The sequence below is a fragment of the Cricetulus griseus genome, chromosome 4 (assembly GCF_003668045.3).
Source record: "Cricetulus griseus strain 17A/GY chromosome 4, alternate assembly CriGri-PICRH-1.0, whole genome shotgun sequence".
Lineage (NCBI taxonomy): Eukaryota > Metazoa > Chordata > Mammalia > Rodentia > Cricetidae > Cricetulus > Cricetulus griseus.
Genome location: NC_048597.1, coordinates 198226671 through 198287618, shown reverse-complemented (window position 1 = coordinate 198287618; position 60948 = coordinate 198226671). Strand labels below are relative to the sequence as shown.

General features: G+C 44.3%; 1 protein-coding gene across 2 annotated transcripts; it reads right to left on the bottom strand.

The window, feature by feature from the left end:
• Nucleotides 1-258: 258 nt before the first annotated feature.
• Nucleotides 259-48515, bottom strand: Nt5e (5'-nucleotidase ecto). Of its 2 annotated transcripts, XM_027410991.2 has the most exons (9): nt 48171-48515; nt 22857-23079; nt 19696-19884; nt 7756-7953; nt 6506-6660; nt 4599-4704; nt 3678-3827; nt 1355-1555; nt 259-454 (listed from the first exon to the last, which is right to left on the bottom strand). In XM_027410991.2, the coding sequence occupies exons 1-9, from the start codon at nt 48513-48515 to the stop codon at nt 291-293; spliced, it is 1731 nt and encodes a 576-aa protein (XP_027266792.1). In that variant the 3' UTR covers nt 259-290. The 2 variants fall into 2 exon arrangements, with proteins under 2 accessions (XP_027266792.1, XP_035299756.1); XM_035443865.1 differs by lacking the exon at nt 3678-3827.
• Nucleotides 48516-60948: the final 12433 nt, after the last annotated feature.

The following is a 60948-nucleotide window of genomic DNA, read 5'->3' as shown; positions in this document are numbered from 1 at the left end:
TATTTTTGTGGTTCAAAGATAACAAAATGTGTTATGTGGCTATGTAAATTACATCTAGTTGTTTTCTTCCCCGAACTCCTGAAAAGGACCCTGTTGGTTCACTTTCTGTCTGCTCTCTGAATTGCTGGCCCTGACAAATGATGTTATAGTCTCTTCCTGGTGAAGGGCTCTGAGCATCAGGCCAGCAGCCTTGAGGACGGTAAGCAGCATTACAAAGCCAGGTCTCCAGAGGCAGATTAGAATATCACTGGAAGAAAAATGTAGTTTGACATCAAGGACAAGGCTTCTTATTATTGGTACAAAACAAGGATCGCTGCACAAAATGAAAGAATTACTAAAGGAAGGGTTCCCTGGTGGTGACTTCCTGCAGAGAACTTGATCCGCCCTTCAACTGCTGGATAAACTACTTTCATCTTTGAGATGTATTCAGAAACCACACTGATATCTTGGTCACCTGGAAAAAAAACACATACATTATTTTAACTCCTAAAAAAAATGATATATTAGCAGTAAGATGGGAAATAAAGTCTCAGAAGACACCTTTTCATTCCAGGATAAAGCACCTCAGAAGACTTTTTGTCCTCTGGTAATTTTAAGTGCAAAGAATCTGACTGCTCTTTCATGTTCCAGATGTGAACTTGAACACTGGGTGACTGGGAGGAGTGCCGTTGTCTCAGCTCTAAGGTTTCTAAGAGGTTGTTGGCAACACAGCTGTAATCTATCTACTCCAGAGCCAAAGGCAAGGGGGACTTGGACCAAGAGTTAAATGAAAAATAAAAGTGACTTTCTCATGCTGTCTGCTCAACGTTATCATCACATACTTGATGATGGGACTCTGGAGGTTTCATTCCCAGAAGTGGATAAAGAAATAAGACTTGCTTAGACAAACCCATGACAACCCTCCAAAATCTTACTGTTATTTAAATTACTCCATGTAGATATGTTCATTGAAGCTATTTAATGCCTGACATTGTTAACACACAGTAGTTTAACTGTAAAGAAAAAAGTTCTGGACCACTGTGATGGCACAAGCCTTTAATCTCATCCCTTGGACAGTAGGATCTCTATGAGTTCCAAGCCAGTCTGGTCTACATAGCAAGCTCCAGGCCAGCCATGACTACATAGAAAGATCCTGTCTCTAACAAAGTGTGCCTTTCCTGGGGACGGATAGATGTGAACATGTGTGCTGGGGAAGGGAGAGTAGAACAGTCCTTGGTGTTGTACTGTTGTTAGCAACCTCCAAAGCAAGAGGGAGCCAGCAACAAAGGCATAGGGTCCCTTTTCTGGCTTGCCCCCTCTGCCTGGTTCTCTTGTGCTGAACACCTTTGGGAACAGGAGAGGAAGAGACACTTACCAGAGTCATGTTTTAATAATTCATCTTTTATCATCCGGAATCCATCCCCACCATTGGCCAGGTAGCTGGGGAGGATCACTTTATACACTTTATCCATTTCCAGAGGCTCATAAGTAGGCACTCGACACTTGGTGCAAAGAACATCTAATTGAACCACTCTGTTCCAGGGTTTTCTGGTAAGATCATACACCACATGGATTCCTAGAAGAGAAACAAGTCCATGTTTTTGATGAATCCAAAGGGACTTTTGCCTATGAAAGGGATTTTGGCCAAGATCTAGGATTGGGATACTAGGCCTGTGCTATTTTAGTTCCGTGTGAGTGAAATTTAATAAGGGGAATGTTGGCAATGGTGTAGCTACCCTTAAGTTATCTTGAGGCCTCCAGTAGATGGGAGAACCACTGGAAGAAGAATTGACCCTCAGGAGGGTAAGGGTGATTTTTCTGGGAGAAACTCCAGTATTTTTCCTCTTTGTAATCCTGACTTCATTGGTCCAGTGATGACTCACTGGGTTTGGAAAATGTGCATTATTGGGAAATGCAATGGAGCATTTGCAACAGCACTGAAGACTGTAATAATTCTGATTTGAAGATTTTCGAAAATACTCTTACTCAGTACTTTGCTAGAGCATCAGAACAGCACAGATGCTTGTCTCTGCCTTGGGAAAGTGCTCTATGTCAGGGTTGCCCCACAAACAGCAGGCTAGGGTCTCCTGTCAGGCAGCAACACCCATCAAGCAATTTCGTGAACTAAAATGAAAATGAAGCTGAAGCTGGGTGTGGAGGTACATTCTTGAAACTCATCCTCTGGAGGGGCTGATGCAGGAGGATCACCACACATCTGAAGTCAGGCTGAGCTACATAGTTTGAGTTTGATAAGAGTACATATTCAAACTGTCAAAAAAAAAAAAAAGAAAAAGAAAAAAAAGAAAAGAAAAGCAAGCAACATGAAGCCAGGCACAGTAGGACATTACTGTAATCCCAGCATTTGGGAGAGGATGGAGGCAGGAGGATCAGGAGTTAAAGGCCAACTTTGTCTACATAGTGAGTTTGAGGTCATTCTGGGCTACATAAGTTCCTGTCTCAAAAAGAACAAAGCAAGATTAATAAAAAGTGAGAAAATGAGGCCAGAATCATTTTGGAATAAAATAAGATTACGACTCTAAGAATTAACTGGATTGTGGGACTGATTGCTAAGAAAAGCATTTTAGAATCCTTAGAATCCTTTAGGAGGTGGGACATAGCAGTGCCAAAAACCATTTCCCCAGCATGCATGAGGCCCCAGGTTCAATTCCCATCAGCACAAAATAATTAAACTAGAAAATGTCTGCCCTGCATGTGTTTAATCTCTAACACTCTCTATACCCATCCTCAACGAAGAAGCCTTTAGCAATGCGAGGAACATTCATTTCCTTTCTTTACTGCAATCAAAGAGAAAGCAGGTCTGGGGTTGGTGACATGCCTTCCCCTGAGTAGGATTAGAGTATACTGTGTGCTTCTACCTTTGTTCCTTTGAACCCTAATATGGTCCCAGGCATAACAATAATGGAGAGACCTTTTGCTTGTGTTTAAGACTGTTCCTGTACCCACTATGGTGATATATTATTTATGATTTATTAAAGCTTAGCCGAAGATCAGAAAAGCAAAGCAGCTGGCCACTGGCTCTTACCTCTGTCTCAGGCTGAAAGGGCTAATACATAAGCTCTTCGCCAAGCCTCAGACTGGTGCCTCTGCTCAGTGTGGCTAATGAGTCCCGAGACAGCCTACTGAAGACCCTCCTACTTTTTATATCCCTCTAGTTCTGGGATTAACGTTTGTGATACCAAGTGCTGAAATCATCTTTGTGTGAGCTATTTCTCTTAGTACTGGATCAATTTCGTGTAGTCAGTGTGGACTTGAACTAACAGAGATCCGTCTACCTCTTAATTCTGAGTCCTGGGATTAAAGTTATGTGCCTGGCTTCTATGACTTTGCTTTCTGAATCCGCAGGCAAGCTTGAATAATTTATAAATAATGTATCACCACAACCCACAAGTAAGATTCCAACAGAAAGACCTCACGCCAGCCGATCTGACTAGTGTTCAGGAATTCAGCTCCCATGGATGCCCTTCCAATGTCCAAACCATGCTTGGCAAATACTACTCATTGCCAAGGACTTAGACCTTTGATCTTAACCTAGCCTCAATGACTCCAGGAGTCCATAGTCACTGAATGGTGGGGTTGGCTGTGAGAAAACCCAAACAAGCCCAGCTACAGAGGTAAGGAACTGAGCCAAACAGGAGAGCCTATATCACTGGACAGCATGCCCTGCAGGAACCACTTACCACCCACTTGCAGGAACTCCCCAGTGGACTGGCCATAACGATGCACACTGTGCTCAAAAGCCTTCTTCAGGGTGGAACCTTTTATTTGCACCAGGTCAAATGTCCCTCCAAAGGGCAGCACAGCAGCCAGGTTCTCCCAGGTGATTGTACCTTGGGTAGTTAAAAATGCATCAAGAAAGAAAAAAAAGCTTAAGAAAATGCTTACCTAGAGACCAGCTCCCCTGGGTTGAAGGAATAAAGGGGAAGGCAGGGGGAGGGTGTGTGTGTCTCACAACAGTTGCATTTAACTTTGGGAGGGAGTGTACTGAAGATTCTGCCCTGCTGTCCACCATTAGGTGAGGGGGTTGAGTTTGCAAAGGACCAAGTCTACACCAAGCCTTGGGTCTCCTCGGGTTTGGGCTGGGTCTTCAGTAGTTAAACATTGCTCAGTTCTACACAGGCAGTGTGTTCTAGCCACCTGCCCTATTGTCTAAAATGAGTTTGGGGCCTTATACTGGTGGGGTTTGACAGTATGTCATCAAGGACTGCAAAAGAGCCTTTAAGTAGCTATCTAGTGGATTTGTTTTAACGTATGATAGGACCTTGGGTATCTGTAAATATATAGTGTGTCTTTGAGTCATCCTTTGCAGCATAGAATGTTAATGAGTTGGTCTTTCTCTTTCCATATGTGAATATGTTCAATACTTTTTATAAAACAGCAACAATTAATTGCTTTGCAAGTCAACAATTTAGATCAAGCTTAGATTTAGCATTTGTGAATACATATAAGAAGACATGTATGTCCTTTTGTCAAAGCTCTGGACTTCAGTCACAGCTAACACAAACTTAAAGGACAAGCGTTTTGGTTTGTGGCTGGCAGCAGAGGGTGCTGTGGGCACTGTCAGGGAAGAGACAATAAGGAAGCTGGGCCTAGGCACATACCATTGTTCTTCTCATCAATAGGGGACCGGATGCCACCTCCATTTAAAATGCACATGGACACATGGTTCCAGAACATTTCATCTGGGTGTCTGAGGTTGTTGTTAATCTACAATAGTATCAGAAATTTAGTTACTTTGGGTCTTCTTTCTTGGTATCAGTTCCAGGAATCTGGTTATCTCTACTGAGAAAACAAAATATTCATCCACTGCTCCCATGTCCCCAGAAGTTTCCCAACTGTAACTGAAACTCACTGCATACATTATTAGTCATAAAACAATTATTAGCCTATCTTCTATTAGCCTTCATTCAGCCAGAAGCAAAAGTATATTGTGACCAGTCAAGTCCCTTGTCACACTCTTAGGACAGTGGGTTCTTTACCCATTCCTCAAACTTATCCCCCAGGCTGGGGGATATAGCAGAATACTCTCTCCAGCCGGTGTCAAGATTGCTCCAGGGTGGACCGGTCTGTGGAGCTGCTCCTCCAGGGCAGCAGGACCCTCGAGCCTGCCTATCACTTACCTTATGCCAGGCAGTTCCCCAGTATTGGTGGTCTTGGAGGCACAGAGATGGCCTCCTGAAGCTAAGGAGAATCAGGTTCATTCTTACTTTTCTTGTACAAAATACGCATTCAGTTACAGCAGATAAAAATGCATGCTTTTGTTTATTTGTTTTGAGGCAGGGTCTTTCTGTGTAGCTCTTGCTATTTATTCTATGACTTGCTATATAAACCAGGCTGGTCTCAAACTTGGAGAAATCCACCTGCTTCTGCCTCCTGAATGTTGGGATTAAAGGCATGCACCACCAAACATGGCCTCAAACCTTTGATTTTTTTTTATATTTGCTTATTTTATATTTTAAGAGTATGAGTGTTTTGTCTGAATGTATGTATATGTTCCACATGTGTGCCTGTGGAGGTCAGAAGATGGCATCAGATCCCCTGGGATTGGTGTTACAGATGGTTGTGAGCAACTGTGTGGGTGCTGGGAATTGAACCCAGGTCCAAGTCCTCTGACACCAGCTCTCCTGCCTCAAAATGCATGCTTTCTAATTTTCAAACAAGCACAAAAGTAAAAATTATATTTTTCCCAGCCTCTTTGACAGAAAGGTTAAGTGCTGGCAGCACCCTGGGGTGTTTCTTTCTAGATTTTTCTCTAGATGTTTCCATCTGGTTGTTTCTCATACTGATCTCATGGTGCTCAGTAGCCAGCCTCGACCTCATTTTGGAGGACGTTCATGCTGTCACTCACTTAGCCAGAGTTTGTGGAGCGTGGTTGTATCACAGAAACTGACACTAGCAGGATACTCACACTGACAGGCTCTCCATGGGTGAGCCCATGGGAACAGTAGTCCAGCCTAGAGACCTTTGCTCAGCACAGCCCCATGAAGACACATTGGCCAACTGGCCCCAGAAAAATGCTCTTCATGAATCTTGCCAAGGGCTTTACCATAACTATATATTGTCATTCTGTGCTTGGGAAAGAAGTGCAAGTTACCCGAGACCCATGTTCTTTAGAGCCAAGAGGACAAATCAGGGAAAAACTGCCCTGGCAAGCAGATGTGCTTGATTTACTGTGTCAGCATCTGTCAGCGTCAGGGAGATGGGGTGGGTTCCTGTTTTCAGATCATCTTACAGAAAGAAACACCCCAAACTCAGACATCTGGGAAAGACATATTTTAAAAGGCTTTAGTCCTTGTAAAGCAATAATGAGATGGTCTCCTAATCATTTCGAGCCTCCTCGCCAAGGTATTCAGTGTGAAACCAGTCATGCTTCAAGCTTCTGTCTGGGCACTAAATGTATCAAAATCCCCATTTCTGCTGCCATCACCTTGTTCCTTGTTGCCTGTACGCTCCATCTTCCTTTCTTCCCTCCCTAGATGCAGGTGCTCTGCGCCTGCAGACAACTCACCATAGCATCACAGATCAGGTTGCCCATGTTACATTCTCTGAAGCGGCATGTCTGAGTGGTACCATCTAGGTAGACGATTGTTCTCCCCAGTTCCTGGGTAGAATAATTATCTAATTTTATCCTCCACTGGTTAATGTCTGCTTTGATGGTTGGATCTAGAAGGACAGAAAGGAAGGCCATCAGAAAGGTGCAAGCAAAAGGAAAGGCCTGTCATTAAAGCAAATCTCCTGGCGTGTAAATTCTAGAGAAATCAAGCATCGTCTCCCTGCTGGGAGTATGCACTAGTACATTTGTGCATTTTGGTTTTGGCTATGACACTCCCTAGGAATATCTATTTCATTTTCTGACATTAATACCTGGATGTTTCTTACCTCAAGGGTGCTTTTGTGCATCTCAGCATCAATTCAGTATCCCGATGAGCACTTGTCAGCCCACCTAGGATGACATCATAGGGATGTCAAGGGTTTTGAAAGGCTGGGCAAATACAGAGGATCCGCTGAGAGTATGGTTCCCAGCTGGCATCCTCTCTAGCTGCTGAAAAGCCTATGTTGTGACTGGCCGCAGACGCTCCTGGGTACGGTGGCCATCCTTCTGAACTGATGGTAATGAACGGAAAAGGGCTGGTAGAACCATAGCAGCAGGCTCACAAATACCATGTGAAAATGGATGGCACAATGATACTTTTATTCCGAGTCTCAAAAAAAGAGGTTCTTTTCAGATATGCTAGTGTACAATATAACCACAGCCTGGGCCATGTATGGAGAAGCTCTTCTCAAAACAAAACAGCAACAACAAAAACAGGTATTTCCTTGTCTCATGAACAAAGAAGCTGAGGCCCACACCACACTGTCACTGCCTCTTGTTAGGGGGGCCAGGTTTTGAGCACCACTCTGTCCTATTTGAATTGCTTTTCTTCTGTCTCGTACTCCTCTCTAGACAGGAGCTGATGGCTGCTTTTGCCTCACCAGATGAAGCTTTAAAAGCAGAAAGAGCAGAGGTGCACTGAGCAGATTTGGAAAAGCAAATGAGGATTTGGGCATGGGGAATTTGAAATTTCCTTCTCAAAAAAAAGGAGAGAGAGAGAGAGAGAGAGAGAGAGAGAGAGAGAGAGAGAGAGAGAGTAAACACAAGGAAGAAGCTAAATTCTTCACAAGTATTATAGTCATTTCTTGAAACAAAACAAAAGGAAGAAGGAGATGGAGTATCTAGCCGCATAACTTGTCATTTGGTACACTCTCCCCAGATCTCACCTTCAGGGATGCTGCTGTTCAGAAGAATGGGATTTCCGTATGAAGTGATGACATTTCCTTTGTCATCAAACTCAACCTTCAGATAGCCTAGGTATTTGCCAAAAGCATAGGCCTGGACCACTGGAACCTTCCGGCCATCATCGGAGGTGACTATGAATGGGTACTTCCCAGCAGGCACTTCTTTGGAAGGTGGATTTCCTGAAATAAAAGAGGCAAAGTTGATCAGGTCAGCCTTTGCACATGGCAGGCCACTGGCTGGATGACATCGAGTTTTAACTTGATGACTCACCATCTACTGTTCTAGGTGGCTGGTCTATCAGAGCCCTGCGGGACGTTTGTCACTGATTCCAAATGCCCTTTTGGCATACACAAATCCTGCCATTCTCCACTCAGCGGGCATTTACTAAGCTGTTTCTAAGTCTGGGGCATTGTGCCTGGTGATCTGATGTGGGTCACACAAAAATAGAATACTGCTAAGATTATCCCTCTTCCATGCAGACTTTGTCTCTGTTCCTGCTGGCTGGATGAATTGATCAAGCCATTTGGGTGCACTTCAGTTTTTCTGCAAAACCCTCCTGCTACTGCTTCCCAAGGGCTGGGATTTACAGGTGTGCACTACAATGCCTGTCAAGAAGTATTAGAAAGAAGCCTCAAGTGGACGAATAACAATTCTCATTCTACAGGGCTGTCCGGACAATTCAGTAAGCTCCTCAGTGTGTGCCTGCCAGGCATAGTAGGCACACCATTTTAGTGTCTCTTTCTCTTAGAAGAGGAAGGCGTTCTCTAGAAACCCTGCACACACAGTCAAGAGCTTACCGTTGTTAATGGGGGCGGAGGAGAAACAACAGAGCTGTTTTGCTGCTATATTCTCAGGTATGTTTAGGAACTGCCACACTCACTCTGGGGACCAACAAGCAAACATCTCCCCAGCTAACCTCTGCAGGCCTTTAGCTCACAGGGGCCATTCATCACCCAGAGGCCTCCTTGTTTGCCTGAGGTCAGAGTGGCCACAGAAGAGACATGATGCCCAGCACCTCATCACTTGCCATATTTAATTTCTTACCAGGAACCTAATTTATTTTTAAGCTTTTATTTGTGTGTGGGGAGGTCATGTGTATGAGTCCCAGGAATCAAACTCAGGTCCCCAGGCTTGGCAGCGGGCAACCTTCACCTGCTGAGCCGTCACACTGACCTGTACGTTTAAGTTAACCCCACCCCTCCTTGATGCACACTGTGCTTCATTTACTTTGATTTGCTTTTGAGGCATCTGCTGAAAAGCAATGTGTCGTCCCAGTCTGGCTTTGACTTTATAGTCCTCCTGTTTCAGCCTCCCACATAAATGCTGGGGTTATAGGTGTGCCCCAGCATGTGACTCATGATTTATACCAAATTTCTGTGCAAGTGACATAGTTTGGGCTGCTTGGAATCAGATTATGAAATTGATACCCTTGGCCCACTGTTTTCCTGTTACCCACTCCACACATGGCCAGTCTCTCCTACTGGATGTTTGCAGTAGTACATGTACTTAGTACATGATTCATTTCACATATGAGTCAGTTCTGAGAGGCGGCTGTGACTACAATTACATTTAGTTCTCCAAGCTTCCCACGAGGAAGGTCTCATTATTAATTGTATTTACAGACAAGAAGACTGGATACCATAGCAGACACCTAAGGGCACATGCTGGAATGTGATGGGGAGTTGACTGAAAACCAAAGCTTTGAGACACGGGCCTGTCCTCTTCCACCCAGAGCAGCCTGCTGTGGGGTTTTCTCTGAGAAGCTGTAAGCCAGTTGGCACTGACCACTTACAAAATTACATACAAAGCCAGGTTTGTACCTTTGCATCCCAAGCTCTTTCAGGGTCTGTTTACCTAAGAAAAGCCAAGGTGGCATGCTATGAAGAACTTATTCCTGCCTGGTCAACTTCGAGGGCCCAAGCACTGCAAATACCAGCATTACACAAGAGGGGGGTCGCTGTCCCCAATGTTAACGTCCACTGTTCATGCAGATGATTTAAGAGCTGGCAGAGTAACAGGGAGGAGAGACACTTCTAACCTTTACTTCCTCTTCTGTGCTCCTCTGGGCAAGGATAGCTCCTGCCCTTCACTGGAGGGGACTAGGTATTTAGGGCAGCCTCCTCCTATCCTCGCCAAGGCTTCCTCTTCTGGGCAGCCTGGAAAGCTGCAATGTCCCTGAATGCCCACAGCGTGGCAGAGAATATCTCATCCAAGCAGAGAAGGGACTAACAAATTGCAGAAATCAGGCATCCCACAGTTTCTCGGAAATTAAAAAGAATGGCAAGCCAGACTTTTTGCTTTTTGTCTTACGCCCCCCCCCCCACTTCCATGGAAATAGCTTAAACAGATTGTTAAGAGCCTAACAGTCCTGTCAAATGCTTCATTAGCTTAGCAGCACGCTCCAAAACCAGCAACCATCTGATAGGGAGCACCTACTCTCTCTAGTTCCAAAAGTGTTCATGTCCCTTTTCTGAGAACAAAAGATGTGTCAAGATTATCTCACACAGACTAGTCAGGAAAGGCCAGGCGCTTCCCTTGTGGCTCAGTTACTATCAGGTCTGGTGGCTTATTCCTGCCTCCACCAAGGCTGAGCCCTCTTTACTCCTCCATGTGTTTGGCAACTTAAGAAAACCACTAGAAGGGAAAACAATCCAGGGCTTCAAATTTCCCACGCCATTGCATGCTATTCAGTCAAGGGCCTAGAAAGTTTATTACTTTTTACAGTGCTGGAGGTCAAATCCAGGGCTTGTGTGTGCTAGATAAATATTACCACTGTTCCACACCTCCAGTCCTTCAGTCAAAGGACCTAAAATATTGTCTCCACGTGAAGCCACACCTTCCTCTTTAGGTATGTAGCTTATCATCTTTGCAAGGCAGGAAGTGTCTATAGACTGTGTTCCAGTAACCAAGACCAGACTCAACCTGAGTGGCCGTGGAACAATGGATGCCCATGTGGACAGGGTAAACCCTGAGTTTCCCAGTACTTTGTAAGTGTCCAAAGAGACATCAGCAGGGTGCTGCCCTCAGTCAAGGGATATATGAATCCCAACTGGGGTCTGGACAACTATCAGATACATTTGGAGAATTTTTAAAACCAAAGATTTGAAAATAATATAGTAGTTCAAGCTTAAGATTAATGGCTAACTTTATAGAATTCAGCGAGTTCTTTTGAAGGGTTTGTTATACAAATAAAAGCAATGTTGTAGAATATTTTGAGAAAGAAGAACAAAATTGTTGACTCTCCATCTTTAAAATTCTGAAAATTTAAAGAAAATGTGTTTATGAGAAGTAGTGGGGGGAGAAATTGGAGGCAGCATACATATTGGGAAGAAACCACTTTGTTTAATAAAATTCAGTGTTCTCCAGAGAAGCAGGGTCATGTCCACATATATAAAGAGGGGAGAGGACATATTTTCAGAACATTAAACTGGGGTATTCTGTTCATATTTTACCTCAGTTAATCCCTATGACAATTTTTGGGGGAAGCTACACCCCTATCATCATTTTATTTTTGTTAGGGAAAACTTGGGCACAAAGAGATGAGGTGAATTGTCAGACAACCTTGACTGAACCAGGGAGCAAACTGAGCCTGTAAGAGTATCGAGCCCTTTCCACAATCTCAAGTCACATTTCAGTGATAGGAAAAGAAAAAAGAAATCCTGCATGCCAGCCACCAAACAGCAGAGCTAAGGAGCTTGCATCCTGTGAAGTACTCAGTTTGGGCATGTGGGCCTGGGAGTCCACAGGACTTGACCAACTTTCCTCGGATAAGAGACCTACCTGCCCGGAGATCCTGCCTGCCGTTTATTTACAGCCATTCTCTTCAGAGCTTGGATTTCAATAGACTCATCTTGGAAAGCAACCTCACGAGGAGTGAGACCACTGGCCATTGCTGTGTGCTTGCAAAATGATGTGGCTTAGCTCAAAAGGAAGCAGGTGCTGAAGCAGGGCCAGGCGGAGGCTGTCTAAATGGACAGGAATGAGGGTGATCACTGGAATGAGGAAGGTCCCTCTGCTGACCTAAGAAACACCCAGGGAGATCACTGCTGAGGTCACTGGTCAAACCGCTGCCCTTTGGTTGATTCTCCAGGGCACATAGTAAACCCTGGATGTCAGCAGTTCTTATCAAGTGCCTGGAAACAGTTCCTTGGAGACTGTTTCTCCGTCCTGTGCATGTGACAAACGTTAGGGTTGCTCTGGAAAGACAAGATTATCTAAAGCCCAGCTTTCTTTTCTTTCTTCCTTTTTTTTTTTTTTTTTTTTTTTTTGGTATGTGTGTGTGTGTGTTTCACTATGTATTCCTGGCTGGTCTGGAACTCACTTTGTAGACCAGGCTGGCTTCTAACTCACAGAGGTCCACCTGCTTCTGATTCCGGAGTGCTGGTATTAAAAGTGTGCATCACTATACTTGCTCTGTTTCTTGTTTTGTTTTCGTTTTTTGAAACATGGTCTCATGTAGCCCAGGCTGGCCCAGAACATTCTGCTCAGGGGAAGATGACCTCATACTTCTAATCTTCCTGCTTCTACCTCCCAAGTGCTTGCATTACAGGCCTGTTGCTACCACATCTGGCTTCAGACCCAGCTCCTTAAACTGTGGGCCACGAGCCCATGTGATGTGTGACTGAAGAGGGTCATGAAAAATCTGGCAACAGTAAAAGGTTTCTGAAAATACAATGACCAAAATCAATTCAAAATCAAACATAAGATGGATCCTTCTCTGGGAATGATTATTTGCCTGTGTCTTGAACTTCACTGTAGCCTTGTTTCTGAACACATCTGTGCACTTTGCCCTGTGCACATTATCACATCAGGTAGTGCCAATGAATGGTACCCGAGGCTCAGACTTGAGACTATTAGATGTTGTGAACTGCACTGTTGCTAAAGGTTTTTGCCCTTATAAAAAAACATGACTTTGTTATGGAAAACAAAGACTTGTAATATATTCCTGCCACCATTCCCCAGTACATAAGTAACAAGCTAGTCCATCTGTGGAGTTTATTGCAAAAGAAAAAATTGTATGTTTGATTACAAAAAAATTTGCTGGCTTAAATTTCATAGAAAATATGAAGCGAGTCTTAGTTAGGACAGAATGTCCAACAATTTCAGAAATGGCTCTAAACATAATTCTGCCATTCTGTATTATGTATTTATGCAAAGTGGCATTTTCAGGATTGATGATTAGAAAATCAAAATATTGATCAACTCTGAAGAAACAGTGAAGATGCTGAAGTATCAAATATTCAGCCAACATTTAAATCTCCACATTAAAATAAGCAGGTCTATCTCATTAGTATTTAAATTTGCTTTGTCTTTAATAAATGGTAAAATTATATGTATGATAAAGAATTGCTTTAAAACAACTTTCTTGCATTGGTGAGATGCTCAGTGGGTAAAAATGCTTCAGTTACAAGCCTGAGTTCTATCCCAGGAACTGGCAGTAGAAAAAGAGAACCAACTCCTCAGTTGTTCTCTGATCTTCACACATGTGCTCTGGCATATACATGATTACACTCACAAGTGTACATGTCATATACATACACACAATAATAAATTTTAAAAATAAAATCATTTTCTTTCTGATTTATCGGGAAATTTTTGAAATGTATGCCCAATTTTATATATTCATATGCCTGGGGCCACGTGAAAATACCCTGGGCAAAAAGGAATCATGAGTGGAGAAAGAAAGCCTTGCTCTGAAAGTACACAATGGCGAGATGAACAGCAGCTGCCAGGAAGGGACGAGGCACAGTTGGTACAGTGTCTACCGAACATGCCCAAAGCCCTGGGCTTGATTCCAAGCACTGGATAAAACCGGATATGGCGGCACATACCTGTAACCCCGGCATTCAGGCAGTGGGAGCATGAAGATCACAGTCCAAGGCCATCCTTGGCTACCTAGCAAGTTCTAGGCCAGGTATGGAACCCTATCTTTAAAAGAGTTGGGGAGACACACCACACTGACTGAAAGATGATCACAGTGGTCTCTATCCTTCCTTCTTATTCTTACCCTTGCCCAAGGTCAAGAACACATAGCAGTTCTAGTCCAGATACTTTATTTTGTGAACTCCATTCCTTTTAATCCTGTAGTCTTAACATAATTTCTCTTTCTTAAATATATGAAAAAGGTGAATTTCATATTCATGGAATGTGTGTCTAAGTCCAGAGTCAATCATACTGAAAATAAGTTTTTTTTCTGTTTTTGTTTTTTTTTGTTTTGTTTTGTTTTTTTTTAAAAAGCCTGAGCAATCAAATCTTTTAAAAGAGCTGTACTAACCCTGGCATGGTGGTGCATACCTTTAATGATTGCACTTGGGAGGCAGAGGTAGGTGGATCTCCATGAGTTTGAGGCCAGCCTGGTCTATGTAGTGGACGCTGTCTCAAAAACAAAACAAAACAAGGCAGCGGTGGTGGTGGCGGTGGCGGCAGCACATGGGACCTGGTGTGCGGGGCGAAGAATAATCATGGGCCAGACAGGGAAGAAACTGAGAAGGGACCGGTTTGTTGGAGGAGTAAAATCAGAGTACATGAGACTGAGACAGCTCAAGAGGTTCGGAAGAGCTGATGAAGTAAAGCCTATGTTTAGTTACAATTGTCAGAAAATCTTGGAAAGAACAGAAACCTTAAACCAAGAATGGAAGCAGCGAAGGATACGGCCTATGCACACCATGACTTCTTTGAGCTCATTGAGTGGGGACTAGGGAGAGAGCAGAAGGAATTTAATCCTCTGGAACTGGAGTTAAGGCTGGTTATAAGCTACCTTTCTGTGGGAGCTTGGATTATGGCCTTCCACAGAGTTTCTGGCATCAGCACAGATCACAAACAGGACTTAAGGTTGTAGTAGGGCCACGGACCCAGACATGGCCTTCAATGCAGTGGGATTGTGGACATCAACATGGATTCAGGCCACAGCATAGACTGTGGGCATCCGTCTGGTCTTCAGTGGCCTTCAGTTAGCAGCACAAGCCACCCACATCAGCCTGTGTGTGTCCACTCCCCACCCCATCAACACAGGCCTGGCCTCAGTAAGACCACAAACCCAGACATGGCCCACAGCAGCAGCAAGGACACACCCAGACATCACCATGGCTTTGGTGGCAGCTCAGGCTATTCTGATCATTATGCCACCCCTACCTCCCACCCTGGCAGCATGGCCCACGAACATCAACATGACTTTAGGCCTCCACTTGGCCTTTGGTGGTAACATGGGCCACAGACATCAACTCAGACTCCGGGCACAGATATGACCCTTGGTGGCAGCTCGGACATTGTCCTCAGGTATCAGTGCAGCCCACTCACATTGGTATGGTCCCTGTAGGCAGCATGGACCATGGACATCAAAATGGATTGAGGCCACAGCACAGGCTACGAACACCATCCTTTGATATCAAACCATACTCCAGTCATGTCAGGGCCACTGACCCACACATGGCCCTCAGTGGTAAAGGACACGATGGTCCTTTGAGGACCATTTCTCATCTCAGGACTTTGTCATTGCACAGGGCAAGGGTGAACCTGCAGCCAGGGATCTTGTTCAGTGCCTGAATCTGCATGTGGTTAAGCTCCCAGCTGCTGCACACAGCATGAGCCACACATCCTTCTCAGCCCTAGCACACACACTGCTCTGCTCTCCATCACGCCCATCACTTCTACTCTTTTGGGGAGGCTAAAAGAGGGCATCAGGTCCCCTGGAGCTGGAGTTAAAGGCTGAGGTCCTCTGCAAGAATCATAAAAGTTTTCAGTGGTTGAGCCATTTCTTTAATTCCTTTCCTCATTAAAAATTAAAAATATTTTTTACTTCAAGACAACGAAAAAACAAAACAAAACAAAACAAAAAATAATTCCACAACCAAAACCGAAAGAAAGAAAAGAATCCATTCAGCAATACTGGACACCTGCCTCTCACGTGTCAGTTAACCAGGCTAACAGGAGAAAAATGGGAAATCAGCCAGACTAGTCACGAGACCCGAGGCTTCTGTACCTCAGAAGGCTGGCTGAAAAAGGAACATAGATAGAGTGAAGGAGCCTGGGACACGAGGGTCCAAGAGTGGCATATTGGGGTCCAAGAGCAGAGTTCTGACGCTGTCTGCAAATGACCAAGTCTCAGCCTGTCTGAGAAGTGAAGATGTTGAATTGGACTGGAGATGACAGTCACCCAGGGGATAGGAACAAGATTCCTTGAGCTGGGGGTGTCACACAGACACTTCCTCACAGGATGAAGGCAGGGGCCCGTGTGGAGAAAGAGATAGGAAATTGGGTGCTAACCACTTGGTGATATGGGAGGGTGCTGGGAAGCCATTGTGGTACAGTGATAAGAAGGGGCAGGTTGGATGGCCCCACAGTTTACCATAGTAGCTTGCAGACATTGTAAGTTGTTCTACCAAAAGAAAAGATTTCCTAAAATCTTGAACAGTAAATAGTTAGCCTTCATGGTTGCCTTTTTAGGGACAGTATGTCAGAATGGAAACAGGTCACACGTTCCCAGTGATGAGCCCTTTGCTGAACTGCAGATAGAAACTGGTGTCTCATCTGCACTTGCGCAAGACCACACAGACTTGAAGAACCAAATGCCCAGTCCAACCATTGGGAGGCAGACAGGAAGCAGCTCATTAAGAGTCTCTTCAAGAATCATCAAGACACTGGGTGGTGGTGGTGCACACCAACACTCAGTGGCAGAGGCAGGTGGATCTGTGTGAGTTCAAGGCCAGCCTGGTCTGCAGAGCTAGTTCCAGGACAGTCAAGGCTACACAGCGGAACCCGGTCCCCCAAAACAAGTTAAAACAAAACAAAACCCATAAAGACCGGACAGTCCTCAGCATTCTCACTTTTTTTCATGGACCACTTTGTGACTCCAGCATGTAACTCATTCAGAGTCAGCATTTTCCTCTCTGCCTTATTCCTGCAGCTCTAACACTTTTGCAAGCCTGGTTGGGAAGCCCCCTCCTCTTTACTGTGACATTAGGCCATGCCAGGGTTAGTGGAAGGAAACTGGGCAGAGTTTCTCCATTGGAGGGGGTAACTTATGCGTTGTCAGTCATGCTTCATTTAGCTCGTGGGGTTTTAGAATGTGGGCTACATAGGGGGAGGTCGGAAGGGAGCTGACTTAGTGGGCAGTAACAAGCACAAAAGATTAAATAAAATAACAGAAAATGTCAGGGTGCTATTCAGGTGCCTTGAGGATGTTTTCCTTTGGGTTTTTGTGCATGTCGTATGCTGAGATGTTTCTTACACTTTAAGTTTCGAGCTGGGAATGGTGGTTTATATCTGTATTACCACCACTTGGGAGGCTAACATGGAGGAACATCCCATGAGTTTGAGTCTAGCCTGGGCTACAGCATAAGTTTCAGATCAGTCTGGGCTACCGTGAGTTCTGGTCTCAAAACAGAAAAGGATCTAAATTTTCTTTCTTTCTTTCTTTCTTTCTTTCTTTCTTTCTTTCTTTCTTTCTTTCTTTCTTTCTTTCTATATTTAATAAGTAATATTTAACAGACTATTTTTTTCATGGTGACTTCATAAAATGGTTTGGTAGGAAATCACTTAAACTTTGTGTGTGTGTGTGTGAGAGAGAGAGAGGGGAGGAGGGAGAGAGAGAGAGAGAGAGAGAGAGAGAGAGAGAGAGAGAGAGAGAGAAATACCATGGCACATATGACGTCAGAGGACGTCAGTTTCTTTCCTTCCACATTATGTGGGCTCTGGGGATCGAACTCAGGTCTCCAGGCTTTCGCAGCAAGCACCTTTATCTGCTGAGTCATCTTGTCAGCCTTGGAAATCTGCTTTTTTAAGGTTGCAAAAAATATTTGTTTACATAAGCAAGTAGGCCTCATCTCCTATTATGTCCTTTAACTGATAAGTTTAGTTCTCAAAAGACAGCCAAAATACATTTTCATGAAGACAGGTTTAATCTCGGTAATCTATTATAAAATGTGGAATAAACGACTGAAACTCAGGTCGGTGTTTAAGAGACTGGATGTTACAGATAAGCACGCTACAGCTTATCCTTAGATCTCTTATCCTATGCTTCAGGACTTCAATGACTGGGGCAGTGGTTATAGTTATAAGAACAAAAGGGTAATAGGTACTCCCCGCCCCAGCTTTTTGGGTTATCAGGATGCCCCAGTCAATAGCCACACAGATACCATAAGGTAGCATAGATCAAGACGATGTAAGGGCACATCAACGTGGCATGGGATGCCTGTAACCCCAGTGCTTGGTATCATACTATTGGAGGGGACGGGTCTTAAATTAAGGTTAGCCTAATCAACACATGTTCCATGTCAGCCAGTACTACATAGTGAGACTCATGAGTGGGACTCTCAATAAAGGCAAAACAAAACAACAAAATGGGGGGGGGAGAGGGAGATGTGGGGGAGGACAAGAAGACAAGAGCCAGGTATGGTGGGATATGCCTATATCCTATAATTTTAGTATTTGGGAACTAGAGGTGGGAGCATCAGGAGTTGGAGGTCAGCCTCAGTTACACAGTGAGTTTAAGGCCCACAACAATAAAAAGAAACAGTAGAACAACAACAAAGGCAGGATATTCTAGATGCTGGGGGACATTTCAGTTTACTTTATGCGTATCTGTATAAGAGTGCACACATATATTTGTGCACATACCAATTAGATCCCCCTGTAAAATGTCACGCTTACTATGGATCACAGCCAAACCTGTAAGAGATGAAGTGACGGGAGAGCCAACTTGCTCCTTCTGTGAGTTATAGACTTCTGATGCTGCCTTGGCGAAAAGTTACAACTACCCCCTCCACCCACCTCCACCCCCTACTTTGAATGGGTCTTATCCACAGGGCTGACATAGAATTGAAATAAGAGCAGTTAAATATGAGGACCTATTTGATTCTGTTGTGACTTGGATGTGGCTTGTCCCCTTTGAGTTCATGTGTGAGCAGCTTGGTCCTCAGCGTGGTGACATTGAGGGACAGTGGGACATTCAAGAAGTGTCTAATGTGATGTGATAAGGTCATTGGGGCCATCACCCTCAGAAGAGATTAATGTAGTTCTCTTGAGACCACAGTTAGTTCTGTGAGAGGGAGTGGTTTTAAAGAGAGGCCACCACACACAAGTGGCCCTTCTGCACATGTACATTTTCCTTCCTGATTTTCTGCCATGTGATGTAGCCAAGAGGATGTTCACCCAAGGCCAAACTAGAGAAGTCAACTGTTCTAGGATTTTAATCTCCAAAATTCTGATAGACTCCTCATTAGGAAGCCAACACATCCAGAGAGGGTTAGGTGATTTGCCTGTTCAAAGTCATTCAAGTGAGTTAGGAATGAGGACTTTCCACCCAATATCATGTTTCTTTTCTTTCTATAATTTATACTGTATCTCATTTTCTGATTCCAAATATAACACTCAGCATTTAAAAATACTAATATACTACTACTACTACTACTACTAATAATAATACACTCCAAACCAGATACAATGATGCACGCCTATAATCCTACCACTCTCCCAAGAGGCAGAGGCAGGAGAGTCATGAGATTGGAGCTAATCTGGGCTAGATATCGAGACTCTGTTTTTGAAAACCAAAGGCTGGGGATATAGATGCTTAAAATACAGAAAGCCCTTGGTTTAGGTTCAAGAATTACTGAAAACATTAAAAAATTATCTTTAAAAAAGTCTATCATAAACTGACCTTTGGCTCAAGATTGGTACTCTTTTCATTTTATTATGTGTGCTATATGTTTGTAGCATTGACTTTTAATCATGAAATGAATGAATTCTTGGAATGTCTCCCAGTAAGATTACCTGTTCTTATTCAATACAAAGTACATTTGTATGGCATAGTGCAGTTTATACAATATATATTACACTCTAAATAGTAATAGTAACAGTTACAAAGGTAAGAGACAAAATAACTGACCTGAACATCCTAGGTTATAGAATGCATTTGAAACAATTACCTGTGTAAAGAAAGGTGTTGGAGTGTCCTCCCACCACGATGTCCACACCTTTCACTTTCTGAGCAATGAGTTTATCCATTTCAAAACCAGAGTGTCCAAGTGCAATGATTTTGTTCACATTTAGAGTTTTTAGTTTATCTACTTCAGGTTGCAATGCAGTGATTTCATCTTCAAACACTAAATTTGTCCCTAAGAAGGAAAATTAATAAAATGGATATTAAAATATTTTCACTGTACTGTTTATACTCCAACACACTAAGCATATTAACTTCTTTTTTTGTTGTTTTGTTGTTTTTCAAAACCTGGTTTCTCGGTAGCTTTTAGAGGCTGTCCTGGAACTCGCTCAGTAGACCAGACTGGCTTTGAACTCACAGAGACCCACCTGCCTCTGCCTCCCAAGTGCTGGAACTAAAGGCATGCACCCACTACTGCCCAGCACATATTAATTTCTTATTAAAGCTTTCCAATTATGCCACCATTGCCTGTAAAGCTCTCCAATTATGGAGAGCAAAATGTATGAATACATCTAGTACAAAAGCCCTGGCAAGCAAAGAAAACTTAAATCAATGTCATTGGCTGTATTCACCCAATATTTTGCTGGGTTAAAGTTGTAGATGACATTTTTGTGTATATACATACATATTTATATACACACACACATTTTTGAAATTTTATTTTTGTGTGCACATATATGTCATAGTATGTGCATCGAGGTCAGAGGACAGTTTTCAAGAGTTGGTTCTCTTCACTCTTTCCATGGTTCCTAGGGATCGAACTCAGGACATCAGGCTAGGTGGGGAACACCTTTATCACTTGAACGATCTCACTGGGCCATATATGATACATTTGTATAAACTCAATTTCACACTATGAGGATACTTCAGGTATGGTTTGCTTCCATCTTTTTATATCTAAACCATCACAATAACCATGCCAAAAAAAAAAAAATGTGTGAGCACAAAAGTATGGAGCCCACAACTGCTCTTAATTCCATTGCTTTGAAAACTTGAGGGTGTTCTGTCTTGAAACCTAAAATGTCAACAAGTAGGCTTTGAACGCCAATTTCAAAAAATGGTTTTTACATTTATTTGTTTGGGCATGTATGTGCCATGGCATGCTTGTGAACACCAGTGGACAACCTGTAGAAGTCAGTTCTCTCCTTCTACTACATGGGTTCCCAGGATTGAATATTAGGTGTGGTGGTAAGTGCTCTTACCCACAGAGCCATCTTGCTGGCCCTTGAAAACTAACTTTAGCGTGGCAGATAACTGTTCACTTGTAGGCAGGGAGTAGCAGCAGCATCAGAGGAGAACAGAGTGCTGTATTACAAAGAGGCCTCATCTAAACATCGCTGGCCCTGGGAGGGAGTACATACCTCATGGAGCTCACTCTGCCCCACAGTGCTAGTAATGAGTGCCACAAGCTCTGGCTGGCACAGCCTGGGTATCCTTTGCTAAGACATGATCAGGGTCTCCCAGTCTGAAGCCAAAACTTGGCAAGTCCTTAGGTTTAATGGCTTCCGTGGTCATAAAGGGACTGCAAACATGCTGTCCTTAAGTCCCATTCAGCATCCTGCAGCAAGACAATCCTCTGGTTGATCTAGACGCCCTCATGCTAATTTCTAAGAACTAGAACTAAAACGAAGATGCCGGAATGCAAAAATCTCACAAAGAACATTCAAAATGTATATCTGCAAAGCCCAGTGTGAAAATCAAGAGCTTTCCCAAACATCAACAGACTACAAAAGATGCATCCCTTGTCCATTATGCTCAGGACCCCACTTCCCTGATGCCACATTTGAGTCCGGACTACATGCCAACTTCACATGTGTAAAATATGGAATATAAATCACAGCATGACAGCATGGCCATGGAGGTTCCACAGGACAGCTGGGAAGTTAGCAGCTCCCAGACAGACTGGCCTGGCAGGGCTGAAGTAGCTCAAGGGCAACAATGAAAACGCCAGGAGAGACAATACTTTCCCACCATTGTCTGCTGTGGAAATGTCAAGGATGATCTGATTCTTGTCCATAACCCCAAGAGGCTTGAGGCTTCCCTGGGTAGCCCTCAGCACTGAGGATCTGTCATAGCTTCTTTTCCTGGGGCTGTGATAAAATACCCTACAAGGGCTTATGTTGGCCACACTTTTAGGGCACGGGCCATCATCTTGGGGAAGTCCTGGAGGCAGGAGCTTCAGGCAGCTGGTCACATGGTATCCACAGTCAGAAAGCAGAGAGGGATGGATGCTGGTGCTCAACTAGATACCTTCTTTTCTTTTTATGGAGCCCAGGACCCAACCCTAGGGAATGGTGCCATCTTTCTTTATGGTGGATCCTCCCATCTCAATTAAGACCTCACAAGTGTGCCCAGGGACTTGTCACTCGATTGTTTCCTGGGAAGCTGACCATAAATACTGACTCTCACAGCCCCCCTTTCTGTCTGCCTTCTCTGGGCATTCTTCTGAAATAGTAAGGCGCACCGCTCCTCCTGCCATGTAGGCCCTCCCCTCGGCTTTCATTCTTCTCCATCTCGCTACTTTCTGACACATCCTTATTCATTTATTCTCTCACAGAGGGATACAGGTTTCTTGCTTGGTGTTTCTAGTGCCTAGAAGAGTGTGAGGAACACAGGTCCCCAGTGGGAGGGAACAGGGAGGAATGCTACCACCCTCTCCTTTGTTTAGTCCAACAAAATAGTTTCAAGAAATGCCTCCGCTCTGGACACTAAATACATAGAATGGGATGGGATATGTTTTAGAATGTCAGGAGAAGAATTACACACACACACACACACACACACACACACACACACACACACACACACAAATTTCATCATCTAGCTAAGTAACTGAAATGTGCTAGGAATCAATGTATGTGCTCTGGAAAAACTGTGTTTTACTTGGGGGTCAGAGGGAGCTGCTTGTTCCAAGCTTCATTTAAAATTTTGAACACATGGGATTAAGCAAAAACACTGTTGAGTCAACAAAGAAATCCACTGAGCAGAGACGGTGACACCCTACAGAGGTAACTTAGAACAACACAGAATCTGCCACCTTGGTTTGCCAGTATCAGCCTCCGTATACCACAGTCTGTGAAAACATGGCCAAGCGCTGCCTTACCACATCTATTTCCAAGTCACCAGTGCTGTGAAAGTAGAAGATACCTGGATTCGAGAGGAAGGGGGTCTCCTTTGAAGTGTATCCAACAATCCCCACAACCTCACCACCGACAGAAAGAATTTTATATGGCAAATACAGTCCGGATATCTGAGGTGCTAGTGACCCCTGTGCCTTAATGTTTGCGCTCAGAATTGGAAATTTGACCTTTCTGAGGAGGGGATCAATCAGTCCTTCCACACCGTTATCAAATTCATGGTTTCCCAGTGCCTAAGTAAAATGGAAAAGAAAAAAGGATTAAGTACCCTGAATTTTACAACGAAAGTATATTTTTAAACCTATCACATTAGCCCAGTGGCTCCAGAAATGGACTGGGCTCTGTGAGACTTGACGTTATCTCCTGGCATTCTTACCTCCAGAAACATGACTTGGGGCCCTTGGGCTAGGCCAAGGGACACTCAGATCACAGGTAGGTCCAGCATTGTTGCCCAGGCTCCCCATGTAGGGAAGCTGCTATGATTGTGTATACTTGCAGCACCTCCAGCAAACATTGAGCTGGGAACCACTGTTCCACCATCTTCCGGTCAGACAGCTTCGCAGACCACCTTTACCAAGCCCTACCCAGCTTGTTCCTGCTGTTTTCTGCAGTTAGCCCACAGGTCAGACCTAATCGTTTTAGTAGAATGCTGACACTCCCAGAATCTCTTTCCTCATTGCTTCCCTTGGGTTATTATGCAATTTTTCACAATTTCTCTTCTTAAGGACTTCTCCAATTCTTCTGGGGAAATCAGGACAGGGAGAAGTCTCTCTTACAGTGGGTGTTGACTTCCTGCTCTGGTCAACCCCAGGTCACCCTGTACTCTGAGCACGTTAGACAATGTGGAAACATTACAGGTAAGTGGAAAGACAAAGATATCCCTTACTCTGGAACCTGGGGGAACCTCCTGCCAACTGAGAACCAAGAATTCCAGCACAATTATCATTGGCCATGGAAGTAACTGACAGAGGGACAATATTCCTTTTATATAGAAAAAATACTGTTTTCAAATGTGAATGTTAAAATATCAATGAACTGTGTGTGCTTAAGGCTTGCTCTTACCCCTGGCAGTCTTTCAAATAAGACTAAAACTTTGTTTACAGCAAAAGCAGCTTAATGCTCCCTATAGCCCTTGTGACCTAGAATTTTACCTTGTCAGCTGTAATCCTGTCCAATATACACGAGAACCACCCTATGATCTCATTTACCCAAAAAGAAAAGTTTCCTTAGCTACCTCTTGAGCTGTAATTTCAGAAGCCACCAAAAACAGTGTGTGTGGCTGTTGTAATGACAAGGACGTCTCTATCATGAGCAGTCCACACCCAAGGGTGTATACCCTCCTCCTAAGCACCTCTTTCTATTAACACCCATGCTTACATTTATGTGGAACTTTCTTTCTCATACATTAATCTGCTAGAACCCCGTTTCACACTGGTTTGTCTTGAAATTCTTTTCTGTCTTTATCCGAGTAAAGCTCTCTAAAAGGAACCTCTCAGACAGCCACAAGCAACTGCCACTGACAGCCTTGTGGTAAGTACCTTGAGATGCATGAGTGGCCAGGCCCCACCCCTGAGAACCTCCAACTGTCAGGCCCTGTCCACAGAACACTCTAATGGCCATAATGGTTAGACCCAGTCCCCCCAGATGCAGGCAGTTAAGCTCTGCATTCTACGGAGCAAAAAGCCCAAGCTCAAGACTTGAAATCCCACCCATTTCCACCATGGAAATCTGTTTTGGAGTATTTGTTTAACTAGGCAAAAAGATATGTTACATTTGTTTCTGCTGCCTTTGTTAATGATGTATAAGGCCTTACATTTGTTTGTGCTGCATTTCTTTATGTGAAGATGAGTTTCATTTGTTTCACTTTGCCTGCCTAAGGCACCTGATTGGTCTAATTCAAAAGCTGAACGGCCAATAGACAGGCAAGACAGGGATAGGCAAGGCTGGCATCCAGAGAGAATAAGCAGGAGGAGAAATCTACACTTGAGAGAGAAGAGAGAAGACAACAAGGGAGAAAGAGAGGGACATGCTTGGGGTCAGAAGGCAGGCAGCTGCCAGCAAACCAGACACGAGAAGCAGGAAAGGAGGGCATACAGAAAGAAAGAAAGGTAAAAGGCCCTGAGTTAAAAGGTAGATAAAGGCAAACATTAAAGTAAGAGCTAAGCTAAGGTTGAGCATTCATAACTAATATTAAGTTTCTGTGTCATGATTTGGGGGCTGGTTGGCAGCCCCAAAGAAAGCCTGCTGCAGAAATCTCCACCCTAGAAAGCTCTACACACCTCCTCCCACCGAAACCCTATATAAACCCTGTCTTCTGCTCAGTTCTCTGTTGCTTCTCCCCTGAGCAGAGGCAGCCACCCTCTTGGGTTTTTCCCTCCCAACAAATCTCTTGCATGAGATTGTTGTGCTGTGTGACTTTGTAGTATTCCATGGCTCCCAACTGCCAGAATACCTTTCCCTTCAGAGCTGTAACACTTCCTTTGGGACAGCCTTTCCCCTCAGAGCTGTAACACTTACACTCATTCCCAGCAGTTTATGTTGAGGAAGAACCTCCTGGTGAGGTGACCATGAGACCTTCAGTAGGTTCTGGATCCACTCTGTGCACAGGGCTTCAGGTGGAGCAGGGATGGTGTCAGGCATCATTAGTCGGATATTCCCACCCTTGGAGTCACAGCAGCTTTCTGTGCCCTTTCCCTTCCTCACTTGGTCTCCTAGATAAACCCAAGTCTGGGCAGTCACACACTTGGTTTGACTGCTAAGGCCATTTTACTATCTCGTACTTTAATTTACTAAGGTTCTCAGTACCACCTCAGTCTGCTTCACTCTGTGAGTCATCTGAGAAAAGGCCTGGAAGCATTGGCTGGAGCAGTGGTTCTCAACTTTCCCAAGGCTGGGACCCTTTAATACAGTTCCTCATGTTGTGGGGACCTCCAACGACAAAATTATTTTCCTTGCTACTTCATAACTGTAATTTTGCTACTGTTATGAATTGTAATGTAAATATTTTTGGAGATGAAAGTTTGCCAAAAGGGTTGTGACCCACAGGTTGAAAAACACTGGGCTAGTGACCCTTGAAACTAAAAAGGGCCATGATACATTCTCTTTTGCCTCACTCCCTCTTCCTGAGTGAGACAGAAACATACAACAGATAGCTTAGTAAGATGAAATTCCACTTGGTTTAGCACACACCCCTCTTGTAACACTGCACTTGGCAGCCTGGTATTACACATACTATGAGCACATACCCATCCCCAAACAACACCCCTAATAACTTGTTAGTAATCTAGAACCGCACCTTCATTGAGTTGCACGTACACCTCTCCTCAGACAATGGAATTAAGCTCTGTCTCCCCTTAACAATCATCTAACACAGACAATTTATATTCAGTCATATTCCAGGTATGAGAGTATCTAGGTCTTAGGGTAGGGAAGCCATACGACCTGAGCAAGTTTGGGATGAATGCTGGATACGGCAAACTGTGTCCTGTAAGTGAACTTTTAGGGAGAATTTTGAATGACATTTCTTTGCTATTTTGCAATACATGTGTGCCTTTATTACAGTGTTTATAACAAGAGGATAAAAACCTAGAAAACCTGGTCTGGACATGACCATCAGTTATGTGACACCAGTACATTCCATGGCTATACTGTAGGATCGTTTGTCGTCTGTCTCCTGGCTAGACTGACTGCACTTAAGCTACCTTGCCCTTTTTGCCCTGCTCAGCATGGTGTTTCTTCACCTGGCACACTGTCATTTACTGGGCACCTGTCACTCAAAGGGCTGTGCAAACATCCCCAGAAGCATTAAGGTCTCCCCGGGTGTGGTAGCATTTCATCTTGCCAGTGAATTTGTGTTAGTGGCTGGGCCCCTTTGGGCGTGGTTCCAGGTGTGGACGTGACTGCTTGAAGGTAGAGGGGGACACACTCTTGCTTGGGTCACAGAGAGCATCAGAAGGGCAGAGACTGCATCTTTGGGAGCAGGAACACCATGGCAGTTCTTCACTATTATCTGTGTGAGTTGTTCCCCAATAAAACACCATTTATCATTTGTCTTGGGTCTAGTGAACTCATTATTACCCAACCTTCAATTAGCATACTACATGAGGCACAAACCCATGACCCTGGGACTAAGAGTCCCATGCGCTACCGACTGAGCTAGCCTGGGTAAGTTCATAATTTCCAAACTTGCACATCTCTCCACTTCTAATACTTTTTTACCCACTCTCCACCTCCTCTTATCGAGATAACGTCTCTAAAAGCTGAGCTAGTCCTAAAGGCTCTCTCAGTCCTGGGCAAATGCCTCATTCTTCTAGTCTTAAAACATCATTATCACGGGACGCTGGTGTCACATGCCTTTAATCCCAGCACTTGGGAGGCAGAGGCAGGCGGATCTCTGTGAGTTTGAGGCTAGCCTGGTCTACAGAACGAGTGCCAGGATAGGCTCCAAAGCTACACAGAGAAACCCTGTCTAGAAAAACAAACAAAAAACATTGTTTTCTTTCTATGATGAAATAAATATCCTTTGTTATATAATAATTTAACTGTAGAGTTTTGTTTTAATGACTGTTTCTACAGTTTAAAAACTTGGTTGTTGGGATCAATAGTTATCCCTAGTATACGAATGGACTTTGGGATCCCATTCCACATAGAGGGATACTCTCTCAGCTTAGACACACAGGGCAGGGCCTAGGCCCTGCTCCAAATGATGCGGCAGACTTTGAAGATTCCTCATGGAAGACCTCACCCTCCCTGGGGCGCTGAAAGGGGATGGGATAGGCGGTTAGTGGGGGCAGGGGAGGAGAGGAGGGAGAGGGAACTGGGATTGACATATAAAACAAGCTTGTTTCTAATTTAAATAAAAAAACATAAAAAAGAAAACATTAAAAAAAAACTTGTTTGTTGGTTGGTTGGTTTAGGGTCTTTTGAGACAGAGTCTCACTGTGTAGCTCAGGATGGCCTTCAAATTCACAGTCTTGTGTTAACTTCCAGAATGCTGGATTACGGTCATGCACAATGACAATGGTTCCATAGTTCTTTATGGAAGATTGAGCAATTCATCAGTGCTCTTCTATCCCCAGAGTGTAGCAGCAGTTCAAGTTTTCATTTGTTGCTTCTTCAATGTCTTGTTCCCTCCCACCCTGATTTGAGTATGAGCCCTCTTTTGGTCCCAGCTCTATTCATGGACATCAGCACTCTGGATAGAGGACCAAATAGTCTTTATTCACACCCACCTTCAGCTCCAAACCTAAAAGTCTCTGTTGAATTCTCTGGCTTCTAGGTCTGCATGACAACTGTCATGTGCCCATTTTAACCTTGGTGTTTCCACAGAACCCCAGGTTTTCATACTCAAAGAACCATCTCTGAGACTTGTCATGTGGGCCTGTGGCTCCCAAGTGTCAGGTCCAAAGTCTCCCTCCCCCGAAAATGGCAGTGCTGGTGACATTGTCCTACATCAAAGGACAATCCCAGTCAATCAGGCCAGAAGCACACTAGCACAGGCAAGCCCTTCTCCTATCTCCCCTAGCCTTTACCTCCCGGAACACAGTTGTCCCCATGACCTGTGTGCCTTGTAATACACTAATTTTGAGGAAGGGAAAGGATGGCAGATATCCTTCTTATAACCTGAAATACCACGTGAAAGGAAGGGGAAATTGTTACAATTGCCACATGAAAGGCAGGAAGGTAGAAATAGCTGTGCTTTGGTGAAGTTCATTCTGGGAAGCCTGTTTCCTCTTGGTAAAGTGTGGCTGTTGTCCTGGTTTACTTTTGGTTACTGTAATAAACACAGTGACCACAAACAACTGGGGTGGAAAAGGACTTAGTTCTTCATACAGCAGACAGTGCATCATTGACCAAAGTCAGGGCAGAAACTCAAGACAGAAAACTGATGCACAGGCCATGGAGGAGTGCTACTTAGTGGCTTGGTCTGCCCCCTTTCTTATACAGTCCAGGCTCACCTGCTCAGGGGTAACACTGCCCTCCCACATGACTCGTCAGTCAAGAAAACGCCCTGCATACATGCTCACAGTCCAGTATGATGGAGATAATTCTTCAATTGAGGTCCCTCCTCCCAGTGACTATAGTTTGTATCACACTGGCAAATACTAACCAGCACAGTTATCTTACTAGTTTTATTTATTTATTCATTCATTTTTGTGACAGGGGCTTTGTATGCACCTCTAGCTAACCTAGAAGTCTCTATGTGGACTAGGCTAGCCTTGAACACAGAGATCCACCTGCCTTTGCCTCCTCAATATAAGGACTAAAGCTGTGTGTCACCACACCCAGCTCCATCTCTCTCTCTCTCTCTTTCTGTCTTTTTTTATTCTTTTGAATCTATCCTATTACCTGATTTTTAGTCAAAAGAACGGCATTTGAGTTGTACCTTTATCCCTGGCTGGGAACATGAAATCTCAAACGGTTCCAAGATCATAGAGATTTTCTATTGTTCCTTCTCTTAAATCAATTAAAATGGTCCTGCTGATCACCTGGACAGAAAAATACCCCTTGAAAAGTCTAACTTTAAGAAACATGATATACCAAGAGATATGCTTTTAAAAATGAAAAGGCCAGTTACCCTTAATGAGGCATGTAATTTGACACCCCAGAAACCTCTCTCTCCATGCAATTCCTTACAGATCTTTATTGCTAAGCCTGCTGACTTTCTGACTCAGAAAGTGTAACTTTTCCCTCCTTTCCTTCCTCCCTCTTCGCCCCCCCCTATGAGGATGTGGGGGTGTGTGTGGGGGATCCTGGTGCATGCATGTGACTGTGAGGATGTGTGTCTGTGCACATGCGTGGGGAGCAGGGTGAGGTCAGATATCTTCCTCTGTGACTCTGCAGCTTACTTGCTTGAGAGACAGACTGTCACTGATCCAGGAACTGAGTGTTTTGGCTAGGCTGGTTGTCCACTGAACTCAGTATCTGCCTAGCTCTGGCTCCAGTACTGAGGAAACAGGCACATGCAACCATACCTGGCCAGTCCTCATGCTTGCCGAACAAAGATTTGTATCAGGGGTTTACCCACTTAGCTATCTTCCTAGCTCCCTCCCTTTCCCCGTCTTTGCATCCCCTTTTTTGGACATTGGTTAAAATCCTAAACCCAGTTGCCATGACGCTGGACATTCTCACTGTCTCCAAAGACAATGCCCACCCACGTGCCCCTTCACTGCTTTATGCAGCTGCCTAACAGCCTTCCACGGCTCAGCCCATCTGCTTTCTTAAAGGCATGATTCTGTTATCTTGCTCCCACCTTCCTGCAGCCATTGAGATCTTGAGCTTGCCTGTTTTTTTTTTTTTTCCCCCCTCTCAAATTCCAATAAAATTGTCCTCATGTGGGGCTGGAGAGATGGCTCAGAGGTTAAGAGCACTAGCTGCTCTTCCAGAGGTTCTGAGTTCAATTCCCAGCAACCACATGGTGGCTCACAACTATACATAATGAGATCTGGTGCCCTCTTCTGACTTGCAGGGATACATGATGGGAATGTACTGTGTCATCTTATTGATTGTTGAATAAAGTACTGTTTGGCCAATGAGGCAGCAAGTTAGGCAGGACTAGGAGTCAAGGTGGATTCTGGGAAATGTAGTAAAGAAGTGGTGATCCAGGCAGGAAATGACATAGCAGGGAGACTCATATTTAAGGAAGGACAAACAGGAAGGGGTCCTTTTTTTCTGCTCTGCTTCTCCTGCAGATTCGCAATGTGATCCACCTGCAAGGGAGGACACCAATGGAAGGCGTCCGATAAGATAAGTCTTATAAAATATATAGATTTATGATAATTAAGACTGAGCTAACAGATGAGAATCTTAGTTATTGGCCAAGCAGCATTTGTACATAATAGAAGTCTCTGTGTACTATTTGGGGCCCTAACTCGGCGGCAGAACTTGGGCAGCTAGTGGAGACCACCCACATGGCAGTAGGACTCGGGCAGCTTTTGGCGGAAAGATTTATTGTAACAGATACATGTAGACAGAACACTGTATACATAATAAATAAATGTAAAAAAAAAAACAAACCAAAACATCCTTTCACCAAGCAGTGGTGACTCATGCCTTTCATCCCAGTACTCAGGAGGCAGAGGCAGGCGGATCTTTGTGAGTTTGAGACCAGCCTGGTCTACAAGACCTAATTCCAGGACAGCCTCCAAAGCAAGGGTTTTTTGAGAAACCCTGCCTTAAAAAAACCAAAAAAAAAAAAAAACCAAAACAAACAAACAAGAAAAAAACCATTGTAGTTTGCTATGCTACTTACTATCACTATACTTATTTTACAGATGAAAATAACTGAGATGTGGCCAAGCGAAAGGACTTGGAGGTCACACCATCTGTAAGTGGCAGAGCTGGGGCTAGAGGCAAACATTCAAAAAGTGAAGGAGAAGGAGAGGGACAGGTCGTGTGGGTCATAACTGTCTGAGTGTCCCAGGCTTTCACCTGCTCTTGCTGTTTTGTGCTTGGTAACAGATGGATGAATGACAACAGGGGACACACTCAGATTCAGCAGGACCTTGCTGCTCCCTGTGGAGTATTTACTGCTTTATACACCTAAGGGTCCTCCTAGGAGCAATGCGCTGAAGATCCCTGTCTGAGGGAGATGGCCCTCTCCATGAGCCCCAGTAGCCCCTCTCCCCTTCTCTCTGGGTGGTCAGCCTCTTTGATGACAAACCCTTGAGCCATAGCAGGACAAACACTGCTGGGTGAGCAGATGAAAACAAAGAGAACCACTCACGAGTGCTGTTTCTCTTTTCTTACAGTTAACTTTTCCTACAAATGTTCATGCAGAAGATTTCATTTGTAAATATTTCACATCCCTTTTCCCCACTCGAGATTTCTCCTGCTGCCTTATTCCTCTTGCAGTTAGGAGAACTTCATAATTTATCAGCTTTTCAGGAATATCACGGTTATCGCCAAATTCCCCACACTGCTGGCTTGTAGCAGCTGGCACTACAGGAGTGAGCTAAATGGATGGATCTTATTTTACCCATCATTATCTTTTATAACAACATGAAAATGCCTCAGGGAAGAGCTGTCCAAGAGGAGAACACTGAGTTCTTGATGGAGTTCATGATGGAGTGACAGAAAAGAGGGACAGCCACCCCTCAGTGTGTGTGAGGAAATGTTTTCAGGTCCCTTGACAAACCACTCTCTTACTGGTAGAAAATGGCATGGCATTTGCCTGTGGCATATACATATGTTCCCATGAGCTTTGAATCATCCTTAGGCCTGTTTAAATTGCCTTGCACAACACAACTGCTATGTAATGTCATAGCACGCTGTGAGATCATAGTGCTTGGGAATAGCAATAAGAAGATTATTTGTGCATATTCAATGTAGACACAGTTTATTTTCTCTAGTTACCTTGGAACTGCTTTTGTTAGATTTATGAATTTGAGACTGCCCTATGATGGTTCTTTGCCTTTTTCTTTTCCTTTCTGGAAGTTCTCATGTACAAACTGAAGCTCTCTGAAGCCCCATGTATATTGAAGGGCCCCTGGACTGCTTGGCCTTGGCTGACTAGAACATTGTGATTATGGGGTGATGGAATGCTGTGGATCACGAGCCAAGGTCCTCTTGGGCTATTTTTAGTGTCTCTTAATAGCTACTGACTATCAACCTCTATGTCTGACCTCACATCCTCTTGATAAAAACTCCTGGAATTTATCATCTTGCTAAACTTGACAATGCTAATCTTAATAATGTGACTTTTCTCTTATACCACAGTTGACCTTGAAGTTGCTGTCTGATTCCCCCTGTGTCTACCTCTGAAGCACTAGAATTACCTGTCATGTCTGGTTTATGTGGTTCTGGTGAGATAACTTAGGACTTCCTTTGGTTAACTACGCTACCAACTGAGCCACATCTCCTGCTCCATTGCCATTGACTCTTTAACCATCATCTTAGTCAAGAACCTGCCATTGACTTAGAACCACATTCTCTTTTTGCTTTGTAGACAGTGAACAGACTTGTAGACAGATGAGTTCCTGGCCTTATATCTAGTAGTTAAAAGGATGTGAGGTCAAATACAGAGGTTGATAGTAAGTGGCTATTAAATGAGACTAAAGATAGCCCAAGAGGACCTTGGCTCTTCATCCACAGCATTCTATCATCCCATTGCAATGTTCCAGTCAGCCAAGGTCAAAGAGTCTGCAGGCTTCTGTACAAATTGAGTTTCATTTATTCATTCATCTTATTCATTAGCTAATCTGAGTTCATGACAACTTTATGTATTCACCAAATGCACTGTTTTTGCAACTTAAGAGAGATGATCTTAGCAAAATAACTTTCTGGATTTCTAACACTAAAGTCAATGGGTTGTGATGGGGGCTGGAGAGCTGGCTCAGAGGTTAAGAGCACTGGCTGTTCTTCCAGAGGTCCTGAGTTCAATTCCCAGCAACCACATGGTGGTTCACAACCATCCATTATAAGATTTGGTGACCTCTTCTGGTGTCAGATACACATGGAAGCAGAATGTTGTATACATAATAAATAAAATCTTTTAAAAAAAGGTGTGTGCCACCAATGCCCCCCCCCAAAAAAAATGGGTTGTGATGTCAGCAATTGGTCCAGTCCTGGGTCCTCCCTCTCCCCCAACATCTTTTGAGGAGAACACCTACAAGGAAAAGAACTGATGATCTATCAGAAAGATTTTGTACACTCTCCATCTGTCCTAGTGTGGTGATTTGAATAGGATTGACTCCCATTGGCTCACATATTTGAATAGTAATCATTAGGTAGTGACACTACATGGGAGGGATTAGGAGGTGAGGTTGAGGTTATAGTAGGTATGACCTTGTTGGAGGAAGTGTGTCACTGGTGGTGTGTGGGGAGGTGCTTGAGGTTTCAAGAGCCCAGGCCAGGCCCAGTGGCACTCTTTTCTTCCTGCTGCCTATGGATCTGAATATAGAACTGTCAGCTCCTTCTCCAGCACCATGTCTGCTTGCATGCCACCACGCTCCCTGCATGATGGTGGAGTAAACCTCTGAAACTGTAAGGTAGACCCAGTTAAATGCTTTCCTTTATAAGAGCTGCTGTGGTCATGGTGTCTCTTCACAGCAATAAAACACTGACTAAGACACCTGGAATGTTTGACATCCCAACACCTGAAAACTCTACTAGCCACTTAAAGTCACAAATAAATGACAATGTTAGGAACAGAGGTCTCAACAGAGAACTCAATTCCTTTGTGACTTAGTATTCCATGGCTGCTAAATTGACTCTGAGGAAAATGTCATGTTTCTCCTGCCTTCTGTAGGTATGAAGTATTTAGACAGGCTGTAGGTGGCTTGCAAAAGCCCTTTGGTCTTGGAGGAAGCGTCTGTTGACTGTAGGTAAGGCTTGGAGAGTCCTATGAATTAGTAACAGAAGAATGAAGTTATTTGAAAGCTTCTGATGCCAAGTTTCTGTTTTGATTATTAAAAATACTCTGTAATTAGGGGAGATGGAAAACCTGTGCCTAAAGTTTGGCTTGGAATTCTCATGCATTCTGTTATAAGCCAATGCTACTTTCCCTCTGGGGAAAAACAATGCACATATGTAGAGAAAACTATAGATAATTATCAAGTCATCACATCAGTATTCACTTATTTATTTCCAATATGCTATATGTTGAGAGAATTCCAAACAATACTTAATTATTAACTTTTGGATATTGATGAAATGGGAGGTAGCTCATACCCTCTCAAGTTGAAGTACAAACAAATACCAGAAAACATAATGTGCCCCTTCCCTTGTCTGTGGCAGATGCCCATTAATGGGTTGAGTCGATCTTTTTTAATGAATTCAGATCAAGTCTCTGACGCCCTCTTAACCCAGTTGAAGGGAACAAATGTCAACTAACCAGAGATGTCATTTTTCATTCCTTCACTAAGGCAGTAATTATAAGCATGGAATCTATTTATAAATAATAAAATGTACTTCTAGCCAGCAACAAATGCTAGAGGCATAATTTTAAGTAAGGACAGACTCTTCTGACTTTTCTCTCTGAACCACATCTGGCAGCAATGTTCAGATGCTGCCGACACTGCCCACACTGGCTCTGAGGCAATGCACCAGCGGCTATAGGAGGAGTGCCATGCATCAATTCACCCATATACAAACTGTCTAGTTGGCGCTGAATAAATGGATGAGTGCAGGAGATAGTGAGAATGTTCTTTGAGGAGCATGGCCTAAGCTTCACGCTGCTCTGCTGTTTGAAGGAGGCGACAGAGGTCAGTGGCCACCTGATGATCCACTAAAGAACTCTGGGTACTCTCCAATAGTTTAGCAAAATCTTCTATTTTCTTAATCTCTGAGTTGCAGCCGATGGTGCAACTGGTGCATGCCTTTGATCTCAGCACTTCAGAAGCAGAAGCAGGCAGATCTGTATGAGTTTGAGGCCAGCCTGGTCTACACACCAAGCTGTAGGTCAGCCAGGGGCTACATAGTAAGACCCTGTCTCAGGCAAACAAACAAACCAAAGAAACAAACTCCAAGACTATAATTATTGGTTCAGTTGCCCCGGGGAGCCTCATTTGAGAGATCTACAACCATGTGCCTGCATCATGTTCTCTGTGTTTTATAATGGGGAAAACAGCATCAAACTCGGTCCCAGGCCCCAGCTAGCAACCTGAGTTCTGCTTTGACAGCCTGGGCCGAACGAGCACCACAGCCACAAAACAAACATTTAGCAGGAAATGGAGCAGCAAAAGCAAGGGAACCACATAGCCCTCAAAGCTAAAACTCCCCTAGCCACTGCACAGTTAAAAACGCCCTGAGGTGGTCTGATTGCCATGGGCAGTTCTTAGGAGCTCTTGAGCAGCAATGTTGGTTGCTGGTCACTTTGCCTTGACTTCTGGCTGGAGACTTTTTTGTCCCTCCCCCTTTTTTTTGACAGTCTCATGTAGCATAGGTTGGCCTTCCATCTGCTAAGTAGCCAAGGATGACCCTGAACTCCTGATCCTCCTGCCTCTACCTCCCAAGTGCTGCATTACAGATGTGACCATGCTTGGTTTCTGCAGTGCTGGGGATGATCCTCAGGGCTTCCTGCATGCTAGGTAAGTGCTTTGTCACTTGAGTTACATCTGGAACTGTTCAAATGTCTCCTTCTTCCTTTTAGTCCTGCCCAGCAAAGTAGGTTACAGGCAGGAGATCAAGGAGTGGAGAGGAGGCCTACCCTCCCCCCTGGATTATTTCAGGGGACACTATGGAGTCAGCTGGAGTCGTTTGGTGGTCGTGCTCCCTCCCCTTCCCTCCTCCTCTGCTCCCAGTTATCCACTAATGAAGGATGCCTCTGCTACACCAGCTACCAGCAGAATATTGAAAGAGCCACTCCAGAAGACACATATGGCCCCAGGTGAGGGAAACACCCAGAAGCACAATGACCCTAGACGACTCTATCACATCCATGTTCTACCCCAATGCCCCACAATGATGCTGCTTCTGCAGCTGCTCTGCTCCTCAGAGGATACTTCTACCAGGCTCACTGTCTGCAGTACCTAGTTGCCCCCATATAGTCCACTTTAGGGTCTTCTAACTAGTCCTACAGCTTCATCCGTGCACTGCAGGCAACCAGAGTGAGCTGTGTCCCAAACAACCCACCTACCTCTTGCCTCTGAATTAAATTCATCCCAGACTCCCTACTTCCCAAGGAAATACACATTCTTGCCTCTTTGGATACTGTGGTAGTGTGAAAGAAAATGCTCCCAAAGGGAGTGGCACTATTAGGAGGTGTGGCCTTGTTGGAGGAAGTGTGGTCTTGTTGGAGGAAGTGTGTGTCACTCTGGAGGTGGGCTTTGAGGTCTCATATATTCTCAAGCCATGCGCAATGAGACAGACCACTTTCCGTTGCTGGTGGGTCAAGATGTAAGAACTCTTAGCTCCTTCTCTAGCATCATGTCTGCCTGCATGCTGTCTTCCCACCATGATGACAGTGGATTAAGCTTCTGAACTGTAAGTGAACCACCACAATGAAATATTTTCCTTTATAAGAGTTGCCATGGTCATGGTGTTTCTTTGCAGCAATAGAAACCCTGACTAAGACAGGTACCATGTAGACCCTACCTGCCTTCCTGGTGATGTCCTTAGCTGAGTAATCCATTCTTCTAAACTTCCAGGTGCCCTCAGTTCTAGAAAAACTAAATCCCCCAGGTGCACGGAGACATTTAGGATGCCTCAATGACATGTCCACTGCAGACGTCTCTCTTCTAATGTGTCCACAAGACCTCATGCACATCTCTCATGCCACTTGTCCTCACTGTGGCTGTGTGTTCACACATCAGCTGTCTTTGTATCCTCGGGGATACCAGGTGAGTCACGCCAATGTCTACTGAATGAGGACTAAAACCACTCGCTCTATCTTCTCCTTTTAAATGGGCTCCATTTTTCTCTGTTATGATGTGTGAGCCATTAAAACTTTGCAGAAGGCAGGATATAAAATGAACTTTGTAAATAGTAGGTACGTGATGCCTTAGTTTTACAGGGAGAGAAACCAGGTTGCTAGGCAACTGGTAAGATATCTAGCCAATTGCTTTCCTACCTCCTGCTCCTCTCTAAACAACTGCCAGGTTCTTGTGTTTTTATTTCCTATGTTTTAATTTACAAGTTACCTTACATGTGTTTGTTAATATCTTTGTGGCCCCTCTCAGTAAACGGAACACACTTTTTAAAAAAAAAACGTAAAGCAGGGCATAGTGGTACATCCCAGTAATCTCAGCACTTGGAATTTGAGGCCTTGCTGGGCTACACAGCTCACATTAACTCAAAACAACAGCAAAGCGTTGAGTTGTTCTCTGTGTGTCTGGGGTGTGAGCACATAAACTATTTGGATTTCACAATGGCAATCTGGAAGAAGATGGAACCTTGTAAAAAGTTTATTTTTATCAGAAATTTAAGGCAACTAGTTGGTCTATCAAGGGCTGCCTTTACATGAATTAGATAATGGGTATCTTGTAGTCTTGGTTTTGTTCATAGAAGAATACAAAATATCGATAAATTTAAAATATGGGGAATTAAAGAAAAAAACAAGACAAAGTATGATAGAAAGGAAGTTCACACTTTTGTGTTGCACACTAGGCCTGTTCACATATGAGGTCATTTTATCTTAATAGTGCTATGAAACAGGTGCTACTATTTCCCATTTTCACAGATGAGGAAACTTAAGCACTGATTCCTACAACTAGCAAGTAGCAGAGCTGAGATCTGAGCAATAGTAGTGAGGCTTGAGTAGCCATACACAGCCTTTCCTATGCCTAACTGCAGCCAATCTGCATAAATGGTAGAGGTGAGCATCACTTAGCTTCTTGCTATTTTTTTTTTATAAAGCTCCGGAATGCCAAGTAGCAGTAACATAATCTTTGTCCTATGGATATTTGAAGGGCAGACTGGAAGCAAGGATAGAACCAGCATGTCCATCTACCCCTCCATCCACCACCCACCACCCACCCATCCATCCATCCATCCATCCATCCATCATCTATCCATCTACTTACCTGCCCACTCACTCAAACACCATTCATCTATCCAACCATCCATTCCTGAATCATCTATCCATCTGTCTGTCTTTCCACCTACCTAAGTATCTTCCATTCATCTATGAACCATCCATCCATTCATCCATCCATGTATCCACCCATGTATCAAACACATGGGAAACACATGTACAAAGACAGGTACATTATGCATCTTAGGAACTGCAGAATATCAGAGAACAAGTATAGCATGAATAATAAAAACTCAGAGACAGATATTGGGGTTCAAGCTGAAGATCAGAGAAGCAAGGCAGCGAGCCAATAGCTCTTACCTCTGCCAGGGCTAAAATGGAGATGTCTTCCCTGTGACTGGAAACTAAATTTCCACATAGGGCCCTTTGCTTCTTCCTTATATACCTTTCTAGTGCTGGGATTAAAGGAGTGACCTCTGTTTCTCTTTAGACTGATTCACTCTCATGTAGCCCAGGGTGGTCTTGGACTCACAGAGATCCATCTGTCTCTGTCTCCTGAGTCCTGGGATTAAAGGTGTTTACTACCACTGCTTGGCATCCATGGCTAACAGCATGACTAGCTTTGCATTCTGATCCTCAAGCAAGCTTTATTAAATCATAAATGATATATCACCACAGACAAGCTTCACCTAAGGGAACAAAGGTTTACTAGCAAATAGCCTCAATGGTATAAACAAATAAGGGACTAAAAACAAGGGGAAGATAGGTAGTGAAAAAATGTTCCAAGTGAACAAAAGAGGCTTAACCATGCCAGAGGAAAATAAGGAAAGAAGAGCTGATTTAAGAGCAGTAGAACATGCCTAATGCAGAAGAAAAGAACCTCTTTCGTAATCTATTAACTCAATTGTAATCTTGTCAAAAGGCTCTTTATCAGAGATTGGAGGCATATTTATTTAGTGAGTGGTACAACTCTTCAGTAAGCCCTACAATGTAAGACTTGGAGAGACATATCGGTCTATTACACAATGGAACTCAGTTGCCAATCACTAAAGGACCCTCAACAACAACCTTCCAAAGCATGTTTGGCTCTATTGATCCATATCTGATACCATGGACTGTGTCTGGTATTAGGCTATCATCCATTTCCACAGCCATGAGCAAGGGAATTCTGGGCCTGGTGGGTGACTGTAACATCTCACTGAATGGCAGAAAGGATCCTGGGGTCTGGTCAGCTTACCTGTATTGCCAACATCAGCTAAAAGGATCAATGGATGAAAAAGAATAGAACAAATAGTATTTCACACAGTCTGTATCATCTGGAAAATATAGACTCTTTACAGAGGTAAAATATGCATAGCGCAGTCATGTTAAGAATTAACAGTTGCAAGCAGGTTTATCTCTCAAGAGATAGTGAACACCAACTAATGTGTACTTTATATATAGAAGAAATTATTTATGTGAGGGGAAAGAAGCACCTAGAGAAATTGTAGTTAATTAATTAATTGATCTTATTTTATGCATATGAGTGTTTTGCTTTTAAGTATTAACATCCATCACATGTGTGTCTGGAATCAGCATCGGATTCCCTGGAACTGGAGTTATGGGTGGCTGTGAGACACCAGAGGGGATCCCAGAACTGAACCAGGGTCCTCTGCAAGAGCAACAAATACTCTTAACTGCTGAGTTGTCTCTCCAGCTCATGCAGAGAATTTTAAAATCTACTTCCGGGGCTAGAGAAAACCAGTGCTAAAGTAACATAAACAGCACTCAGCCGTATTCATGGCTGAAGTACAGAAGGCTGGGATGGGTTCTTTTCAGTTCTCAGTTAATAAATCTAGATGCCTAGACAGGGCAGGATGAACAAAGAGGCTGCCTCTGCTCCCTCCTTCAGTCATCCTGAGCCAGTATCACCTAGTCCCACTGTTAGTATTCAGGTATCTGTACTGGCCTGTTTTGGGGGTTCTGACAGGATATGCCCTCAACTGCAGCCACTAAGAGCACCACCTGTGCATGTTCACTATGTTCCCTTTTAAAAGGGCCTTGCCCACCTTTCTCTTCCTCTGTCTGTTCCCTCCTCCTCTGCCCCTCTTTCTTCTCTTCTGCTGCTCCTGTCCCCAGAGGCGGTCTCCCCCTTCCCTAATAAACCCCTCTGCTTAAACCCTGTCACATGGCATCATTCTCTTTTGCACTGCTTTTCTTAAATTACAACACCCACTCTAGCCTAGAACTCTGACAGGAAATAGAGGCTGTGGCCTCAGCCTCCACAGATGAGGTTCCCCTCACACCTGAGGCTTGAGAACCAATTCTCTAATTCAAGAACTCCCCTAATACAACCTCTACAGTCTGGGCTGTAAGCAATAATTGGCTAAAATTTAGCTGGTCATGGTGGTATAAGCCTTTAACCCTGAACTCCGGAGGCAGAGGCAGGTGAATTTCTGAATTCAGGGTATGTTGGTATACAAAGTAAGGAGTTCTAGGCCAGCCAGGGCTACACAGAGAGACCCTGTTTCAAAAGTACAAAACAAATATGTAATTAAAATGCATTAATTTTTTTTAACTCATTGTGTTAGCATACATGTGGGGACCCATGTGAGAGTAAGAGGGTAACTTGTGGGAGTCAGTTCTATCCTTTCATCATTTGGGTTTCAGGGATCAAACTCAGATCATTACTTGGGAACAAGCATCTCTACCCATGGAGCCATCTTGCAGGCCCACTTAGTTTTTCATAAAACAATTATTGGTTTGGCTTCTAGCATGGGGTGGGAGTTGTGGGGAGGGATCACACTGTCATCTAGAATGCTTTCATGTTGCTTAAACTAACATTGCTCTGTGGTTAAAAGGAGCCTGAATGGGCCCTGCCCACTGGAATACATTCTAGTGGGCCTACATCCTAGAGCCTGTACATTATCCTCAGTACTTGGCACAAAGCTGGCACTCAGTGGCACTCCATGAACATCTGTGGGCTTAATAAATAACTTCAAAGCAATAGTCTGGAAGGAGGCTACTGCCTCAGCTGTTTCCTAGAGCATCAATTCTGCTACAATGAGAGTAGCTCTCCACAGAGCACTCTGGACACATTTTTCACTTGCAGATAGTACCTAGGAGGAGGCTATCTCTCCACCAGGAAATGGTTGCCTCATCCCCAAGTATCTGTAAGATCTGTGAGGGAGAAAAAAAGAGTCACCAAACAAACTTAGCTTTGAGTGTAAAATTAAGTTCAAAGACATACTGAGTTAAGTTGGCAGATCAGAAACAGACAGAAGGCTGGGCAGGAGCTGAGGTGCTGAGACTACTGTTCTAAACCTACTTTTTAGACAGATAAACCAATTTTAAATTCACACAGGTGACATAAACCTAGAGTGGGTTGAAGCTGTGGCTTAGTGGCAGGGTGCTTGTCTGTCATGCTCAACATCTCAGGTTAGGGCTTGAAATGGCAGGTTTCTTCTGTCAAGGGTGTCTGTGCCTTGATTGTTCCCACCAAAGCTCACATTGAAATTTCATCTTCATTGTGAGGTATCAAAAAGTAGGACCTTTAGGAGGTGCTGGGTCATGAATGGATTACTGGGTTATACTAAGAGTGGCTTTGTTATAAAAACCACTTTGGCTGTGCATTTTGCCCGAGTCCTTTCTCCCCATGTAAGGTCTAGCATTGCCTCAGGACCCTGTAGTGAGTACCCACCAGCAAGGAGGGCGGTTCCTGATCTTGAACTTCCCACAGAGGTCAGAAGTATGAGTGACAATGTTTCCTCTTTTCCTTATAGGGCATCCAGTCTCGGGTATGTTATAATAATAACAGAGAACCCAAGAACACAGAGAGGAGCTTAAAGAGATGAACCAATGGCCCTGTGTAGTAGTATCAAAGGCTGCCCACTGCCCTGACGCCCCAGACTTGAGCCCTCTTAGGCATCTTTGCTTTACACCTGTCCTGCTTGGGGGGTATTGTTTTTTATTGATTTTGGTCAACTTGACTGAAGCTCAAGTGATCTGGGAAGAGGAACCTCGGTTAAGAAAATGCCTACAAGCAAGTCTGAGCAAGCCAGGACTAGTGAGCCAGTAAGCACCATTCCTCCATGGCTTAGGCTTCAGTTCTTGCCTCCAGGTTCCTGACCTTCCAGCGTTCCTACCTTGATGCCCCTCAGGGATGGACTGTTACCAGGAAGTAAAAGATGAAATAAACCCTGTCTTCCCTAAGTTTCTTTCGCTTGGTCATGGTATTTTGTCATAGCAACAGAAACCATTACTAAGACAAGACCCTTTTATCAGCCATCCCCATCCACAGCATATGAGCAAAAATCCCTCTCCATGGATGCACATTGCCAAGTGTTTCTCATCATCAGCCCCTCTACACCTGTATACCTGTGGGGTGGATCACTTCTTTTTTTCTTTAACACAACCTTAGGGGATCCAACTCAGGTTATCAGGCTTGCACACCAAGTAGTTTTCCTGGCTGAGTCATCTTACAGGCCCATAGCTGAAGCTTTTGTTTATTTTGCTGTCTGTTTGTTTTTGTTTTGGCGCCAACCAGGCCTCCAATTTTCAGAAACCCTGACTAGGTGTTCAACAATTCAATCCTGACACTACCTACCTTGACTTGGTGCCATTTCCCAGGAGTTACAGGGCTCTGTCACACAAAACTGTGCCCATTCTGGCAACCAACCCAGAGGCTTGGGCTACCTATACTTCTAACAGACCAGTTACAAACTGAAAGTTCTCATGACCTCATCCTCACATTTGATAACTACCTAGAGGAATTCATGGAACTTCTAAGGTCATTATTACTGGTTTATTATGAAGGATGCGTTTAGGAAGAGCCAAATGGAAGGAATGTCCAGGGCAAGGCACAGGGCATAGGACAAACAGAGCCCTGTGCCCTTTCAGGCACCTCACCCTCCAGAACCTCCAGGTGCTCAGCAACTCCAGAGCTCATCAAATTCAGTGTTTAGGAAAGAGCCTGACAGAGCTTAATCTCCAGTCACACGCCCCTGCAGGTGGGTGGATGAGGTTAGGAATTTCAACTCTCTAACCCAGTGATCTAAGCATCAGGTACTTCTCAGCACTGGGTTCCACCCTGAGGCTATCTAGAGTGTCAGTTCAAAGAAAACTCATTAGCTGAAACCATTAGCCTCAAAGATGCTCAGTATGTATAACAAAGGACACTTCCTGACACTTGGAAGATCTAGTTTAAGCAGCAGGGACCACAGTCACCTTCTACAGGAAGCTGCAAGGGAATCTGATCTCCATGACAAAGGAGTGCATCTCAGAGGTCTATAAACTTTGGTCTCAGAGTCTGGTCTCAGTTTCACTTTGGTCCAGGCCTTTACACCTACTCCCTGCACTGAACAGAAGCACCTATTAAATTCTTCAGGAATTCCTATTTTTAAGGATGACCCTCGAGGATGTGCTTATTAAACTGTTGGCTGGAGAGGGAAATGACAGTCAGTTCTCACAGGCTGCTGTCTCAGAAGGCAGGGAAGGCAGCAGCAATTGCATTTCCAGTGGGAGTCTTGGTGATTCGACCTTGAAATTAGCAAACTGTTACATAAACTCTCAAGAACACAGATGCACGCCAAACAGACAAACAAATACGAAATTTTAGTTATTAAATATACCTAATAAAGGATTTCTGTTTTAAGAAGTAAAGAGTTGAACAACATAGTAGCATCATCAAATTTATGTCTAAAATTGATCATTGGTCCATGGTTAGAGTGTTCCAAAACAAAGCAAATCCAATGGAAAGGAAATGAAAAATCCATAAACTTGCCATTGGAGAAGAGGAAACCCAAAAGATTCACAATCCTATCAAAAGATGCTGAAACTACCTAATTATTAGAAAAATACAAGCTACTGACAAGCTGGATAGAGGTAAGAATAGGCAAAGATGGGTCTTAAGGAGATGGCTCAGTGGTTAAGAGCACAGGAATTTGGCACCCAGCACCCACATCAAATGGCTAATAAATTCCAGTAACTCCATCTCTCTGGAGGATCCGATGCCCCCTCTGGCCTCCACAGGCACCAACACACATGACTGCACACACACACACACACACACACACACACACACACACACACACACATACATGAAAATAAAAATACCTTTTAAGAAGAAGGAGAAGAAAGAAAAAAAGAAGAAAGAAGAAAGAAGCAGGGGAAGGGGAAGGAGAAGAAGGAGGAGGAAGAGGAGGAGGAGGAGGAGGAGGAGGAGGAGGAGGAGAAGAAGAAGAAGAAGAAGAAGAAGAAGAAGAAGAAGAAGAAGAAGAAGAGGAGGAGGAGGAGGAGGAGGAGGAGGAGGAGGAGGAGGTAAAGATACAGAGATTAATCCTTCACCTGGAGGGAGCAAAATAGTAGGGATTAATCCTTCAGGAAGGCAGCTGGCAATCCTTTGCCAAAGAAAGAACCAAGCAAGCACACACATTCTGACCAGCAACTTGGCACTGGCGTATGGAAATCCTCACAGTGGAACCTGCAGAAGATATCTGGAACAACTGAGTTTGTGAGGCAGGGAATTGGCTAGAGACCATTTCCAAATCTACCAGAGACTGATGTGTGAAGAGGTCATGATGTACCACGATACACAGGGGCATGGCACATATAGAGTGAGGTGGGAAAATCATAAAAACAAGATTACTGTGGTGGTTTGAATGAGAATGGTGTCCACTGGCTCTTATGTTTGCACACATGGTCTCCAGCTGGTGGAATTGTTTGGGAAGGGTTAGGACGTGCGACCTTCTTGGAGGAGGTGTGTCACAGGGAAGGGTTTTGAGGCTTCAAAAAAGACACACCATTCTTAGTGTGCCCCTCTCTGTCTATCCCCTCCTTGTGGATGGAGATGTGAGCTCTCAGTTGTTCCTGATACCATGTCTTGGCTCTGCCATCATTGACTCTAACCCTCTGAAACCATAAGTCTAATTAAATGCTTTCTCTAATGAGTTGCCTCGGTCACACCAATAGAAAAGTAGCTAGGACAGGAACGCAGAAGCAGCATTTGGGAGGTCAGGCAGGAGGGTCAGAGGTTCAAGGTCATCCTCTACCACATTGCAAGTTCAAGTTAGAGGCCAGTTTAGGCTATGTGAGACCTTAAAAAGAAAAATATTCCAAAAGGAACAGTCTAGACACTAGTGCTTAGAAAAGACGAGGGAGGAGAGGCTGGTGGTCGTCTGTGCTAGGCCGTCAGACTCGCATAAACTGGCAGATGCCATGTTCTCTTCCTCCCAAACCCCATTGGGTAGGAAACTAAGCTGTAGTGAGTGCTCACTGGGTGAGGGGTTTCTCATTGTACCATGTGCTGCTTACAGGCTGGGGGTTCCCACCCCTCTTTCCCAGTTAGGGAACATGAGGCTCAGAAATAGCCAGTCTAAAAGGAAGAAAAGAAGAAAATCCCCAAGCAACTGAGCATCCTTGTGTTTTTTTTTTTTTCCTGACTTCCTTTCTCCTAGTTTCTACAGAAGAAGAAGAAAAATCAGTACTGTGCTTTCCTGACCTCCCAGCTATTTTATGCAATAGCTTGCTGTGTCTTCCTTCTCATACCTCAGGGGACACTAGTCCTTCCAATAGGATAGCCAGCTGCACCACCTGGCCACTTCTGTCAACCTCTCCAGGAGTCTGCCTAGCAGCAAGGCCCAAGGGGGTCTTCAGGCTCATCCTGCTCCTCTGTAGCCATCAGAGGAGTTCTCTTGGGAGTGTGGCAGGTCAAGAGAATACAAACCATCTCCTCTACAGCTGTTCACTCTGATCTGGGTTCTCCAAGCATCCCAGAATCAAGACATAGCAGGTGGCTAAGATAGGGGAATTTTATAACAGAAGAGCAATAAATTCCCAAGGCTTGGTATAATATAAGCAAAATGACAGTGTATATCTGCTGTAAGATAGGAAGACTGCAGAGCTGAGCCACATGCTGCATGTTACAATAGCTGGAGTTTGCACAGGTCAAATCACATGTGTTAAAACCCACCCACAACTCGCCCCAAGGATAAATTCTGATGGCAGCCATGGAAAGCTATGGACTTTGTCATTCCCTTTCCTCCCACTCAACACTGGTCAGCGTAGCTTATTTTTCCTCAGGTCCCAATACAATTATTTTGAGGGAAATTTGTAAGAAAGCAATTCTGCCCCGAAAAAGTCTTCTAAATATTTAAGGATGATTAGCTCTAACTTGCAGCACACTGTTGTGGCCTCATCTAGGTGCTTGGTGAGCTCATCCTGCCTTAAAGAGGGACATATTTTTACTAAGGAATATTTACACAACTGTGGAGAAAGGAGTGTTAGAAAAAGGAAATGCTGTAAAGTTGTGGTTTATACATGAAATCAAAACAAACTCATACAATGTTTATCCTATCCTTCTGGGGGAAGTAGAGCTGGTTAACAATCCAATTATGTAAATGTTTGTACTGTCATTCGGCTTACAAAGCTTCAAGCAAGCCTAGCTGTGGAAAAAGAGGGCTGAGAGACCAAAGAGCTCTTGAGACTTGGCGATTCTTTTTCTGCCAACCTGCTGCTGGGCTCGGCCTTCCTCCACCAACTCTGGAGGTTTAGAGGCCATTAGAACCTCCCTTGCTTTAGAACCTCTAAGCCAGCATTCTGCCGGGAGGGGCCCCTCCGCTTCTCTGACCTCTGAGCTGTTCTTGTACCCTGAGGATAGACCTTTCCCTTACACACCCTCTGGTGTCACAGAGCTCTGGGAACCCGCCCTGCTATTTCTCTTGCAAAGCTCTCCCATTTTTGTTGTAATTGCTCTCAATTTTCCCCCTATAACCTGACAGAATTGTTTACTTCAGGGATTCACAGAGGTTGACCCTGAGTGGTGGATTGCTTAATTTCTACATCTCAGTTATGTTTATTTGATTGTTCTTTGCCCTTTCTCAATAAGCAATGCTCACTTCCAACAGTGTTGGGAAGTGAGGATTAAACTTTCACATTTTAAGATCTCTCTCTCTCTCTCTCTCTCTCTCTCTCTCTCTCTCTCTCTCTCTCTCCCTTCTCTCTTTCTCTCCTTTCCTCCTTCCTTTTGAGACAGATCTCTTGTTCCCTAGGCTGGCCTCTCTATGTAGCCAAGGATGACCTTGAACTCCTGATCCTCTGGCCTCCACTAGGCGTGCCCCACATACCTAGTTTGTGCAGTGCTATGGATCAATCCAGGGCCTATGGAATTCTAAGCAAACACTCTAAAAATCCAGCTGCACCCCCAGCTCCCTTATCCCTCAAGCTGGGCTCTTCTAGAATCTCTACAGTCAAGCAGGTTTTATTGAATCCCTGAAATCCCACCTTTCCCGCATTTGTGTTTTCTTTGACATTTCTTTTTCCTCGAACCCATGTACCAGTTCCTGGGAGTAGCAAGAAGTAACAGCTATGGAGATCATATTATATGCACATAATGCTTTGAGGTAACTATTCTTTCCATTTTATAGAAGATTCAGCCACCGAGGTCTAACAAATAACTTTTGTAATGTCTCAGAACAGTAGGGGCACTGGAAATCTACCTAAGGAGGTGAGTTTGTGGTGCTCAAACTTCAGGGCCAGCCGGATAGGGTGTCCATTTGCTCCCCCTCCCCTTGGGGGCTGGTGACCTGAATAAATTTTTTGATCCTATTTTCCTTTCAGTAAAGAAGCGATGAGGCATTTCTTTGAATGACTGAAAAGATAGGAGACGTGGAGGAGCCAGAGATAGGTCTCCAGTGTTCCTATGTACCCACGCTCAAACTTCCCGTAGGCAGGATTCCTCTTTTAAAGCTCAGTTCACTGTGGGTCCCCAAAAACATCAGTTTAAGACAATCATCCAAGGGACACCTTCTGCATCGACACTGCACACTAGCCTGAGTCGAGTTCCACTTGCTCATCTCTGAGTGTTTCTGTGCCAGGCTACTAGGAAGTTCTCCAGCCCCTCACTCTGGTCTCCAACCCCGAGACCCTTCTCCTTACCATGGCATCGTAGCGCAGGGTATTCATGAAGTGTGCCACTTCGAGACCTTTGTAAACGGTGAACCAGATGGTGCCCTGGTACTGGTCGCCGGCATCCAGCAGTAGCACGTTGGGTTCCTCCCTGCGGATCTGTTGCACCTTGGTGTAGAGCCTTGCCACGCCGCCGACGCACTGGCTAGCGTTGAGGCACTTGGTGGAGTCCTCACTGGTCTGCTCCAGCCGGCTGTGCACATCGTTGGTGTGCAGGATCGTGAGCTCCCAGGCTCTGGCTGCCGGCCACAGTGACAGCAGCGCGCACAGCGCGAGGAGCAGCCACCTGGGTGCGGGAGCGGCCGTGGGACACATGGCTGGCTAGAGCGCGTTGAGCGGGTGGACTGGCCCGGAGCCGGGCGAGCGCCGGCCACCCTAGCCTCCGAGAGGCTGCAGGGTGGAATAGGGAGGGGCGGGGCCAGACACGCCTCCTCCAGCCCCAGGTCCTCCCGCTAGCAGGCGCACGTCGGAGTCACCCGATCCGACCCTGGCACCCAGGCACCCGGGAGCGGGGGGCCTGGCACACTCAGCCAGCAGAAACAGAGAAGAGGTTGTTCGCGCGGTGAGCGGGCACCTCGGAGAGCCAGGGTGCCGCAGTCCCCGGCGGCAGTAGCAGCTACAGGAGCCGCCTTGCCGATCCTCACCTCTTGCGGGCACTTGTGTTGCACTGTGGCTCGTTGCCGAAAAAGGAGATGGAGTAGGAGAGAGAGGAGTCCGGAGCCTACCTGGGAGGAGCGCTCTGCGGTTGCCAAGATGGCACCAAGACACTGCGAGGGCCGAGACACTATGTAGGTTTGAGGAGGCCACTGCTCCACGTTGCTCAGATCTGGAATCTCAGCAGTCAAGCAATCTTTGGGTTGCAGCTTTTCATTTATCCTCGGTGAGAACCTTAGCGATAAAACCCCGGCGGCGCGGCGCGTGACCAGCTCTGAAAGCTAACGTGGATCCTAGGGGATAAACCCCTGACCCCTTTGCGGGGAACTGATGCCCGAGTTTTCCCAGCCTTCTTTCCTAATTTTTGAGATTTTTGAGTACTGGTGTGCGGGCGGGCGTGTGTGTCAAAGCAAAGCTTTTTTTTAGCAGTAATAGTGGGAATCCATATTTGTTATTAACAAATTGGCATCATCAAATGTAAATCGCTGCACGATTTTCCCGTCTAACGGATTAACTCCTGCTTTTGAATGAAGTATATTCAATAAGCTAGCAGTTTTGGGAAATGAAAGAGAATTAGTTTGGTTCCTGAATGTTCTGCACGTTATATAGAAGATACCTAATCCCCACACATCTCCAGAATGCACCAGGCCAGTCTTGTTTTACATAGGTGAACGCGTGCACACACACAGACAAACACACACTTTTACACTGGAGCATGCCTGTAACCCTAGCCCTCCGGAGGTTGAGTCAGGAGAGCTGTGAGTACATGAACAGTCTGGGCTGCACTATCTCACAACAAAGTTGTTTTCAGTTGCAGTAAAATATACATCATATAAATATATATATGTATATATATATTTATATATATATTAGATATACATTATCACTCACCATCCTAAGCATACACTTTAGTGGCATTAAGGATATTTACCACCATTCACTTCCCAGAACTTCTTCATATTCCCAAGATGGTACTCTAAAGTCCTTAAACAGTGACTCCCACCCTGCACCGTGGCTAACATCTGTAATTACAGTACTTGGGAGTTCTAGAAGGGAAACAGTCTGGGCCAGCCACTTAGTGAGTTCTTGGGCTGTGTTAGTGAAACCCCGACTCAATAAACTCAACCAACCAACCAACCAACCAATCAAACAAACAAACAAACAAACAAACAAAACGACCCTACATTTCCTTCCTTTTCAGCCCCTCCCCCACAACCAGCATTCTGTTACCAGTTTGTATGGATTTGATCATATTAAACTCCTATTTGTCCTTTTTTCTGACTGGCTTGTTTCACTTGGCCTAATGTCTTCAAGACTCAGCATGTCGGCATTTCTTTCCTTTCAGAAGTCAGGTAGCATTTCACCCTATGTGTGAACACTTACGTTCATAGTGGCTTATTCATAAGAGGAGAAAGCAGGAACAGACAAGGGTGCGTGGCTCATGAAGTGGCTTTGAGGCCAGTCAACTAAAAACAGCTAAGTCGGGAGATGAGAGAAGGACCTGCTATGCTGCCCACGCTTACATGCAACGATCAGACTCTGCACTTCTTCACCAACACCCTTTCCGCTTTCCTGTTTTAAATGACAGTCACCTTCAAGTGTGTAATATCTCATTGTAGTTTCTATTTGCATTTCCCTGTTGGTTGAAAACATTGAGCACCTTTTTTTAAATGAGCTTATTGACCATTTGAATCTTGTGGACATTTCCTTAAAAAGTTTTATTAGCCAGGTGATGGTGGAGCACACCTTTAATCCCAGCACTCAGGAGGCAGAGGCAGGTGGGTCTCTGTGAGTTCAAGGCCAGCCTGGTCTTGAGTTCCAGGACAGCTAGGGCTCCACAGAAAAAGCCCTGTCTTTAAAAAAAAATTAAACTGCATTTATTTTTTTTATTTTGTGTATATGTGTGTGTGTGTGTGCATGTGTGGAGGTGAGAAGACAGTTTTCAGGATAGATTCACACTGTTCACAATGTGAGCCTTGGTGATCAGACTCAGGCCACGAGGCTTGCAAGTGACTTTACCCACAGAGCTGTTTTGTTGGCCTTCTGTTCATGCCTTTTATGTCTGTTTGTTGAGTTGCAGGGCTCTTTCTCCTCTTCTTTGTCAAGGATTCATGTCGTTCAAGACAATCTCCAGTTCATTATATAGCTACGTATGACTCTAGTCCTCTGGAATCCATCTTCTGAGTGCTTGGATTAAAAGCTCATGTCACCATGCAGTTTACACAGTGCTGGGGACTGAACCCAGGGCTTCCGGTATACCAGGCAATTACTCTACCCACTGAGTTATGTCCTAAGCGCTGTAGGCATTCAGTATATGCAGACAAGTAACTTGAAGATATTGTTGCCCGTTCAGTGCTGTATCATCCTGGAGGAAAGGAGCACATCAGCATGCCTCTAAAACATCATTGCATTCCCAAGACTCCCATCAAATCAAGGAAACAATGAAATAAGACATGGAGAGACTAGGGCATTTCAATAAGGCCTGTCTGGAGGATCACTGACTCCCTTTCATGAGCAATGGGTTGGGGCAAACTGGTGTTATCTAGAAGAGAACATTCTTCCTGCATGTATACTAAGTCAGCTATGCTGACCATGGCATATTGAGCTAGTGATGTCACTGTGTGAGTAGCCTAACTTACAAACTCTTGTCCCTGTAGTGAGCAGGGTGGAGCAAGACACTATGAAGATAAGGCTGGCTCACTGTCATCAGACTGTGAGTGTTCCCTGGGTCTAGCTGTCCACCACAGCACCTTTGCAGTTCATAGAGCCTACTGGAACTCTGGAGCTAGTTTTCTATCTGGCCCATTGTCACAGGATGCTGCCTTCCTGCTCTGTTCAGTCACAATTCATATAAAGTTTCAATAATCTTTACATCTCACATATGGCTTTTCTTTTCTCTCCACAACCTACCCTGACACTGCCCTGGCATAGGTACATTGTAGAAACTATAAATACCTTGCTTTTCCAATGCTGAAACATAACAGTGTTGATGCACAAATGATCTATCTGTCTATCTGTCTGTCTGTCTATCTATCTATCTATCTATCTATCTATCTATCTATCTATCATCTATCTTTGTTAGTACTGGTGATTAAACCCAGGACCTTGTAGATTCTCAGAGTTGCATTTCAGCTCCAACAGTTTCAGGTTAGAAGAAGTCTGATTTATCTTTTTTTCTTTTCCAGAATGTACTTTTGGTGCCAAGAAATTATTGACAAGGGGCTGGAGAGATGACTCAACAGTTAAGAGTACTTGCTGTTTTTCTACCTGACCTGGGTTCAGTTCCTACTCCATTTCTAGGGCATCAGATGAGTTATTTGGCCTCTTCTGTGACCTGAATACATGTGCTGTAAATACATACATACAGACACACATACAGATAGATGAAATTATTTAAACAAATAAATCTTTTTTTTAAAAAAATCATTGCCAAATATGATGCCAGGAGGAGGCCATTCTCTTCTGTTTTCTGCTAAAGTTCCTACTGTTTTGCATTTTACATTTAGACCTGAAACCCATTTAAGCTAGTTTTTTTATGACATCAGGCAAAAATTCATGATTTAATTGTTTTGCATATAGATATCTAGTTTTCCAGTTTCTATTTGCTGGAATGACATCCTTGGCAACCCTACTTTAAGACATGGTATTTGAGGCTCAGAGAACATTAGTGCTTATGAATGAAAGACACTGAAGATTAGGAACCATAAAGCTTGGGTCCAACACAACGCCAATTTTGTAACACCCTCTGGGCTTTAGCCCTTGCAAGGTTTTGTCCCCTCTGTTCAGACTTTCTAGAAGCTGAGCTCTTTGTTTTACTGTTTTTTTTGAAAAACAAAAACCAAACTAAAACCCCCACATTAACAGAAGAGTTGCCTTCCATCCTCCCCTGCAGCCATGTGTCTGTGTTTAAGTGTGTGTGTGTGTGTGTGTGTGTGTGTGTGTGTGTGTTTGCACATGTGCTTGGAGATTGATGTCATGCATGACTCTTACGTGGGCACTGACGACTGAACTCAGGTCCCTTTGTCTGAGCAGCAAGAAAATTAGTGATTGCGCTGTCTCCCACCCTCAGCTCAGGGACTATAAATGCAAAGCTATTAACTATACTTCTAACTTTTATTTGGAATCCAGTCACCCCTCTAACTTTCTTTTTCTGTTCCAGGATGCAATCCAAGATTTTTTGCTCATGTCCTTAGTTTCCTCTAACCTGTGATACTTTCTCAGCTTACTTTGTCTTGTATTACTCTGATTTTAAAAATTTCTTTAAAATTACATTTATTTGTTATGTGTATGGAGGAAGACAACTTGTAGGAGCCGGTTTTTTCTCTTTAACATAGGGGTCCCAGATCATCAGGTTTGGTGACAGGTACCTTTTTTCGCTGAACCATGTAGCTGGCTTGACATTTTTGAAGGGTACTGGTATTTGTATACTTTCCCTCAATTTGAGCTTTTCTGATGTTACCTCATGGTTAGACTGAAGCAGGATGGTTTTATCAAGAGTGCCACAAAGAGAAGATGCCTTCTCATTGTAGCATGGCTTGAGGCACATGATCCTAATGTGACATCACTGATCCCTCCGTGTGTGCACATTCCTGCGTGTGTTGGGTGAAGACTGAGGTCAGATGTCTTCCTCAGTCACCCTCCAGGTCAGTTTTTGAGAGAGGTATCTTGCTGAACCTGAAGCTAGATGATTTGGTTGGCTGACTCACCAGGAAGCCCAGGCACCTCCTGTCCCCATCCCCCAGTACTGGGATTCCAGGTGTACAACTGCATTGTTTTAAAACATGGGTGCTGGTGGGGTGGGGGGTGGGCTGGGGGTGGGGGAGGAAGTTTGGGGGTGAGGGGAGGGAGAGGGAGAAGGGACTTGAAATAAGCTTGTTCCCTAACTAGAACTAATAAAATTTTTAAAAAAAAAAATGGGTGCTGGGAGTCTGCATTAAGGTCTTCATGTTTGCCTGGCCAGAACTTTTCTGAAGGCTCTATTTCACCAAGCCACCTATATGTTTGAAACTAGGCCACCATAATACTTTCTGAAATTCTTGCCCCGGGGCCAAGAGGCTTCTGTGTTCATGTCATCCCTAAACCGTCTGTCTGTTAGCGAGTAGCTCTAAAGTGACCTTTGTCTATTTACTGGATCAAATTCAAGCTTGCTGACCTGACCTTTAAAAGTTTCACCTTTTCCAGCAAACTTTACCTTTCATGGACCTTCCTGGAGTCCTCCCTTCCCACCAATCTACTCTTGCCTGCCTCCAGCCAAGCCCCAGGCTGCCTTATATTCTCCTTCAAGTCAACAGGAAATTTCTGTACTGCCCCAGACAACAGTGACTGTTTCTTTTTTAAATTCCCAGACTGGTCCCACAAGTTCACTTTACTGTAGTCTTTTCTTTTGCCAAGTATTTGTCTTCCCTCCAAGCCATGCAGCCAGATCTAGGACAACCACAGCCCTCACCTGTAGTAAGTAGCCTTTGGGGCTGTGAGGGACTCTCGGAGAGCAGATAGTGCTGCAGATGAGTGAAGCTATGTGTGTGCAAGACTGCAGGCCACAGATTTCCCAAGTCAAGTACGCAAAATATTCTTCGTGGATTTCTTCATGGCTGGCAGCTCAACCTACAACTCATGGCTTGACTTATTGTTCACTGATTGGGATTGGTAAGACTTAACCAACTAGTGGACAGAATGCTAATAAGGCAAATCATGAATTTATAGGTGTTCAGTCTCAACAACCATAACATGTAAACAAATTGATAACAGTAAAAAAATTTTAGCTCTAGTACTTTTTTTTTTTTTGAGTCAAAGTCTTCTGTTTGTCCAGGCTGGAGGATGACCTTGAGCTCTTGATCCTCTTCCCTCCATTTCCTAGCTGATATTATAGAAATGTCCTAGCTCTTTGCCCTGTGATTTCTCTCTTAGATTTATTTATTAATTATTATTATTTTAACATAAACCCTCATGCATACTAAGAAAGATCTCTACCACTGTCATGCTTCTGCCTGAGTCTTTTCTTCTAGTACTTGAAAACTATTATCTGATTCAGCAAAGTCTCATTCACATACTACGGAGCATGTAATGTTAAAACTAAAGGAGATTTTAATTTAATGAGCATAGCTTCAATTTAATATAGATGATACAATTTGTGTGTGTGCTTGTGAGTGCTTGCCAGCGCACGCCTGTCTGGAGGCTCGGAGTCAATGTTCATAGCTTCCTCTATTACTCGCCACCTTAGTTTTTGAGGCAGGGTCTCTCTCTGAACCTGGAGCTCACTGTTCCAGCCAGACATGCTGGCCTGTGAATCCCCATGATGTGCCTGTCACCCCAAATGACTTTTACATGGGTCCTGGGATCAGATCGCAGATACCTGTGTTCAAGCATTTTACCCACTAAGCAATCTCCCCAGTTCCAAAGATGACAAACTGTAATAACAGGTCACAGATTTCCATGAAAAGACACCAAGGATAGAAGGAAAAAAGGAGGATTCTGTCCCTTTAGGAGCACACACCAGAATGCAGGTAGAGTTGTGGCCTAATTACAGATTAGGTCATTTGTATTAAAACAAGCATCAGCAGGTAGCCTTCTGAACTTTGTGATGAGAAACTTGGAGTGCAAACAAGCTTGTGAGATTGCCTGAGCTGGCTCCAGCCTTTGGAGTGTGTACAGCTGCCAAGGCTGTACAGTGGCCAAAAGCTCAGCTGTTATGAGTGCCTTCTCAGGTAAATTGTGAGCCTCCAGACTTGCACCGTTTCTGCACCCATACCCCCTTCCAGCTCAGAGGTTTGAGGTTTTCCCTGTGGTGTTCCTTTTGGTGGTTTGATGAAGTCTGAGGAAGCCTTTCAGAATACTGTTTTAAATGAATAAAGTAAAAGAAATCTGATTACGAAGTAATTTTACGAAGTAAATTAGAGTGAAGTACCATTATCAAAACGTTTTGAAAATTCACAATATACATGTATGACATGACTGTACACAAATTCTTTTTTTAAAGAATTTATTTATTTATTATGTATACAACATTCTACTTCCATGTATATCTGCACACCAGAAGATTGCACCAGATCTCATAATGGATGGTTGTGAGCTACCATGTGGTTGCTGGGAATTGAACTCAGGACCTCTGGAAGAGCAGTCAGTGCTCTTAACCTCTGAGCCATCTCTCCAGCCCCACAAATTCTTTATTAGTGTAAATAGTAACACATTTATCTTATTGGCAAAGTGAGCTAATCTCATTTTGAAAAGGTTAGTGTGTGTGAATGCACCAATTGTTTGTGTTAAACCATGAATTAAACTATGGCCACGGACAGGTCATGTGGGATAGCCAGTTACTTTTGATGCTTCTTTCTCAGTAAGGCCAGAAGTGTTGACAACCACAATCTGCACAATTGTGAATGGATTGATTTGCAGAGTTGATATGGGTGGGCTTCTCTCAAGGAATATCACATTTGGGCTGTGGCTGTAGCTCAGTGGTATAGTACTCACCTAGTAGGTGTGATCTAGGGCTTAAAAGAAACCACCACTTTCTTTAAACGAAACTTCAACTCTAATCATGTTTTGTCTAACTATCAACAGCCTGGTCTTTGGTTACTGTGGTGGCATGAAGGCATCCCTCAAAATCAATGTGTTACCAATACAACTGCTGATGCAGCTGCATTGAGAGGGGAGGCCTTGAGCAACTGAGCTCACCACCATGAATGAATTAGTGTGATGAAGGATGTTTGCCTTCCTTTGGCCTTTGAGTCCCTTCTTTCAAGTGAGGACACACTGTTCTTCCTCTCCATACAGTAATAGGTACCATCTTAGGAGCAGGGACTGCACCCTTATGCAACACCAAACCTGCCAATACCTTGAGTCGATTCTCCATCTTCCAGAACTATAAGTAATAAAATTTTGTTCTTTATAAATAATCTAGTCTCTGGTATTTTGTTATAATTACACAAATTGACTAAGACAGCTAGGTTATTGTTTTTAACATAGTTTATCAGTGTTCCTTATTTTATGCTTTTTATGTCCGATAAACAATGTAGGATGGGCAATTATTTCTTCTAGAGTAAATTCTAGAGTATAATATTGACTAGAAGTGATTGATAGCAGGTCTCATCATGTTGCTGTATGAAAGCCTGATACCTCTCCGGAATCTTCCTTCCTTGTGTACTTTAGAGTTGTGATGCCATTCATCATTAAATTTCCACCAAACCTATGAGGATGATAACACCATGCTCCTAAGACTCCAGAATTATGACCTAGATTAATCTCTCTCTCTCTCTCTCTCTCTCTCTCTCTCTCTCTCTCTCTCTCTCTCTCTCTCTCTCTCTCTCTCCTTAGTTTTTCAAGACATGGTTTCTCTGTGTAGCCCTAGCTGTCATGGAACTAGCTCTTGTAGACCAGGCTGGCCTCAAACTAACAGAGATTTGTCTCTTTGCCTCCCACATGCTGGGATTAAAGGCATTTGCCACCACCCAGCTAAGTTTCTCTTCTTTGTAAATCAAATTGACTCAGGTATTATGTTAGAGTAACAAAAATGAACTAAGACATTTCACTAGTAAAGAAAGCACAGTACTGGCAAAAGAATAAACAGATCAACAGAATGGGATAATCCTCCCAGAAACAGGCTTAGATATACTTAGATGGTTCTTGACTTACCATGATTTGACCTGCAACTTTTCAACTTTACAGTGATGAGAAGGCAGTGTTCATTCATTCAGTGGAGACTATCCTTGATGTTCTGATGTTTTCCTATTGTATGTGGCAGTACACTTTTCCAAGGTCCTGGGCAGTAGTTAAGATGTAGCTTAAGGTGAGATTGGGCAGGGGGGGGGAGGTGGGGGGTGGGGTGGGGGGTGGAGTGAGGTGGGGGGGTAGGGGGTGGGGAATGATCACAGGGGATGCTGAACAGTGAGCTAAACTGCTAAACTCTGATGTTTGGTAGATTGGGTACATCAGGTGTATTTCTAAAATTTATGATGGGTTTATCACCATATTATAAATCAAAGAACATCTGTCTAGCTGACTAAATTTTACATAGGGACAAAGGCAAACAACCCAGAAAAGGCAGACCAGCCACTGTATTGAAGCAACTAGGTGCTCACAAGAAAAAATCCCAGCCCAGACTCTGTGTTCTTTACTAAAGTAACTCAAAGTGGGTGGCAGACTAAATGCAGAATGCAAACCACAGGCTTGTAGAAGATAACGGCTGAAAATCTAGATGACCAGGGATGTGGTGATAAAAGGCTCAGTCCGTAGTATTTGGACTTCATGAAAATGGGAGTGTCTACCTTGAGGGATACATTGCCAACAGACTGAACAGTGAGTCTCAGACTAGGAGAAAATACTTGTAAAAGACATTTTTAAGGGTCCAGTACTTAACGTTAGAAAAACAACTTTACTCAAAAGATCTGATAGACAGTTCATCAAAAGAAGACACCTAGAGCATGAGAGTGTCCTCACTTCCCAGCATGGAGCAGAGGAAAAGCTGTCACATCCTGGCACCTCTCTGTGTGAGGCGGTGGATGTGCCAATAGGAAATAGCCCTCTGTACAGAGGCCGTGGGCTGCGCTCTCCACCCTCCACTCACCTTTGTCAGGAGTCTAACAATGCTCTGAAAAGCCCCCTTTAAAAGAGGCAGAAGCCGCCCGAGGTGCAGCATGGCTGACGCCATGAAACCTCAAGGAAACAGGAACTTACTTGATCTTTGGTCACAGTCTGGAACTGGCCTGGAGTGGATCTGAATCCCGGAAGCCTTCGGGCTTCTCCTGGAGCCAGAAATGAGCAGGCACAGGGAGGGAACTAAGGAGGCTCAGGCCTGAGGAAGAAAGGGTATTGGTGAAGTGTGGACACCCATGTGTTAGATGAACCCCTATCCATGAAGGCGAAGCCTTGAAGGTGGGGGTGGATGCAGAGAGACTGAAGAGAGTGAGTGAAAGGATACAAAATGCTGTGGACGTTCCTGTGTTGTTCTTGTTCAGCTCATGTTTAGGCCGACATGTTGGGAGGCTTTATGGATTTCTGACATTCCTAGGAGACACAATCTCACATACATCCTATATGGTATGTAGCAACAATTAATGAAAGAAAAGAGGCCATAAGTTTGAAAGAGAACAAAGAGAGGTGTATGGGAGGACTGGAGGTGAGGGAGAGAAGGGAGAAATGAAATTACAATCTCAAATAAATAAATAAATAAATAAAGCAAATTTTTAGAGGACACAAAAACAGAAGTTTAAAAGAGTGCCCCTCTTTTAACATTAATGTTACCCAAGAAGGCACACTAGTTCTTGCTGGCACCTACACTGGCAACTAAAGGATTTTTAATAAAGTTTATTTTATGCATGCAATTTCAAACAACCAGCAGGTAATCCAACTAAAGACCTTCCCTTTTTAAAAAAAAAGGTAAAATGAAAATGTTTCAATTTTTACTTAGAAAAATAATTCCAAGCACTTCTTGGTCTTTGGGTCCTGGATATCAGAGACATGCTGAGGCCCTCAGCTACCAGTGGGTCAGAGATCCGTTTCTGATAAGCTGATGCCCCTGGCTGTGGAAAACCTTTCTGAGGGCACAGCTGGGAATCTGTCAGTGCTTATCTGTCCTGCAGCCAGGAGAGATAAGGACCAGTCTCTTACCAGAGATCAGTACTCCAAGATGTTCACAGAACCCATCAGTGCCTTGACCACTGGACAAAGGGTTTCCAGTCTTTGTCTCTCTGGTCTTTCTGGGCTTTTCTTTTTTCTCTCTCTCTTCTCTCCATCTTTGTCCTGTCTGCCTCTGTCTGCCTCCCTTTCCCCCACACCCCTCTTTCTCTGACTCCCTCCATCTCTGTCCATTTCTGCCTCTGCCCCTTCCCTGTCTCCCCTTCTCTCTCCTCTCTCTTCTTTTCTTCCTTCCTATATTACCATTTCCAAAACATTGATAGCATTTGTAATTTCTAAAAGTGACTGAAAAATAGGAGTTTTCTTAGATGTTAGGATTTACTGAAAAAGATAGTGGGCTGCTTTACAAAGATGGCCTGTCATTTCAGCCAGATGAAATTGAAGGCAAACCTTGATATCTCCAACTCTTCAATGATGTGCTTCCAATGTATCATGAGACTGACAAAGAGATGTTTCTAGCCTGCTGTCCAGTAGAAATTAGGGACTTTTAAACCTTTCCTGATTAGGCTGGGATAGCTATCATTTGAGAGACTTAGAGGCCAGGGAACCACAGTGTACTTTACTGTCCATCCTAAGAACACAGACAGACCATGAAGCCTAGAATCTTTTTTTCGAGACAGAATTTCAATATAGCTCAGACTGAAAGACCCGCTCGGAATGCTTCTACATGCCCCCTACCCCTCTGTCTTCCCCGCCTGTGCCGGTGCTGGGTGTCCTCTCTGGAGCAGGCGGGAGGAGCAGATGACTGAGGGCAGCGCGGCGGGGACTGAGAAGGGCAGGGCCAGGGTTCGGCCAGGGGCTGGAGAGTGCAGCGCGGGCGGCGCCTGGAAGGGGAACTTGAGCTGGGAGAGCAGTGGTGCTGCTTGTCCAGGAGCTGCGAGCGGGGAGCCGCCTCCAAGGCCAAGGACATGGGGGCCGTGGAGCTGCTGGGGCCTCCCAAGCCTTCACCCCGGCAGGGCTTGCGCCCCCGGCCCGCCCCGCCTGGGCCGCGCCTAGGGGCTGGGGCCGAGCAACGAGCACCAGGTGGGCCGGCCCGAGGGCGAGCACCAGGTGCGTTGGCCCGAGGGCGAGAGCACCAGTTAGGCCGGCCCGGGGCCCCGCCCCCACACCCCCACCTGATGAGAAACACTCCGTCCCAAGGTCTCCGCCCTCAAGGTCAGCCATCTGGACGCGGAGGGGGCGGAATTGAGTCTGTTGTACCAGACACCAGACCTTGAGAATATGCTGGTCTGGAATGGCTCTGTGTCTCATTTGAACCATCCAATAGAAATGATTCTGTATTTCGCCTCATTTGAAAGACTCTGTGTTTCACCTCATTTGAATAACTCTATACTTCGCCTCATTTGAATAACCCTGTATAGCGCCTCATTTACATTGACCAATGGGAATAGCTCTGTACAATGCCTCATTAGAATTATCCAATAGAATCCCTGCTTCTAGCTTGCGCCTTTTTCCCTATATAAGG

What these genes read in the sequence shown, in the direction of transcription:
- Nt5e (XM_027410991.2), bottom strand. Translation starts at nt 48,515, where the DNA reads ATGTGTCCCACGGCCGCTCCCGCACCCAGGTGGCTGCTCCTCGCGCTG. An exon ending in CAACACCTTTCTTTACACAG is followed by an intron (nt 7,954 to 19,695) that starts GTAATTGTTTCA and finishes CTTTTATTTCAG; the next exon opens with GAAATCCACCTTCCAAAGAA. An exon ending in TATTGATGAGAAGAACAATG is followed by an intron (nt 3,828 to 4,598) that starts GTATGTGCCTAG and finishes TAACTACCCAAG; the next exon opens with GTACAATCACCTGGGAGAAC.